Source organism: Zootoca vivipara, chromosome 13 (genome assembly GCF_965207765.1).
Source record: "Zootoca vivipara chromosome 13, rZooViv2.hap1.1, whole genome shotgun sequence".
NCBI classification, from domain to species: Eukaryota; Metazoa; Chordata; class Lepidosauria; order Squamata; family Lacertidae; genus Zootoca; species Zootoca vivipara.
Window position 1 is genome coordinate 18,045,949 of NC_142596.1, and position 70,785 is coordinate 18,116,733.

A 70,785-nucleotide genomic window follows, 5' to 3' on the forward strand; every position below is an offset into this window, starting at 1 on the left:
TCTGGCGCGATGGAACACTGTGATGGAAGCCAAAGCTCATGGAAACACCGTTTACCATCCTGCCGCAGCGGTACCTATTTATCTACTTGCACTGCCGTGCTTTCAAACTGCTAGGTTGGCAGGAGCTGGGACAGAGCAACAGGAGCGGGGATTCGAACCACTGACCTTCTGATCAGCAAGCCCAAGAGGCTCAGTGGTATAGACCACAGTACCACCCATGTAAAATGGGAGGGGTATAATAGTAATATTAGAATAGGATGCCCCTATTTTCATTGGAGAAATGTTGGAGGATATGCTGATCTAGAGGAAAACCATTCGGACCCTGCTTGTGTTGGAGTCCTGGTTGCTGCTTCAGGTCACGATCATAGGGACCAAAGAAGCTGCCTTATATGGAATGAGGGCCTTGGTCCATCAAGCTCACTCTTGTCTATTCTGGCAGTGGCTTTGCGGTGTCATAGGCAGGGAACATCCTCGGCCCTGCCTGGAGATGCTGGGAATGGAACCTGAGGCCTTGTGCATAGAAAGCAGCTTCTGTACCACTCAGCTACATCCTTTCTTGGGAGGGATGCTCTATACCTGCGGGACCACGTGCTCTTCTGCAACTTGCCTGGGTAAAGAAAGGATGTGACAGAACAGAATGGCAGATGACTCAGGAGGCAGAGGAAGCAAAAGTTTTCATAAGCCTGTTAGGCACTCCTTCGGGTGGTTAAGATTTGCAGCATCTGGTAGAAATGTAATTTAGAAAGTTGAGCCCTGTTCTGAGAATTTGATCCTTGGGAGGAAGACAGCCTAAGATTTTGGCAAGGAATATGCCATTTCCCCAATGAAGTGATCTCAGCTGCTTGGCGGTGTTTGTCCAAACGTCTTTCTGGGCAAATCTCAGTGAAAGCTATATTTTCTCTGCTACGGTGCGGAAGACACACTTAATGCTTTTGTGGCATTCTGAAGTCGTTCCTCTTGCCTGGTAGGTTTTGATGATCTGTGCAGTATATTTCTGACTCAAGACAGGTGTCGGGAGTCTAGCAGTAAAGAGCAATGCCTGATTCTGTGGGCACATCTTCACGACCAGCTTCTATCAGTTTTTCATTAGTTTAACTGCCATGACTTCTTCCCTACCCCTCAGTAATGCTGGGAAATGTAGTTCACTGAAGGTGCTAAGAATCTTCCGTTAGACCTCCCTGACTGGCCCCAGAGTCCTCTGTGGAGAAGGAATGTTAAACAACATTCACTCTGTGGTGTAGCTGTGCCCTGTGGATAGGAATATTTAGGTGCTGGAGGAGACTCTTGAGAGTCCCATGGACTGCAAGAAGATCAAACCTATCCATCCTGAAGGAAATCAGCCCTGAGTGCTCACTGGAAGGACAGATCGTGAAGCTAAGGCTCCAATACTTTGGCCACCTCATGAGAAGAGAAGACTCCCTAGAAAAGACCCTGATGTTGGGAAAGATGGAGGGCACTAGGAGAAGGGGACGACAGAGGACGAGATGGTTGGACAGTGTTCTCGAAGCTACGAACATGAGTTTGACCAAACTGCGGGAGGCAGTGCAAGACAGGAGTGCCTGGCGTGCTCTGGTCCATGGGGTCACGAAGAGTCGGACACGACTAAATGACTAAACAACAAATCAGAAAACTAAAGCAATTTGAGGAAAACTGCTTTGATTTCTGTGGTTTATTTTGGATCCACTTTTTCTTGCAGGGGGGAGAACATTTCAGATAACTGTTTTGGATAAGTAACACCTATGATGAGGAAGACATGCATCTGAAAGCAGCAATGTACTAATTGAAGCTACCATGAAATGATCGCCCGAAAATCAGAGGCTTGTTTCTAGGGGGTCCAAAACAAATGATTAAGGTTGGCTTCATAACTACCTCTGCACCACCATCACCTGCAGGAAAGTAGATTTTTTGATCGAGATTTCAGGAAGTTGACATTCCTAGTTCTACCAGAAAATGCTGGGGATTGAACCTGAGAACTTCTGCTTGTTCTACCACTGAGCTATGCACCTTGCCCAGTTCTTTGGTCACAGCAACTCTCTTGCTTTGACCAGAGGGAGACTGTTAGGGCTTATCTACACTTACCTTTTCCTTCACATTTCTAGACACAGGCCCACGCTTTCCTGTGTGAACTATTCAGTCTAGGTCCAGAAAGTTAAGACTAGGTTCTCTTTGTGCACCTCGCTAAAGCTTGTGAGCCCATGTGAGCTCCCTCTTCATTTATTTCCCTCGTTTCCTCTCTAAACCTGGCAGTGGTTGTTTGTTTTCCACCCACATACTATGCATTTAGCAGATGCTCTTCAGTAGTTAAACTGATATCGCTAAGGTGGATCCCAATTAATTACGAGGAAGAAAACGGGAACGCAAGGCCCGTTTGTCTTAATTCTGTCATCAGGTTGCAACTGCTGTGCTGGGAAAATCTCTCAAGCCCTGAGGTGTCCCAGGTTAATACGTCAGCTTCTGAATCCATTACCAGAGAAATCAAGTACTGGTTAAAGGGAGGGGTATGTGCATGTGGCGATTTCGTTTTTCCATTTATTTTTAGGATTATGAAACTGATTCTTTTAGTGCCTGGTGGTTTCTGTTGTGTTTTATAAGAGATAAACAACTATATAAATTTCCGTAGACATCTGAAGGCAGCCCTGTTTTGGGAAGCTTTTAATATTTGATGGTTTGTTTGTTTTTTGCTTGGTTGTATGTGTATTTTTGTTGGAAGCAAAATCCTATTATTATTATTATTATTATTATTATTATTATTATTATTATTGACTTGTATGTCTGGCGTGCCTGGCGTGCTATGGTCCATGGGGTCACGAAGAGTCGGACACGACTAAACGACTAAACAACAACAAAACAACAACATGTCTGTTTTATTGTAAAGCACTTTGGGGGACCATTGCCTGACAAGAAGTAGAGAAATCTTTTACATAAATGAAATAATCACCAGTGTTTCCCCTCCTCTTTTCCATTGTTAAAAGTGCAACCTCTTTGCATGTTTACTCATGAGTAAGTCCAGACTTAAATTTGACAATACTTGCTCTGCTATAGCAGTTTAGCCTCAGTTAATTATTGCATTTTGTTTATTTCCTATGGCACGAAATTCTTGACCATAAGGCTTGCATCCATTGTAAGTGTGGGGCAGACAGCTTTAAGGCAGAGCATAGGAACCAACTCCTAGGCCCTGAAGCCCCCTCTCAGCCCCCCATAAAATATTTGAGGGGCCTGCCCCCCCAAGTTGATGGACATTGCCATTCAAATGGTGTGTATGCACCATGTCATGTGATTGATTATGCAGGGCAGGGTTTACCTACCCCACCCCAATATTTTATTCCTAATTGGTGCTGACCTTTAAAGCCCTAAATGGCCTCGGTCCAGTATACCTGAAGGAGTGTCTCCACCCCCCATCGTTCTGCCCGGACACTGAGGTCCAGCGCCGAGGGCCTTCTGGTGGTTCCCTCGTTGCGAGAAGCCAAGTTGCAGGGAACCAGGCAGAGGGCCTTCTCGATGGTGGCGCCCGCCCTGTGGAACGCCCTCCCATCAGATGTCAAGTTCTTCCTTTTTTTAAGGGAAATTCCCTTATGCTGAATAGGCTTCCTCGCATGTGTAGTTGCAGTTTGACACTGAGCTTGTCTGATTATAGTATAGAAGCAGGAGACACAGTCTGCTCTGTGCTGGATCCAAAGCTGTGACTTGGGGGCTTGCCTGCAATCCAAATGGAGAAGCAAAATGTTGCGGGGTTCATGCTGTGAGCTCCTCCCCCCCCCCCCCCCCCGGTCATCAAGTTGTATAATATATGTGTAAATAAAGCCATTCACGCTAAAGACACCACAGTCTCCTCTGACCCTCATTCCAAGGAAACTGAAAGCCTGGAGAAAGGGCTTGGAATCCCTGGAGTCTCTTACCACGCAGAGATTGGGAACCGTGTGTAACAACAACAACAACAACAACAACAACAACAACAACGTCTAGCATTAAGGTGCACACTAAACCTTCTCTGTGCTGAGTTGGGGTGGGGGCTGGATTGTCCTGGGGTGTCACATTCATAGCTGCCAAGTTCTCCCTTTTTTAAAGGGAAATTCCCTTATGCTGAATAGGCTTACTCGCGAGAAAAGGGAAAACTTGGCAGCTATGCACATTATGGGATTAGGCCTGACTTGGGCTTGGTACAGCGATTTCTCCTTAGCCCAGGCTGCTGTTCATGGCACAACTGTGGATGCCCTGCCAAGCAACATCCAGGGTGAAATCTACACACATATAAAATATGTTGTGAAAATGCTTTTTAAAAAAAAGTTTTGAAAAATATATAGAATTTGTCATAGCTCACCATCACCATCTAGTGTCATGTTTGCATAATGCACTTTACAACACACTTAAAACGTTTAATTTGCAGCTGTGTAGCTGGGTCCCACGGGACACAGGTGGCGCTGTGGGTTAAACCACAGAGCCTAGGGCTTGCTGATCAGAAGGTTAGCGGTTCAGATCCCTGTGACGGGGTGTGCTCCCGTTGCTCGGTCCCAGCTCCTGCCAACCTAGCAGTTCGAAAGCACGTCAAAGTGCAATTACTGTAGATAAATAGGTACCGCTCCAAGTGGGAAGGTAAACGGCGTTTCCGTGTGCTGCTCTGGTTCGCCAGAAGCGGCTTTGTCATGCTGGCCACATGACCTGGGAGCTGTACATTGGCTCCCTCGGCCAATAACACGAGATGAGCACCACAACCCCAGAAGCGGTCACGACTGGACCTAATGGTCAGGGGCCCCTTTACCTTTTTAGCTGAGTCCCAGGTTTGGCTTGTGCAGGGCCGTCTTAAGCGCCCCTGGCGCCGTGGAGCGGCGGATCCCTCCGGCGCCCCCGTCCCGTTTCCCAGCGCAGTGGGCGGGTGGGTGGGCGCAGCGGGCGGGCAGGCACAGCGCGGTTGCAGTGGGCGCAGCTGCACGGCGAACCGGCAGACCGGCTGGCCAGCGGGCGGGCGCAGCTCGCGGCGCCCTCCTGGCAGGCCGGCGCCGTGGTGCCCTGCGCCACCCAGCCTGGCTGTAGGGCCGGCCCTGGGCTTGTGTGCCCTTAGCAACTCACCCTGTGTTGTTTTTGCTTTGCCTTGGCACCCGGGCCCTCAGTAGATCAGACAGTATTTAAAAAGCACAAGGCAGTCCTAATCGTTAACACACCCAAGGGTCCAACTCCGCCGATCCGTCCATTAAAAGTTCTCCATACCGTTTCACCGATGCATGCACTTTGAAGGTCAGAAGGGACCACTAGGCACGTCAGGGCTTGCGCCTTGTGTAATGTAGGCAATTGAATTGCTTCCAATTGTTACAATATCAAGGCCACTAAATTGTGTTTGGCTAACCATGTGTCTGTTGGCTCAAGTCCTGTGAGTCAATAGCATCGGTGGGAGTTAGGGCAGTGTAAGCTGTGTTGTTAGAACAGGTGCACGAAACAATGAGCCGCAGACTGGGATGAATTTGTCACAGAGGGAGATACATTCCTGGCCCTGTGGCAACCGATATTATACCACCAAAGATCCCTTTCTTGCCTCTCTGATTGTCTGTCTCTGGTGCATCCATATTCCATTGCAAGCCGTGCTTTTCGTCAAAATCGTTTCCAGATGAGCGCGACCTGCGGGTCCTCCATTGTCACAGGATTGTTGTAGGAAGGGAAGGCACCTCCTCATTCTTAATCGTTTCCAAGCCCACAAATGGCTTCATCAAATACAGTAGTTATTATTTTTAAGATAATGCGCCTTGGCTCAATTCCCTCCTCCTGGAATAAAAATGACAAGGATTAGCATTAAGCACGAAGATGGCTGCTCAAATGCCTTGCATCCTGTTCTTATCGCTATAAAATGGCAATGGGGAAGCTTGGGCTTAGGGGACAGAATGCAAGAAGTGAAGTTACAGGGAACCAAACAGAGGCCCTTCTCGGTAGTGGCGCCAGCCCTGTGGAACGCCCTCCCATCAGAGGTCAAGGAAATAAACAACTATCTGACTTTTGGAAGACATCTGAAGGCAGCCCTGTTTAGGGAAGTTTTTAATGTTTGATGTTTTATTGTGCTTTTAATTCTGTTGGGAGCTGCCCAGAGACACTGAGGAAACCCAGCCAGATGGGTGGGGTATAAATTATAATTAATAATAATAATAATTTATTATTTATACCCCGCCCATCTGGCTGGGTTTCCCCAGCCACTCTGGGTGGCTTCCAACAGAAATATTAAAATACACTAATTTCTTAAAGATTAAAAGCTTCCCTAAACAGGGCTGCCTTCAGATTAGCAATTGTTTTTATTGATTTTCATATTATATATTTATACATTCTTACAATATTAGTAACCTAAAACTCACAGGATTACCACTTCCCTCTACCCCTCTTCTGGTTTTCTTGGTTCCACACTATAATATTTACATATTGATTTATATCAGCATACTGTTCATATCTATACATGGTTCTTTCTATAATCTCATATAGAATGCTCCAGCAATTATACGTTGTAAGGTTTATCTCAGACCTGCCAGTGTTCTTACATGTAAATAGTGTTTCTCAAGGTAAGTTATAAATTTCTTCCAGTCTTTTCGGAACATCTGGTCATCCTGCTCATGAATTTGTCCCGTCAGCCAGGCTAATTCTGCGTACTCTACCATCTTTGTTTGCCATGCCTTGATCGTCGGCAGATCTTGATGTTTCCATCCTTGAGCTATCAAAACTCTGGCCACCGTTGTCACATACAGAAATAGTTTTTTGTCTTCTTTTGGTATCTCATCCCCAACTATTCCTAAAAGAAATGCCTCCAGCCTTTTAGGGAAGGTATATCTAAACATTTTTTTTTAGTTACAGGTAGGTAGCCGTGTTGGTCTGAGTCGAAGCAAAATAAAAGCTCATACCAAAATATAAACTTAGTTGGTCTTTAAGGTGCTACTGAAGGAATTTTTTTATTTTTTTTTAGTTCATTGTATATACTGTACCAAAATGCCTTTGGTTTTTTTACACAGCCACCACATGTGTGGATGATGATGATGATGATGATGATGTTCTCCAGCCAAACAAAAATGTGACTCTGGCCATTTGACTGGACTCTGCTGACCCCTAACTGTGTATGGGCAACTTCAAGGCCCCCTCCACAAGGCCTCTCTGTCCTGATGGTTCATAACTTCTGTTCCGTAGGACACAGCCAGATCTTTTGAGAGCCAATATTCCCAATCCTGCTACCTCTGAACATGTGCTTTCCATGCAGAAAGACAGTTGGGTTTGCCCTGTGCCGAAAGGGGTGGGCATGGGGGAGCAATGAGAGCATTTCATAGAGGGTGAGTTTGGAGGAAAGCTCTTTTCAGATTTGCCCTGAAATCCAGAGCTGGCATGCAGCAGGGCTTTTAGCTGCACTTTCTCCTCCGTCCTTTTGCATTAACAATGTAGGAGAGAGAGGGAGGAGAGACAGAAATGGGAGCCAAGAGGGGTGCTGGAGGCAGAGGTGCTCGCCATCTCCCCTTCAGTTCCTCCTTTCTTCCTCTTCCCCCTTTAAAAGGGAGAATGTCAGGGGTCTCTCGAGTTCCATTTACTGGCTGCTGGCCTGTCCATTTTCTCTCCCAGGCTCGAGTGGCTTATTATGCATTCCCAGCACCAGCCATCCAAGCACTCAATGCTCCTTTATAAGTGGAGTAAATATAACAGAGATGGGGGCCGGCGGCATTGTGGTGCGGGGAGGAAAAATCCAAGGATTGGATTTTATTTAATTATTTTTATTGACTGGTAAGTGGGACTGGAGTGCCTGCTCCCTCTTCGGAGGATGGCGCGAGGGAGATATCGCTGTGCGTATAGATCTTCATCACCATAGGTGATGGCTCATGGCTTTCAGAAGATAAATCTGACCACTTAAGCCAGGTGAGCTCCATCATGTCCAGAGGACATCAGCGTTTGGAAATCAGCTGCCTGGGCAGGAGGGATGGGCTACTGTTTCCACATCCAGCTTGGGTGTGGGGCTTCCTGGAGGCATCTGATTGGCCACTGTGGGAAGCACCAGGACCACATCTACACCCAGTGGCATAGCATGGGTTGCCAACACCCAGGGCTGTGTGGAGGGCAGGGGGTGAGAGAGAGGAAAACGGATGGGGTACCTGTGCACATTCAACTGCCTAATGGCGTCCGTTGGAGGGTACGTCCCTATTTTCATCTTAGAAATACTGGAGTTATCCAAACCCTGAGCCATCTAAAGGCAGCCCTGCATAGGGACGTTTTTCAATGTTTAATGTTTTATTATTATTTTTATATGTCGGAAGGCACACAGAGTGGCTGGGGTAACCTAGTAAGATGGGTGGGGTATAAATAGTAACATTATTATTATGGATTAAAGGTAAAGGGACCCCTGACCATTAGAATCATAGAATCATAGAGTTGGAAGAGACCACAAGGCCCATCCAGTCCAACCCCCTGCCAAGCAGGAAACACCATCAAAGCATTCTTGACATATGGCTGTCAAGCCTCTGCTTAAAGACCTCCAAAGAAGGAGACTCCACCACACTTCTTGGCAGCAAATTTCACTGTCAAACAGCTCTTACTGTCAGGAGGTTCTTCCTAATGTTTAGGTGGAATCTTCTTTCTTGAAGTTTGAATCCATTGCTCCGTGTCCGCTTCTCTGGAGCAGCAGAAAACAACCTTTCACCCTCCTCTATATGACATCCTTTTATATATTTGAACATGGCTATCATATCACCCCTTAACCTTCTCTTCTCCAGGCTAAACATACCCAGCTCCCTAAGCCGTTCCTCATAAGGCATTGTTTCCAGGCCTTTGACCATTTTGGTTGCCCTCCTCTGGACACGTTCCAGCTTGTCAGTATCCTTCTTGAACTGTGGTGCCCAGAACTGGACACAGTACTCCAGGTGAGATCTGACCAGTGCAGAATACAGTGGCACTATTACTTCCCTTGATCTAGACGCTATACTGTACTCCTATTGATGCAGCCCAGAATTGCATTGGCTTTTTTAGCTGCTGCATCACACTGTTGACTCATGTCAAGTTTGTGGTCTACCAAGACTCCTAGATCCTTTTCACATGTACTGCTCTCGTGCCAGGTGTCTCCCATCCTGTATTTGTGCCTTTCATTTTTTTTGCCCAAGTGTAGTACTTTACATTTCTCCTTGTTAAAATTCATCTTGTTTGCTTTGGCCCAGTTGTCTAATCTATTAAGGTCATTTTGAAGTGTGATTCTGTCCTCTGGGGTATTAGCCACCCCTCCCAATTTGGTGTCATCTGCAAACTTGCTCAGGATGCCCTCAAGCCAATCATCCAAGTCATTGATAAAGATGTTGAATAAGACTGGGCCCAAGACAGAACCCTGTGGCACTGCACTAGTCAATACTTTCCAGGATGAAGAGGAGCCATTGATGAGCACCCTTTGGGTTCGGTCAGCCAGCCAGTTACAAATCCACTGAATGGTAGCATTGTCTAGCCCGCATTTTACCAGCTTCTTTACAAGAATATCATGGGGCACCTTGTCAAAGGCCTTGCTGAAATCAAGATAGGCTATATCCACAGCATTCCCTTCATCTACCAGGCTTGTAATTCTGTTGTCCAGTCGTGACCAATTCTGGGGTTGCGGCACTCATCTCGCATTATTGGCCGAGGGAGCCAGCGTACAGCTTCCAGGTCATGTGGCCAGCATGACAAAGCCACTTCTGGCGAACCAGAGCAGCGCACGGAAACGCCGTTTACCTTCCCGCTTGGAGCGGTACCTATTTATCTACTTGCACTTTGACGTGCTTTCGAACTGCTAGGTTGGCAGGAGCCGGGACCGAACAACGGGAGCTCACCCCGTTGCAGGGATTCGAACCGCCGACCTTCTGATCGGCAAGCCCTAGGCTCTGTGGTTTAATCCACAGCGCCACCTGCGTCCCTATTACTATGGATTACGACATCCCTATTTTCATGGGAGAAATATTGGAGGATATGACACACTCTGTTCTCCAGAGTGGACACCAAGGGGAAAATTGGGTGTTTCTAATTAGTTGCAGGCCCCTTCTGTGCAATAAATAAAAAAATTAATGTGCACTTTGATGCCAGGTCTGGATGAGCCCTCAGAAGCCCACTGCCTCTGACTGAGGAGTTATAGCATAGCTGCCTTGGCTTTCTCCTCCATGAATTGGTCTAATCCTCTTGTAGTTGGAGTTGGCCCTTCACGACACAGGAGCCTTTGTAGCGGAAGATCTCTGGGTCCCTCTTAAGGGTGCCCAAAAGACGCAGACCAAAGCCGTGCTTTGAGACAAATACTGGGGAGAAGCCTCGGCTGCCTCTGTTGCCTCGCATGTCCAATAAAGGGCAGAGGAGGAAGGGAATTGGCCATCAACGCTTGTGCCTTGCCGGGGCTCCGGGGGGAAAGTGCTTTTCTTCACACAAGGCCGGCAATGAAATTAGAGGTAATTGTGAGGCCTGAAGATTCAATAAAACCCAGGGAGGATGTCAGGTGAGAGAAGGGGGCCGTGCAGCCATTTCTGTAAATTGAACAGATGTTCCCTGCCTGTGCCAATAATCAGTTACTGATGACGCTGTTAAACAAACAACACCGAGGCAGCCTCGGGTGCTCTGATGCTGATAGGGGACATCTGTTAGCACCACCTTTGAACTTTTTTCGCTCGCTCGAACTGGAAGGAATTTTTCTTATTTTTTATTTTGTTTGGGTTTAATGAGGCCTGGCACCATTAAGTAAAGCTACCCAGCCGCTACCTCTGCTGGGGCTTGGGGGGGAGCAGAGAAGGAGAAAAGGGCTGCCATTCTGGGCCTGGCGTCACACCTCTGTTGACACTCATCTGGGGCAAGAAAAGTTAAGGGCAGCCTCAGAGCGGTTTTGGGGGGGGGGTCGGTGGGGAGGAAACAGGGGATGCTGGAAACAGTGGGCCTTGCATGCTTGAAATGCCTGAGACTCTTCCAGCCTCAGCTTCCTGAAGAGAAGGATGTTGTCAGCAAGAGCAGCAGGTCTTTCCAGTTAAGGAGCAAAGAGCCGAGGGAAGTTTGGAAATGGGGACACAGTAGTCAGGGCAGAGAAGAGAGCGAGTCATTTCCCTCTACTTCCAGTGTTCAGGGGGCAAGTGGAGGGAAATGACTCACTCTCTTCTTTGCCCTGACTACTGTGTCCCATTTCCAAACTCCCCTACTTGGAGATGCTGGGAACTGGAACTGGGACCTTCTGCTCCACCACTGACGTCCTTCCTTTGCTGCCAAAGTAGGGAGCTGTTTGCTGAAGACCTACATTGGCTCCCAGTACATTCCTGAGCACAATTCAAAGTGTTGGTGCTTACCTTTAAAGCCCTAAACAGCCTCGGACCTGTATACCTGAAGGAGCGTCTCCACCCCCATCGTTCAGCCCGGACACTGTGATCAAACTCCAAGGGCCTTCTGGCAGTTCCCTCACTGTGAGATTTGAAGTTACAGGGAACCAGGTAGAGGGCCTTCTCAGTAGTGGCACCCACCCTGTGGAATGACCTCCCGGAGAAACTATACAACCTTTAGAAGACATCTGAAGGCAGCCCTGTACAGGGAAGTTTTTAATGTTTGATGTTTTATTATGTTTCTGTACACTGTATGCTGAAAGCTGCTCAGAGTGGCTGGGACAACCCAGTGAAATGAACAGGGAAGAAGAAGAAGAAGAAGAAGAAGAAGAAGAAGAAGAAGAAGAAGAAGAAGAAGAAGAAGAAGAAGAAGAAGAAGAAGAAGAAGAAGAAGAAGAAGAGGAAGGAGGAGGAGGAGGAGGAGGAGGAGGAGGAGAAGGAGAAGGAGAAGGAGAAGGAGAAGGAGAAGGAGACGGAGAAGGAAGATATGAGGAGATGGTGCAGCCCCACAGCTCCATTAGAAACACAGGGAGCTGACAAGACCAGACAACCAGTCCATTTGTCGACACTGGCTGGAAGCAGCTCTGCAGGCTTTCAAACGGGTCTCCTCATGCCATAAACTCGTCAAGTGGCCTTAGTCATAACTTTCTCCTGCTCTTGGGCACTGCTAGACAGTCATCATTTTGCAGGTGGGGTTCAGTTGCCTATCAGCAGGTTCAGGTGGTGCAATTAAAGTGGATAGGGCTGTTTCCTGCTTGGCAGGGGGTTGGACTGGATGGCCCTTGTGGTCTCTTCCAACTCTAGGATTCTATGATTCTTGCTTACCAAAGTGCGTCAGAAAAACAACAACCCACCAGCTTTCTTGCAGTAAGGAAAGTGATAGGGGAGAGTCGCTGGAAAGTGTGGGGTGACATTTGCTCAAGGAGGCATGTAGCAGAGGTTTTAGGGTAGCAAGACCAGATGGCCAGTGCCACAGGGGATGCTGCAACAGTGGTGTCGAATGGAGCACAAGAGCCAGGTGTGTGTGCATGCACCAAATTTCAATGTCGCACACGTCACTGCTAAAATTTGAGAGCCCAAAGGCTGCCACTCCCTGTAGCAGCCATCTTGCAATATATTTTAAAGCCATCCAAGCTAGTGGCCATCACTGCCTCTTGTGGGAGTGAGTTCCACAGTCCTGAATCGTCTGACATTCAGCTTCATTGGATGTCCAATGAATTAGTATTAAAAGAGTTGGAGAAAAACTTTTCTCTATTGGCTTTCTTCATGTCCTGCAGCAATTTTATAAGCTTCTAGCAAGTAACCTCTTACTCACCTTTCCTGTAAACTAAAAATTCTGAAGTGCCACAATCTTTCCCTGTACAGGAGTCGCTCCATCGCCTTGCTCACTTTAGTCGCCCTTTTCTGATGACTTTTTGCAACTCTGCAGTTTCCTTTTCGAGGCGAGGCAAGTGGAACTTTGGTTTGATGCAACAGAGCTGCTCATTTTTCTGTCCTTCAATCTGCAGCCAATCACAGCAGAGTGATTCATATTCAACCACAGATGCATATCAAGAGACCACGGGCAATACTTCAACAGAAATGTTCCTCTCCTAAAAAACAACAACAAGATTTCATTCTGTAAATGGAAGCTGTCAACTTACAAACGTAAAAGCTTGTTTTCCAAGAAATCCTAAAATGGTGTCAATCAGTGTTTCAGGTTGGATGGTGTGTGTCTGGCCTGTGTGGTGTGTGTGTGTGTGTGTGTGTGTGTGTGTGTGTGTGAGAGAGAGAGAGAGAGAGAGAGAGAGAGAGAGAGAGAGAGAGAGAGAGAGAGAGAGAGAGAGAGAATATATACAGTATTGGTAAAGAGAGAGGAGGAGATACTGTTCGTCATCTAGGGCTATTAATTATTAAATCAAATTTTATTTGTTTTAGCCATCGATTGTAACAAAGTTTCATTTGGAAAGATGCACAGCAGGGTAGAGAGAAAGAGAGAGAGAGAGAACACAAATGACACAGAGCTCCAAAATAAATAGCCAAACAAACCATATGGCAATCAAACATTAAATGCAAGAAAATTGAGCACATTTGGTTAGAAAGAGAAAGAAAGAAAGAAAGAAAGAAAGAAAGAAAGAAAGAAAGAAAGAAAGAAAGAAAGAAAGAAAGAAAGAAAGAAAGAGTTCCATTGTAACAGCCTCCCGGACTGAAAGATGGATAGTGTGATGGTCTGGTTTTGCATATGTCGTGACTGGCAGGGAGAACGTATCATGAATGCATGAGCCTGCCACATCTGTTTGAGGAAAGAACCCTCTCCCCCCCCTTTTCTCTTTTTCATAGCTCTTGGGTATCATTCGTTGGGGAGCTGGCTGCTGTTTCTAGTCCTGAGAAACCCTTTTTGAACAAGAGAGAGATTGAGTTGATGATGAAACCAGACCCTCTTACCATCAGGCCACAGAACCTGGGGAATAATATACCTGTCGCTGGGTGAATTCCTCAGTAACAGGGTCCCTAGGCTAGTTTTCGCCCTTTCTCTCTGCTCTCATGTAAGCAGCTTGCTTTGGTAGGGGATGGAGAAAGCGGCTTCGAACAAGCATGGTGCACCCTGTGGTTTACAGCATGAGGGTAGCGCATATCAGGGTAAATGAGCGAGGTCAACTGCAGCTATACTAGAGAAGTACTTCACTGTCCTTGGTTGAATAACAGAATGAAATGAAGCCACAGACGGGCGATGAACAGTGTTTCCTCCGCCTGCAACATCTTCCACATGGATATTTCCAGGCCTTACGACATTAATGCTATTTTATAAATACTTTGCTTATGATCCCCCCACATCGTCTCCCTTCCGCAAAATCTCACATCTCTCCATCATTTCCTTTGGCATTGAGGGCTGGTGCTCTTTGTTTCAAGGTGTTCCGGCAGTCGTTTATCGAGAGTGCTTGTCTCTTATTTCAAAATCCAGGGGGGAACAGATGTCTGTGGATCTACTGGAACTGAAGATACTATCTGGAGCAACAAAGAGGGGGAAATTTGATTCAGCTGACATTTAAAGGTGAATCTACCAAATTAGCAAATGAGGAGGGGATTAAGTGAAACACAGGCGTCCTTCAAAATGTGCAGTTATCAGAATTTTGCTATACAGATCTCTAATGAATGCTTTCAAGAAATTATACATTAAGGTAAATTGTGAACAACCATGAATATATTAGTGAAAATAACATACTATACCATTAGAAATGATAATGATGAAGCAATATATAAATGCCTTAAATAAATAATTGGGGGAAATGCTTGCAAAAATGTGTAGAATAGTCAAAACTGCCTACAGAAATGTGTTTGGTACCAGACATTTGCAATAAAATACTGGATTTTTTTAAAAATAATAAATTGCTACAGAAATGTGGATAACTGAATTTAATACTGGGAAAATGAGGAACTGAGAGAACCGAAATCAACAGATCCATCCATTCAGCACTATTTTTCTAGAAAAAGAGGTGCTGGAGCTCACCATCAATGCCTCTCTTGTTCTCTTATAAAGGCAATGGCACCCATCTGAGAGTTGCCGGAAATGAGTTTTGGTGAGTTCTGGCTGAAAAAAATGCCCTGCATCCATTCTTAATCAGCGGCCCTCCTGCCCCCCCTGGCTACGCCCATGGCCACGTGAGTTCCTCTTTTCTACCCATGAATATCTGAAAAGAAATACATAATACAAATCCACTATGAGATTCTAACTCAAACAAGCTCACCCTGCAGCCACTCAAGGATGCAGAGAACTGTGAAACTGTCATAAGAAGGTATTGTTCATTTCCAAGCATCAATTCTATTCTGCTTTAGTCTCTAGTCAAAACATCCAACTTTTTTTTTTTTTTTTACAAATGCACAAAACAGCAATATGAGATATCGATGGGGAACCTCAGTCCTGGGGGGGCAAAATGCCACTCTGTCTGGCCCTTGGGACTCTCCCTAGAACACACCTTTTCCACAGCCACACCACTGGCTTCACACCTTTTTCCAGGCTGGAATGTGTCCTTGAATTCTGATACTTTTGCTTGTCTTGAAGATGGACAGCGTCTCTCTGTGTGTGTGTGTTTGGAAATTAGCCTATTGTACAAAAGCGGAATTAGCATTTATTTCTGCACCCACCTTTCAATGTGGCCCCAACACTGTACAATGCGATCAGATTAAAAGCCACCCTCAGAGGCTGCTGCAATAAATGTTTTCACTGCCCAATGAAAAGGAAGATCTCGGGCGTTCTACATCCTTGGTGCCACAACAGAAAATTACATCTTCCTCCTGCCCTCTCGCTGAACTGAAAACAGCTTTCTTCTTTCCAAGGTCAGTACTCTGCACTGACACACACAACTGAGGATAGGAATCCTAACAACAAGATATGGTTGTGTGTGTGTGCAGATGTAGGAAATCTCATTTCATGTCAACAACGCTAGGCATGAGGTCAAGAGTAAATAGGCCTCCCACCAATAATTGGAAAGGCTCGGGAGGAATGGGATGGGATGGAGAAAAGTTTGCTGGTTATTTACTGTGACAGCAAGGCAGATCTCGAACTGGTTGTTCCTAGGGGCTAACACCATACTGGGTCCTACGGTTGTCTTATTTCATAACATTCCGAAAATGGAACTCTTTGATTTCAGCTACTTTCGGTCAGTGCAGGGGAACCCATGGAGTTTTAAGTTGGATCCGAACACTCAGTAAACAGCAGGGATATTGATTTGTCTAACCTCCCACTAAAACATATTTCCCAAGCACTGAAAGAAGAATTCAAGTTGCAACACTTATTCCCAAACTTATGAAAATCTCGATCTGTTGACAGAACAGACAGCAAAGTGGCTTTTTGCTGTTCTGTTTTCACAAAGCATGAAATTTCAATAGTCTACAGTGTGGGTCCTACATGAATCACAAACATTATAAATTTCGGGGACCAAATCCCATCTCTTTTAAAATGGCCCAAATATTGCAGTGAACCATTTCTTGGAGAGCTTTAGACCAGCAGTGACGAACCTTTTCTAGCCAGTTGTCCAGATCCTTAACACACCCACCCAAGTGTTGTAGGTCATTTTGAATTTTTGACCAATGAAGACATTGTGGCTTCCGTTCCAAGTCAGCCTCAAAACCACACCCTTGCATGTGTGCCTCTTCTGCTTTGTTTAACATGCAGTCTGTTGAAGAGTTCTGGTGGACTGAGAAGTGTGCCCTGGGAAGTGATGTTATTGGCTCTCCATTAAATAAAGAGTGCAGGGCCGGCTCATCATAGACCCCCGGTGGCGCAGGGCACCATGGCGCCGGCCTGCCAGGAGGGCGCCGCGAGCTGCGCCCGCCCGCTGGCCGGCCGGTCCGCCGGTCCGCTGTGCAGCTGCGCGCGGCGCCCACCTGCCCACTGCGCTGGGAAACGGGGCGGGAGGGCGCCGGAGAGATCGCGCTGTGTCTGCCCGCCTGCCGCGCAGCAGCGCCGCGCCCACCCGCCCACCGCGCTGGGAAACGGGGCGGAAGGGCGCCGGAGAGATCCGGCGCACCATGGCGACAGGGGCGCTTAAGACGGCGCTGAAAGAGTGGTGCTCAATTTGTGCCCAAACCTGTCCCACCGCAACAGTGCAGCAGAACATAATGCCATTGTAGGGCCTTGTTGGAAGAGTCTAGGGCGCAGCCTGGATTTGACTGGGAAGGGCTGTGTTTCTGTGAGAGAGACCACAGTCTGAAATCTTGGAGAGCTGCTGCCAGTCAGAGTGGACAATATTGAACTAGATGGCCCAATGGAACAAGGCAGCTTCCTATGTTCCTATCACATACATTAACACTGTTTTGGGTTCTTCACAGCAGAACTGCCTGAGTGGTAGGGATATACAGGTGTAACATTCAGCTTTATTTCTGAAATTGCACCGGTGTATTTTTCCCTAGTAACAGGGATGCGGGTGGCGCTGTGGTCTAAACCACAGAGCCCAGGGCTTGCCAATCGGAAGGTCAGCAGTTTGAATCCCTGCAATGGGGTGAGCTCCCGTTGTCCGGTCCCAGCTCCTGCCTACCTAGCAGTTCGAAAGCAGTTCGAAAGCATGTCAAAGTGCAAGTAGATACAGTGGAACCTCGGTTTATGAACACCTCGGTTTATGAATTTTCAGTTTATGAACACCGCGGACCCATCTGGAACAGATTAATTCATTTTCCATTACTTTCAATGGGAAAGTTTGCTTCAGTTTATGAACGCTTCAGTTTATGAACAGACTTCCGGAACCAATTACACCCATGCTTCAGTTTATGAACGCTTCAGTTTAAGTACTCCGCAGACCCATTTGGAACGGATTAATCCACTTTCCATTACTTTCAATGGGAAAGTTCGCTTCAGTTTATGAACACTTCAGTTTAAGTACCCTGCGGACCGTCTGGAACAGATTAATCCACTTTCCATTACTTTTAATGGGAAAGTTCGCTTCAGTTTATGAACGCTTCAGTTTATGAACAGACTTCCGGAACCAATTGCGTTCATAAACCGAGGTACCACTGTAAATAGGTACCGCTACAGCGGGAAGGTAAATGGAATTTCCGTGCGCTACTCTGGTTCGCCAGAAGCGGCTTAGTCATGCTGGCCACATGACCTGGAAGCTGTCTACGGACAAACGCCGTCTCCCTCGGCCTATAGAGCAAGATGAGCGCGCAACCCCAGAGTCGTCCGCGACTGGACCTAACGGTCAGGGGTACCTTTACCTTTTATTTTTCCCTAGTAGAGGCATATCTCTGGATACACCAGTGTAGGAGCTTCTTCGAGATCCTAAAGTTCCTCAGCTGCCATATCTGGAGCATAGGATTGTACCCTAAACACCATATCCCAATTCTTTCATTCAGCATGCCTATTTGAATAACAGACTTCTTTCCTGCAATTTGTCTAACTAGACAAATCATGAAAGGAATGTTTTCCTAGGTGGATGGTGCTTTTTTCTGGGGAATATTTGCCCGTTTAAAAGCACAAAGTCAGAGATACTTCTTTTCTCACCCTCTGCAAGTGTTTATTGACCACTTACATAGAAAGCTATCCAAAATGATATCATGCGCGTGTAGTAGCTCTTATATTCCATCACCTGCGTGTGCACGGGTAGAACAGTTTGTAAGAACTGTTTGTAAAAGCTTTTGTAGCCTATGGAATGCAGTGCTTGGGGAACCTTTTCTTTTATGCTGAGGGCCCCATTCCCTTGGGGATACATTTTTTTTGCAGGGAGGGCAAATGCAGTAGGTAGGGCCAGAGCCAAAAGTGGGCAGAGTTTACAACATTGCATAGAACTCCCTCCCTCCCTCCCTCCCTCTCTCTCTCTCTCTGTGTGCCACCCCATTCTCCCTGAGTGATTTTGATTTGTGTCCTTGAAATAGGACTCATTATAGCCTTTATTTTCCTAACATGCTGGATTAAGAAGAAAATCAGACAGATAAAAGACTAGCAGATGAACTTGAAGCTCCGTTAATCAAGAGCATGTGGCCATCTTTGATTGAGGAGTGCTGGGTCATGTTGGTTGCAAAAAGCCACCAAGAAAGCCCTTAGCAGCTTTTGAGAGGGTAACTGATCCATTGTGATGCTTCATATGCATGATATTAGGGAGAACTTCAAAAGAAAGACTTCAGAAATAGGCTTTTGAGAGGAAACCTTTAAAAATTGTATTGGAAAGATACCAGCTATGGGAAAGGCTTCCAACAAAAGTACTGGTGGGTAAGTTAAGGATATAGATGATGAAATAGTTGGGATGGGTCAGGTCAACTGAAGCATGGCCATTTGTGAGCAGATGACAGCAGGAAACAGGAAAGATGTTAGGGCTGCTAGTGGAAAGATATGTAGAAGGGTGATAGAAAAACAAATTAAATAGTAAAAAAACAAGTTTAGTCATACATTTAGTCAAAACAAGATAGTATGAAGACTTGACACATTGTGGAAAACACAAGTTGGGCACGAGTCTCTTGTATGCCATATGGTAGCAAAAGGGTGGGAGATTCCTAGAGCAAGAATGGTTGGAGCAAACCTCTAAAATGGCAAGTACAGTATTGGGGCTTTTGGGAGCATTCAGTCACAATTGACCATTTAAGAGGAGTCTTTATTGCATCTGATCACACACCACCTTCTGGTTTGGTAAGACTCCTCCTACCTATTAGTTGACTTCATCAACCAAATAGTCTAGATTTCTGCTGTGCTGGGATGCTATACTGTTTGCTTAATGTGTTGGATTATTTTTTTTAGCATAGGTTGTGTATATTGAAGTAATGTATTCCATATGAGAACTGTATTAATCAAAGTGTGAATAAATAATTGAAAAGGCATTCCATGTCCTTGTCTCTTGTTACCGATACTGCTGGTAACTGACAACTGGATAAACATCCCATTTAAGTTCAGGCAGGCATTTCAACCACAAAAAAATCTAAAAATATATTTTAAAAAACCAGTACCGTAATTGGTAATCAGTAACTTGTTTGGCTAACACTCACTGTGCCATCATATTCTATCCCTGCTCCTCTCTGTATCACCATCTGGCAGACCACAGGCTCTCTATCACGGATATAATGTATTGCTTACATTGCCAATTACTGTACGCCTTTGGCATGGGTGCTGTTTGTTAAGGCCTAAAATTTGGCCATGGCCAAGGCTATTTCATTCTTTTAAGAACTGCAAGATGTTCAGCTGATAGAACTGAAGCTATGTTTCCCATCAAAAAGCTGCAGCGACGATAAAAGGGGCAACTGCTCAACAACTCAAATAGTTAGTAAAACCTGAGATCTATGCAGAAGCAAGGGTCAACATGGTTTTCAAACTGTGTTCCACTTCCAGGAACCCTGAAGTTCCCAGAAAACTAAACAAGGACTTCTCAAGATAATGTTGGTCCTGACAGGGAAGTGAAAAGGCAGCTTACCATCCTCAGCTTACAATTTCCCTGTGATGCACAGTGTTGGGTATGTCCCAGGGTACAAACAGGTGGAACAATAATGGGGCCCAAGAGGTCAGGTCAATGCCCCATGTGAAGGCAGTGTAGACACCTTAGAAGAGGGATGGGAAACCTGTTACAGTTTGAGGGGTACATTTCCTGCAGTGCAGCCTTCTGGGTGGGGGGGGGCACATACCAGTGGCAGGTGTGGCCAGAGGCAAAAGCAGCCAAAGCAATGTGTGGACATTTTACAGTAAGCCAGTTTCTACACTCCCCTTTCTCCTTCCATCTAGGCAAGTAAGAGGCATTAGCTGAGTTCAAGGACATAGTCCAACCAGGAGAAAAACACCCGAGGAGCATGCAAAGCAGGACGGGTGAAAGGTGTGGCTAAGGAGAGGGCCAGATAGACAGACCCCGAGGACCGCATTTGGTCCTGGGCCTGAAGTTGCCCACTCTTGCCTTAGAAACCCCCCCAAAAAATTTTGCAGTGCAAAGAGCTTGCAGCATTTGTTTAGGAGTTTCCTCAGTGGAAAATGGAATAGTCTGTGTATTCTCTCAAGCTTCAAAGCCAGGGGCCTCTCAGATATGCAAGTATGTATTTTTTTCATCCTGAGGGAGAAAATCAGTTTTGTACTGTTCCCACAGGGATGTCTGGAGTCTGGACACCAGGAATTATTTCTGACACGCATGCTGAAGCTTTTATGGGGAAACGGGTGTCACAGTACCGGGAGGCTCCCACTGGGTTAGTAGCAGTTCCACTGTGCGTCTGGGGTGGCCTAGTGCCTTTTTGGGGTGTGGTAGAGTCATTGTTACCCTCATGACCCGTTTGTAGAGATGTGTGTGCTTTGTGGTTGGTTGTGGGGAGAGACGTTGCCATGGTACCTAAGGTTGCCATGGCACCCTACTAGGCTGTGGCAAGGCACCCAACTGGTGAGAGCAGTTGGCATGGCAACCTCGGGGGGGGGATTGGCATCATGCTTCCTCCTCCCCATGCTGCACCGGGAGGTGGGGCAGAAATAGCCCCACAGAGGCTCCTTTATGGGGCGGGTACCGTACACAGCCCCAGCACTGATGGTGGCCACGTCAGTGGAGAACATGGTGGTGCTCATGCCCCCTGCCAGGGTATGGCGGAACAGGCGTTACTAAGTCGCCATGGGGAGAAGAGAGGGGTGCTCCACGTTTGCCGCGAGGAGCCCTCCCTCCTAGGAAGCTGGTTGTCATGGCGCCGTCTTAGGCGAGGATGCGGTTGCCATGGCAGCCAAGCGGGAGGGGCGGAGGCAGCGGGGTACCGAGGCGCCACCCTCCCGACCTCCGTCCGCCAGAGGCCGCTGCGGAACACAGCGAACAGCATCCACCGAAAACAAAACCAGGGCGGTCGACACTCTGTCCTCTGACGCTTGTCGCTCGGTGGTTCCTTGGTAAGTCTCCGCTTTACCGCGGCTACGCTCCTTCCGCTCGCGGTGCGGTAGGCTATGGGGACTCGTTGGTAGTGCTTGACGTCACTCACCCCCTCTCCTCCTCCTCTTTCTTCGGCGGAAACATGGCGGCGGCCTCCGCGGAGTGAGTTGTGGAGGCGGGCTGCTGTTCTTCCCCCGTCAGGGGAGGCCGGGGTGGGAAGCGGCGAGGCGGGACCTCTCCCTGCTCTACCCTTCCGTCGCACCCGCGGAAGCCCGAGTTTGGGGGCGGGAAGGGTTGGCTGGGAAGGGAGAGTTCGCGCTGCTCCCCTCGTCTTTCGCCGTGGCCTCGGGTCCGCACCTGCCCAAAATAGCAAGGAAGTTAAAACGTTCACGGCAAAACGGTCAACTTTAGACCAAGGACTAGTACTCCAACATCTTGTGGAAAAATATACCTCAAGAAAAGGAGGATCCCTCTGTGCAGCTTTCATAAATAAATCTGATGGTTGAAAGTTCCCAGAAGTCACACAGCTACCCGTGAAGGAGGAGGAGGAGGATGCCCACTGTCTCTCTGCAGGCTTGGCTGTCTTCAGCCCGTGTTTCCTTCGAACCAGCATCTGCTGCTTGCCCATGTCTGCTTCACAATATAGAGATGTGCAGAACCGCCCATCCTTAGAGGAGGCTGCGTGTTGCATCTCTGCAGGAGTTGCTGTGCTAGGCTTTGCCTTCCTTTCCTCCTTCCAATCCTTTGGCGGGCCCAGAACAGTGACTTTTTGTAGAAACCAAGGTGGGTTGAGCGTCATTGAGGGTGGCTAATTACCTAGGAAGGTGCCTTAGTCAAACCATTATTTTGCCAAGGCTGCAGACAGATCTTTCCAAAACTATCTTCAGATGTGAGTGTTTGAGTCCTGGACTCTTTGAATTAAAAGTATGTGCACTGCCACGGTGCTATGGGTATTTTCATGAATACTATACACACACACACACACAAACAAACACAAAGTTTAGCTCTACCAAGGCACATTTTTCTGTCAGATCTTTGGGGAACACTAGATAAGAGTATTTTGACTTGGACCCAGGTAACCCGGATTTAAATCCCCATTGAGCCCTGAATCTGGCTGGGTGACCTTGGGTCACTCACTAGCCTCAGCCTAATCCTTTCTCTAGTGGTCAATGCGAAGATAAAGGTGTAAAAGAGGGAGCCCTGAACTCTGAAAAGCATTGGAAATCTATGCTTCTGCAGTTGCTTTGCTGTAATCCCTAACCTCAGCATCTCTTGTATGGCAGCATGAAGATATTTTTTGTTAAGGCTTGCTTCTAGTATAATATGTTACAATGATCGTAATTTGGTTCTGTGCTGCTGTTGTTTCTAGAGTACTTTTTGTTGTATAATACCGGTAGCAGGCATTCATTTTCATGATACATGTCACTCCGGAGAATCTTCATGTTTCATTTCAGCTCATATTTCCTGAGACACTGTATTAATAGATATAGCTGCCTAGCTGTTCTGTTGGGCCAGATCATCTGTTACTTTACTGCAAGAGTGCATAGAAATATTGAAGTGGGAAGGAGTTTTCTTACCTGCCAATTCCTTCTTGTAAAATTTTTAATGCTTGTAACAAATGTGTTATTACAATTCTGGCTTTCCCACAAAGAATAAGGCAACGCTCAGTTCTCATACATGTTTTGTTAAAACCCAGGTATCCTCTTCAGGCTTTGTATATTGAATACATGTAAACAGCTGCTGGCCAGTGGGTAGGCAGACATTTTTTTGGCACTCAATACAAAGAACTGGGCAAAACACTGATGGGGAACTTTGAGATGTACCGTAGCTACAAATCCCATTATCCCAGACCATTGGCTGTGCTTGCTGGAACTGATGGGAGTTGGAGTCCAGCAACATCTCAAGAGCCATATGTTTTCCATCCATGGGAACAGAGTGTTGTGCCACCTTTAAGCTAACAGATGTATTGTTGCCTAAGCTTTCATGGGCCAGAGTCCCACCTCACCCCATTTGACATACTAGATTTAGCTATAGTATTTGTTGTTGTTATATGAACCGTGATACATTTATTCTTAAAGAGATGCTGCGTGTGAATCTAACACTGACTTCTATTTCCTTTGATCTCTCTACAATTTCATTCTCACAGCAACCACACCTTTTTTTTCTTGGACAGCATGATATGCCTTTTGACTCTGTCAGATTCTAGCCACCCTGGGACTTTTTCCACTTGAAGATATTATGGATCATGAGGCCCCAACTATCAGGCCTCGACGGATCCAGAACCAGAACGTCATCTACCGTCTAGAACGTCGAAGGATCACCTCTGGCAAGACTGGCACCCACTGGCACCAGGTCCGCATCTTCCACCAAAATGTCTTCCCCAATTTTACTGTTGTCAATGTCGAAAAACCACCCTGCTTCTTACGGAAGTTCTCCCCTGATGGAAGGTACTTCATTGCTTTCTCCTCAGATCAGACTTCACTGGAGATCTATGAGTATCAAGGGTGTCAGGCAGCAGAGGACCTCCTCCAGGGCTACGATGGGGAGATCTTGGCTAATGGCAATGACCAGCGGTCCATCAACATCCGTGGGCGACTCTTTGAACGTTTCTTTGTCCTCCTTCACATTACCAACGTGGCCTCTAATGGCGAGCACTTGAACCGTGAATGTAGCTTGTTCACAGATGATTGTCGCTATGTCATTGTTGGCTCTGCTGCCTATTTGCCTGAGGAGCCCCACCCTCCCTTTTTTGAGGTTTACCGCAACAGTGAATCAGTGACACCGAATCCCAGGTCGCCTTTGGAAGATTACTCTTTGCACATCATAGACCTTCACACAGGCAGGCTTTGCGATACCAGGACGTTCAAATGCGATAAAGTCATCTTGTCCCACAACCAAGGGCTCTATCTGTATAAAAATATCCTGGCCATTCTGTCTGTACAGCAGCAAACTATCCATGTATTTCAGGTAACACCTGAGGGCACCTTTATTGATGTACGAACCATAGGCCGCTTTTGCTATGAAGATGACCTCCTCACACTCTCTGCTGTCTATCCAGAGGTTCAGCGGGATTCTCAGACAGGCATGGCGAACCCATACAAAGAGCCGTTCATAAATTCTCTGAAGCACAGGCTGCTGGTCTACTTGTGGCGAAGGGCAGAGCAGGATGGGAGTGCTATAGCTAAAAGGAGGTTCTTCCAGTATTTTGACCAGCTGAGGCAGCTGCGCATGTGGAAGATGCAGCTCTTGGATGAGAACCATCTCTTCATCAAATACACAAGTGAAGACGTGGTCACGTTACGGGTGACAGACCCTTCACAGGTATGGATCTCGCCTTTGTGGGAGCTATTCTGGCAGGATATTGAAACTCTGCTATTGTTCTTAGAAATCCTGTAGACCAGGCTTTCCATCAGAATGCTGTTTTGAGTTTTTGTGTGTGAATAACAAAGAGAGAGCTCCTGGATCAGGTTGAGGGTCATTCTATTCCACCATCCTCTTTCCAATAATAGCTGGGCGATGCTTCTGGGAAGCATGCAGGGATGAAGGCGATAGCACTCCCATGTTGCTTATCCCTCCAGCCGCTGTATTTTATACGTATAGTCAAGTTCCTAGTCAGGTTCCTAACCCTTAGAACCAGTCCAGGATATTTGAAATAAAAATGACGTTTCTCCTTCCTTTAGTTACAAGAATTTATATTAAAGTTGTCATTTAACCTGCACTCAATATAATTTGTATTCCTGAAGCCCTGTTCCTATTGCATCTCTTCCCTTTGCTTCAATGGGAGTTTTGTGTGTTTGTGTATATATATTTACCGTTGTGTCCCTCAATGCTCATTGAACAAAGGTTCTAGAAACATATAAACTTGAATCCTATATGGACCAAGTGATACTGTTTGGCCTCTGGAACTAAAGGAAATTGTGTCCTCAAATGTAAATTTCACTAGTCTGTGAAAAGGGGGGAAACCTGCAATCATATATATTATTATTTAGTTAAAATATTTGTACCCTGCTCTTTAGCCAAAAAGGCTGCCTATAAAAATGTGGCTTCTCATTGCAACCACTCAGCTGGGGAGCCTATGTTGTAGCATTCTGATGGTGACTCTTTCACAACTGTCTTATGAAATCTGCAGCAGCTTCCTTTCCAAAATGGAGAAAGAGCCCTATACTATTAAACAGAGTGGGAAACAGCTGAAGAAAGGAGGCATGCATGTTTGTGCTGCTGGGTTAGGCTGTTTTTAGTTCCTTTCCTTTCCTTCATCTTTGTGGTGTTGATTGGTGTAGAAGGGTTAAATTTTTGATGTCTCCTCCCCCTGCTCCATTATTATTATTATTATTATTATTATTATTTTAAATCACCCCAGCCAATTGTGAGTCATGCCTCTCCTTTCATTAAGCAAGATTGATGGCCTGTTACTTAGATTCACCTGGAGTTCTTTTTTCCCTTCCTAGGCAAGCCAAGAATGGGTTGAAACAGTGCTTCATAGAAACATACAAAGCTACTACTGTACTTCAGCCAAATTTGACCATTGGCCCATCTAACTCAGTATTATCTACACCAGGCATAGGCAACCTTGGCTCTCCAGATGTTTTGGAACTACAACTCCCATGATCCCTAGCTAACAGGGCCAGTGGTCAGGGATCATGGGAGTTGTGGTTCCAAAACATCTGGAGAGCCAAGGTTGCCTATGCCTGATCTACACTGACTGGCAGAGGCTGGTTTCTAGCAGGAGTCTCTACCAGTTCTACCTGGTGAAGCTAGGGAATGAACCTTGGACCTTCTGTATGCAAAGCACATATGTACTCTGCCACTGAATTACAGTCCTTCCTGGCTACTCCAGTCTTTGCTGCCTGTTGGAATAGTTGCACGAGGGTCCTTTTTTCATTTCCAAGAGCAAATCAAAATGCTGGAGCTTGTGTTTCAAGCCCTACACGACCTGGGATCCAGGTGTCCAGGGATGGGGTCTTTTCCCCCACACCAACCTGCTTGGCACTGATACTGTCTTCAAAACCCTTTCTTTATACCCTCACCCATGCAGAATGAGTGATGAGGGGTACAACATGAAACAGAACTGCAGTAAGTTGCAAAGTGGAAAGATGCCAGTGGAACTAAGAAACTCTTATTAGCTGCAAGTCAAATGGCAGCATTAATGTTCTAATATAGGGCATGATCTGAAGGCACATGGGGCCACCACCTTGTGGAAGCTATGCCGGTCTGGGTTTGTGCAGTGGTGGGTGCATAACCACCTGGGAGCCACATGTATGCCGCCTTGGGTCCCATGATGGAAGGAAGGTGGGGTATAAATGTAAGAAAATAAACACAGAACAGAATTGTGCTATGTGGTTGTTTGCCACTGACACTTAAGACTTTTTATTTAAAAAAAATATATTGGGGTCCCCACCATCCCTGACCATTGGTTAAGCTGGCTAGGCATGATTTGATTGGGAAGCTAGCAACATCTGGGGACCCAAGGTTGAGGAACACTGTCCTGTCAACCTAACATCTGGTAGGCTGGGCCGTGACTGGGCTTTCTCAGGGCCTTGTGGCACCCCACTTGTGCAATTCATTTTCCAGGGAGGCTGGCTTAGCTCCAACGCTGTTCTCTCTTTAATCTCTGGTGGGTTTAAACTCCTGCTAAAATGGTTTTAAAGTGCTGCCTTTAACAGTTGCTCCATTGATTACCATGGTTCTATTATTTTATGATCTGTTGTAAGGGCTTAGAAGTTTAGGTTCATTATTCATCAGTTGGGTTGTGTGACCCACTCAGTTGTGCAATGGGTCACAGCAGATGGACCACAATCCCCCCTTTTTTTTACTGAACTGTTTTTAAGAAACAGGGAGAGGAGAAAGGCAGAGACTGAGAGAGGAAGAAGAAAAGTGGGCATATGGCAGACATTGAAAGTAGGCCTGTATTGCAGGTTAGACTTAAAAATGGGTCATGGGATTGAAACGGTTGAAGAATACTACATTGGTTGATCTTTGTGCTTGGTTGATCAATTTGGGTTGTTATCTTGCAGTCAATCACCTTGCTCTTTAGTCGCTGAATTAGGCTGATGAGTCCATTGATTGACCTTTTCAGATAAATGACTCAGTAGCCCTTTGGTTCAGATGTTTGGTTAGGGTGTCAAGAATGAATGTAAAACAGGGATAGGGAATCTGTGGCTCCCCATGTGTTGCAGGACTCCCATTTACATCAGGCCCAACCAATATGGTCTGTCGTTGCAGATAATAGGAGTTGTAACTTTCGTAGGGAGCTGGGTAGAGTAGACACAAGTTTTCCCATCCCTGGTGTAAGAGTTTCCATGAATGACAACCATACAGTCTGATTTTGTCCACCTTTACTTGGAAGTATGGTAAGTGCTATGTAGCTTGCTTCCTGGTATAGTGTACATAGGCCTTCAAGATGAATGCAAGTTAGTAGTGTGGCACTGGGTCACAAAAGACCCACAGTTATTTGTATACAAATGTTTCTCTTAGAGAGAGGGCCAGTACGGTACAGTGGTCAGGGTTCGGCTGAGACATGGGTTCAAATGCCTCTTTAGCCACAACGCTTCGCGTGGACTTGCCACTTTCTTTTTTCAACCTACAACTCTACTAAGATCAATTAATATCTACTGCTGTGTATAGTACTGGTTGACAGGACTGGCTTTGTGTAGGGATTTTGCAAGATGAGACAAAGTCTAGTATGCAAGCTGTGGGGGGTGGGTGGGTGGAAAGGACTTTAAAAAGTCTGGATATATGTAACCTGGATACCAGATTAAAATTGCTAATGGAAGAGCATGCCGATTAAAGTTAAGATATATGTTGGAAAGGCTATTGGAGAGTGTGAGCTCTGTTATACACAGGACAAGAAGCAACTTATGGGTAGACTCAATGTTGGGATGTAAAGTTCTTTAGAATCAATGGAGTAAGCTGTCTGAAAAAGTTGTGGTGTTCCAGGAAAGAAGGGAGAGGTATTTAATGGGGCTTCTTCTGCACTCTCCAGAATCCTGCCTTGAGGTCACTAAGCTGCATCTGTAAGACACCAGGTAGGACCTAGCACTTCCCTGTAAGATTAGAGTTTTCCCAAGGGGAAATCAATAGGGTTCTTGGGCACATCCAGATACATTTTGTTGAGTAATCAATGTGAAGTGTTGTTCTTAGTTGTTGTGTGGGATCCATTAGAGGTCTTTCACATTTATTGTGATAAAGAATGCTAAGTGAAATTTGGTTGTCCAAATGTTGCAAGGAACCTTTGAGTACAACTCCCATCAGCCATATTAAGCATGGCCAGAGACTTATCAGTGTTTCAGTTCAGCAAAATCTGGAGGGTCAAAGGTTCCCCAAACCTGATCTGTAGGATTGTATCTGAAATGTCACTGGTTCCACTAAAGGTTGAATATGCAGGTCCAGGAAAGCTAGATGCTGCTTTCAGGATTTCACTCCCCACCCCTCACCCCCAAAATCCTCATCTTTGACAGTGATTCGAGTAGCAGAGAAACAGCAAGAGAGAATGTGGAGGGTAGGGCTTAGATTGCCAGTAGCAGACAATTGACCCTGGCGTGGTGGCTATAACAACAAGCTACATTCCTTCTCCCCTCCATGACTTTTCATGGACATGAAACTTTTCCTTTATAAAAAGAAAAAAGGATGCAAGGATTCTGGAGATGCCAAACTCTGTGCAGACTTGAGTAATCGGTCTGCAGACATGCAGAAATAAACATAGACCTGATCTTTTGTCCGTAGCATGTTACCTAGGGAAAGATTTCTTCACAAGTACGGTACCTAGGTGACTGATTGCAAAACCAAAATGCAGCTTTTGGACATTCTTGGATAAGAACGCAAGTAATTCAAAAGAAATAGTTAATGGCGCTCAGTCTTTCATTTCCCCAGCAGCGGGGGACCCTGAAGGGTACACCATTTACAGGCAACAGTGGAGCACAATGCACTTTAAAAGGCTCCTCTCGGCATGTTGGAAATATTAAGACAGGAAAAGAAAATAAGTGTCCCCCCCCAGCCCCTCCCCAAATAAAGCCTACCAACTCTCACCTTTCTGCATATACAGGGGGAAATAATTCATTGCCAGCCACCACCTGGCTTAAAAATCACTTCGCAGCAGGAACTAAAATTAAATCTGCCACTCTGAAAAAACATTTCATGTTTGGCAGAGAAAGGAAACAGAAACATTGATGTGTCCAGTTTGAAATAAACAAAACAAGAATTGGAGGAATTTCACATTGCTTTGTTAATAATTTGACGGTAGTTAATAGCATAGTTAATCTGTCGCCCATTGCGATAGCTGGAAGTTACAGTGAACTTGGCAGGTGAAATGCAGAATCCTCCCATCCAGCCACAAAACAGCGTCTATCTTGGTTGGTTTAATGGCTTGGTGGTACAAGTTGCTCACTTAACATGGCCTTTGTGTCTTCCACCTGGGCTCAGCTGGCTGACGTCAATTCTGCTTCCTCCTGCTCAGCCTTCGTTTTTTGTTGTGTACAACATGGTGACCACCGAGGTGATTGCTGTATTTGAGAACACGTCGGATGAGCTGCTGGAACTCTTCGAGAACTTCTGCGACCTGTTCCGGAATGCCACACTGCACAGCGAGGCGGTCCAGTTCCCCTGCTCGGCCTCGAGCAACAATTTCGCCAGGCAGATCCAACGCCGGTGAGCCCTTTGGACCGCGCATGGTTGCCCAGTCAGTTTGCTCAGCCAGTGAAGTAGAGAGGCTAAAAACTGGCTTCAATTTGAGCTCTCTAGCTCAACTAAATGTATTGCTATAGTGCCATTGGTATACATGGGTATAATAGGAATGATGATGATGACAGCAAGCATTTATGTAGTGCTGGGATAACCAACATGGTGCTCCTCAGATGTTGCTGGACTTCAGCTCTCATTACCCCAACTAATGTGGCCAGTGGTCAGGGATAATTGGAGTTGTAGTCTGTCAGCACATTAGATACCCTCAATGTAGTGCTTTAACATTTTCCAAGTGCTTTACATACATTATCAGTCACCCTTAAACAGCCTTATAGGGTAAGCCAGTAGTTTTGTCCTCATATTGCGGAATGTGAGGCTGGGGATGCTGGGCTACCTAAGGCCAGCTTGTAAGTTCATGGCAGAGGCAAGGGTTTGTTCGTTGTCACTTTTTACTAGACTGAGGTCCCTCAACCAGAACCATAGTGTGTACAACGGGAGTGGAGCCATAGGCAAATGGTGGCTTAGGGTGGAGCTGATTACCTCCTGTACTCCAAGAGGCAAATATTGGGATAACATGCATATGTAACTGAAAACTACTTACTAATTACTTATTAATTGCAGCACAAAAATGCTGTTTCATGTTGCAGTAGCCACCTGACTGGATAACTGTAACATACACTACTTGGGGCTACTCTTGAAGACTGTCTGGAAACTGCAGCTCGTCCAGAATGTGGCTGACTGAGTGGCACAGCCCATTGGGACCACATAGCACTAGTTCCAAAGAGCCTGAACAGGTTGCCTGTGTGTTTCTGAGCTCAGTTCACAGTGTTAACATTGACACAGGACCCCCTGAATGACTTGGGCCACAAATACCTTTTTCTGTACCAACCTTTTCCAGGTTTAAAGGTCAGCGTGACAGGCCCTCTTGTGGTTGCACTGCCACGTGAAGTGGAAGGTGTGGTGGTGTGGGAAATGGCCTTCTCTGTGGTGCATCCCTGCCTCTGGAATGCCCTCCCCACAAAGATGCATCCGATGCCAACTCTACCTGGCTTTGGTACCAGTTTAAGATGAATCTTTTTATTCACGCTTTTGGATGAGTTGTGGCCTGTTGCTGATTATATGTTTCACCTGCTGCCTTGTACATTGTATATGAATTACTTTCAAAAGGTTCGTTTTATGCTTAGAATTGCTTTATGATAATTGCTTAACATGACTGGTGTTGACCTGTTTTGTTATTTTATAGCAACTCTGTAGATTTGAGGGGGGATTAGAATAAAATCACACAGCAGAACTACACAAAGACGAGATCAAAGGGAACCAATTAAGACTCCTGTTTTACAAGTGAGGAACACTGAGGCTGAGACAGAAGCAATTAGCAAAATGCCAGCCATGCCGTACACCAGGCATCCCCAAACTTCGGCCCTCCAGATGTTTTGGACTACAATTCCCATCTTCCCCAACCACTGGTCCTGTTAGCTAGGGATCATGGGAGTTGTAGGCCAAAACATCTGGAGGGCCGCAGTTTGGGGATGCCTGCCGTACACAAAACACACACTATTGTTCAACTATTGGGAGTGAGAAACTCCTGCTGTCCTGCAGATCGCCAGAGGACTAGCAGATCTACTTTCTGCTAGCCTCTGCTCTAACCACTGTATTATTATGGCCCTTTGTCTGGCTTGAGGAAGAACAGGGTATACCAAAGGGATCCTGGAAGAGAGATGTTCTAGCTGGGAGTCTAAATAAGAGGGGTGGGTGGCATGAGAGCCAGCAAGGTCCATGCATAAGGCACAACAAGGCAAATATTGATTATTTGTGAATTGCACACTTGAGTCCAGTGATGAGAGCATAACACTCTCTTCAATCTCCAAGGTAAGAAAACTACTTTAGACTGTGTGCTGGAAAGCATTTTCCAGGCAGCTCAACAAGAACAAGGTCTTCCTTGCCCTCCACCTGCCTGTCCCTCACCTTTATCTAAACAACAGCAGCTGAGGATGGATTTCCCCATCATCCTTCGACCTTGGAGGAGCCATCTGTAGCTTTAAACCTTTCCGCTTTCATGTAGCTCTTAGAGAAAACCTGTATTTATTTGATGGGTTCCTAATCCATCTCTTTCCTCCCACATTTCTAGTTTCTGCCGTATTATGTAGCTTAGGGGCTCTTGAACCTGGGAAGGAGCCAATCTGTATCAGTTAAATTCAAGGCTACCTCCAGAAAGCAAACTATGAGTGCTGTTTAAGGGGAATAAGGCAGGCAGTTCATTATAAAGACTTTTAATTATTGCAAGGCCAAAAGCTTTGACTGTTAGATTAATCAACTAAAGCTTTAGTTGATTAATTGTTGGGAGTCAGTGTTAATTAGTAAAGCTGTGGGTTGAGGACAGGTCTTTGACCTCATGCTCATCAGAGGAGCCTACTAGCAAGGGTTAACTCTTCTTCTAGAGGCAGGATCAAACTTTTAGGCAGGTGCAATAATGATGGCCAGTCAGAAGGGGAGTGAACCTTCCTCAAGTGTCCAACCTTGACTGCCTTCAGCAAGACTACAGACTCCTCTGACTCTTGAATGCTACCATCATAGGTGCAGGGGCCCATTTTTGCTAGCTCTTAGGATTTCTTTAAAAACTGCTTTGGTTTGCATGTGTTACTTTAATGGAATCTGCAAAAGAATATTTTAAAAGAAATCCTTGAAATTGCAGTAGAAGTGCTGGGAATTGTGGCTCAGCAAGGGGTCTTCTCAGCAACTTAAGGCCCATGGGCCGGAAGCGGCCCACGGAGGTCGTTTGACTGGGCCATGAGCAACTTAAGGCCCTGAACCAAGCCGCCCACTCATGTGCTGCGCTAAACCAGCACGGCGCAGGGACTCGCTTCTGCGGTGCTGAAAATCGCGTCTGCACGGACGCAGATGCTGAAAATCGTGGGCGCGTACGCGATCCGGCCCACAGAGGGATCTCTGTGGGACCGATCCGGCCCAGGCAAGATAAACCTTGCCGACCCCTGCTCTAAGCACTCTGAAGAAACTGCAGTCCCCCGGATTCTTTGGGGGAAGCCAGGGCTGTCAAATGGGCATCGTATTTCTTTAAATGTATGGTTTGGATGCGACAGTGCTCAGTACAGCAACTGGCAGCGACTTTCTAACGCCTTGGGCAGAGGTTATTCCCATTGCTGCTTCCTCAGATACTTTTAGCTTGACGTGGCAGGGATGTGCTCCATCAAAACATGGATCCCCTCCCTTCCCTTTGTATCTTTCTATCTCTGCTTCTTCCAAGGCTAAGACTTAGCGTTGTGGGTGGTGGTGATTTTTGTTTTGTGCCTTTCATCTCTATACCGCCAACCTGCCTGTTGCCTTCAGATTCAAGGACACCATTGTGAATGCAAAGTACGGTGGGCACACGGAAGCCGTGCGGCGGCTGCTGGGGCAGCTTCCCATCAGCGCTCAGTCCTACAGTGGCAGCCCCTACCTCGACCTCTCCCTCTTCAGTTACGACGACAAGTGGGTGTCTGTCATGGAGCGCCCCAAGACGTGTGGGGACCACCCTATCAGGTATGTGGCGTGCCCCCGTGATGCTCCATGTTTAGGTCTAGTACACAAGACCTTCGTATATCTGAAGGGGAAGGCTGGCTGCTGGCTTACATGAGGCTTTCACTGTTCTTACATTCGGATGTTGCTTGTTGTGATGCTGCTATGTGTCTTATAGAGAGACCTCTAAGAACCATTGTTACTCACCCATGCCAGCATTGATTCACTCCTCTTTCCCAGACTCCCTTGGGTGGGTGGGTGGGTGGGTGGGAGGGATAATGTTTTTTGGGGCCACGTTACCATGGTGGAAAGTTGCCTGGGGCCACATTCCCAAAGTGAGCAGGGTCAAACCCACACACAAACACTCCCTTAACACACAGAGAATTATGCCCCAACATACCCTCAAAGCTATTTCCCATGGAAACAGAGGCATTCTTAGAAAAGCTACTCGTTTCACCTTCTATTTTTCTTCATAGGTTTTATTTTTAATAATGCTTGAAAAGAAAGAGAGTTTTACAGCACGCTCTGTGCAAAAGGAAAATCAGCAACCACCACTCAGTCATCTCAGCAGAAGCATTTAAATAAGGTCAATGCGCAGCTGAACTGCAAGCTATGCCTTGCAGCTCCTTAAATCTTCAGATTTAAAAAATGCAATTGCATCCCCAAAACTTTATGCATGCAGTTGCAAAATGCATTGGCTACTTTTTGCATATTTGCCAGGAACACAAGTCTACTGAGACATTTTCCACTCAAATGCCTTGCAGAGGACATCAAAGCCCTTTCTGCTCCCTTGGACAGCTGGGCCCCCCAGAGGGCAATATAAAATTTTGGCCAGATGTGACCTGCATACAGGAGTCTCCACCACCACCACACTCTGCGATCTGAAGAGGTGGATGGTGGTTTGAAAGCCATCCAATGAATTTTTATCAAATTAATTTCCTTCCTGCCCACAATATGGTAGGGCCTCCTTTGCTCTCTCTGCAGTTTGGGGGGGAGTGTTTGAACCATCTAACCCTGTTCAGTGTGCCTCCCAGTCATAAGAGCACCATCTTACTTTTCAGCTTGTTTTTCTGCTGCTGTCCTTGATGCTATAGGAAGGCTCCACTGGGCTGTAGGTGGCAACATACTTTTTCTCCCGACAAAATGCAGATATTCTCAATAATGAGCTTCTGTAAACAAAACAGTTAGCCATTTTCACCTGGTGTGCCAGCTGGTGTTGTATAGGGCTAGAGGCAATATGTAGCATTTTGGAGCTCTTGAGTGGTTCTTGTGTCTTCAGGAGTTGCTGACCACACAGAAGAACCTTCAGTTGGAGGGGCGGGGAGGGGACAGAAAAATGCACCCTCAATCTTTGAGAGACTTGCCTAACCAAGCTGGTTTGGTGCCTGAGACAGAATTTACAAATGGGGTGCTCTCAGTAGTAATGATCAGTTGCTACATAATTGGTTGGTATTGCTGCCCTTTCACGGTACCCCAAAATCAGCAGACTTGGCTGATGCCTCTAAATCAGGAGGATTTGCTTGTGGATTTCCCTTAAATTAACACCTGTGAACACATGACAGATCCAGCTAGCCCAGAATAGTCTACACAGACTGACAATGGCTCTCCAGATGTCTCTCGCAGAGGTATTTCCTACCTTTGTAACCTGGAGATGCTGGCGATCAAACTTGAGAAGCCTACTCCTGAGCTGTGGAGTTGCTTTATGCTCACCTAGCCCAGTATAGCCTGTTTTTACTGGCTTCAGCTCTCCCTAGATCCTGGAGGTGCTACTAAAGAAACATTTCGACTATAGAGATTCTAGAGATTAAACCTGGGAGCTTCTGGTCCTCAGGGAGTTAAACAGGCAGGAAGAGTGACTTGCCAAAACTGAAGGGGATATACAAATGAAACACGTTTGCGAAGAGGATGGATTCCACCCTTGCAGCTTTAACTTGAGAATCAAAGATGTGCATTCTACGTCTGGAGCTTCGAAGGGGCGACAAAAATTCCAGACGCAGGACATAGGAAGGGCCCAGCTGCATCACACCAAAGGTCCACCTCACCAGGCATCCTGTTTCCCCTCGGAGGCCAACCAAATGCTTCTTGGGAGCCAGAAAAGTAAGGCCCGAAGGCAACAGCAGTCTTCAGGGGAGCTACTGTCGTGCTCTTGAGTGGATGAGAAACTGATTATAAAAAGAGCCCTGCTGAATTGGGCCAAAGCCCAGTCCAGTTCAGCACCTAGTTCACCCAGTGGCTAACCAGAAGCCCATGGGAAGCCCCCAAGCAGGACCTGAGCATAACAACACTTTTCCTACTTATGATTCCCAGCAGTTCATTGACATTCTGCCTCCCACAGCAGAGGGAGAACAAAGCCATCGTGGCTAGTGGACATTGATAGCCTTGTCCTCCATTGGTTTGTCCAATCTTCTTTTAAGGCCATCCAAGTTGATGGCCATCATTTGTTCTTGTGGGAACAGATTCCTTGGTTTTAACTGCTGTATGTGAAAACAAACAAACAAACCACTTTCTTTCACCTAACCTGCATATGCCAGCATTCACTTTTGTTGGATATCCCCAAGATCTAGTTATGAGAGAGGGAGAAAAAACTTATCCCTATCTACTTTCAGCTCGCCTGAATTTACTCTTTTTTTTTTCTTTTGCACGCTCTTGATGCTGATGGGCTGTGATGACAACATCGCTGCTGTGCCAGCATCAACCTTTTGCCTTCAGCTGTGGCCACTCGGCCCCCTCACAGTGGCCAGTTAATCAAATTAACAGGCGGCAGCTTTGGACCCTCTCCCATCATTGCTCCTGAATTCCAGTGACACACACTCTCCTCCTGCCTGCCTCCCCCCACTTTTCCCCCCACAAAGAGAATTAGAATCATAGAATCGTAGAGTTGGAAGAGACCACAAGGGCCATCCAGTCCAACCCCCTGCCGAGCAGGAAACACCATCAAAGCATTCTTGGCATATGCCTGTCAAGCCTCTGCTTAAAGACCTCCAAAGAAGGAGACTCCACCACACTCCTTGGTAGCAAATTCCACTGCCGAACAGCTCTTACTGTCAGGAAGTTCTTGCTGCTGTTCTTGCTCTTCTGCACTGTAGGATTGCTCCATGCCATGCTTCCACTGTGCCTTTGGTTTCTCCCCCCTGCCCTCCCACAACCGCACACAGTGTTTCTCCTGCTATGCCAGGCTGCAGCTGGCAGAACAACCACTTTTTGCTTCTTCTAACACCTGTGCCAGGTGGTGGGATGACTGGAGAGATTCTGGCCCCTCCCAGAGTGTCCCACTTGAAGTGTTGTTTTTCAGGAGTTCCCTAGCTCAAGGATGAGGCTTTGTGGGGGGGGGGCATGGAGGGAACAGGGGCACAAGCAATGGTGTGGCTTCCATGTCTTCAGCCACTGTCACCGTTAGAAAAGCTTGGGAGACGCAAAGGAAAGTTTAATAGGCAACCTACTTGGGAGCATTTCTTTTAAGAAGCAAAACAACTTTCCATTTTCATAACAATTGGCATGGGGGTGGGGTGGGGGAGATGCTCAATATTACTGTTCTTATTGACACGCATCTTGCATTTCAGCATCTCATTTAACCACCGCATGTGAGTCTGTGGAAATGGCCTCTGATTGCAGAGCACTCTTCAAAAATAGATTTAAAAATACGGAGCCCATCTTGGAGATTACAGGGCGTTCTTCTTGAGTATGGTAAATTGCCCTGAATTGGAATGAGAGGAGCAGGCAGCAGACCCATGCTTTACATGGGAGCGGGTGGAAACAACACTAGCTCCACTTCCTTTTCTCTTCTCCCTCCCCCCCCCTCACCGCCACCCCCAGTTCAGAAGGCTGCTCCTGTGGAGGAGGAAACCCTTTAGAAAGCCAGCTATCAAGATAGTTGCTCTTCCACCCAGTCTGTTTCCTTTAATTGTCAGGCTAGCTGGGGCTTTCAAGAGGAGACACAGAGAGAACGAACAATGGCAATGCAGAGAGAATGTGAGGAATTTAGCTGGTTGCCTTATCCAAAGCTGGAGGGGTGTCTACCTATTGAAAGAGCATCCTTGGTCCCATTCAGTAGCTGAAGTGGTTGGCCCAGGAACCAACATCCTGCGGGGGAAGCACATGGCGTCTGCTTCTATAGGAAGGAGACATGTTGAGCTGAATGAAAGCAGGGAGAGAAGCAACTCATTGCAGTTGCAGCTGCAACTCCCCCAGGGCAGGGTTGGTCTCTGCCTTTTGCTTATATTGTGCATCTGCAATTTTCAAACTTTCTACCTTTGGGGAGCACTTTCTGCACTGATTCATCTGCTGAGGAATAAACCGTAGCGTCTGCCGCAGAAACCCAGCTCTTTCTCTCTTTGGTTTATTTTACGAATTTCTTCCCGTAAAGTGCCTCGAGCGATTTCACAGTAAAAACAGCAACAATTAAAACAATTCCCCCTGTAAAAACAATTCCATATGTGGCCTGCCGGACGGACACACACACACACACACACACACACACACAAATCCAATGCAGATACAGATTGGGATAAAGACATCCGCTTCAAAGATTTGTTGAGAATGGAAGGTCTCCACTAGGCAACTGAGATGGTGCCTGCCTACTATGTAGCAGGAGGCAGTTCCAGAGGTTAGGTTCCGCCATACTGAAGACCTAGTTCCTACAAGGTATGTGTCACAGTGGCCGGAGTGGACTACTTCAGAGTAACGACGCTACGCAGCTCTGCATTTTATTCTTTTATTGGTGCTGCGTATTTACAGTGCTGAAGTCATTGCTATTTACACGGAGTGATGTGGTCAGTCGGTTTCAGAACCTCCTAATGGCTTTTGGCGCGTCTTTCTCCAACACAAAAGCTTTGGCAGACCCATCCTCTTTCCCCTCCTCTTTCTGCGTAATTCCGGAGTTGGGGGGATGGGTCTCCCCCCCTTATTCGCCCCTTCCTGTCCCACCTGGGACCCTGGCTCCTCTACCTTGCCTGAGCCTCGGACACGACTTCCTGCTTCCCCACTGGAATCGGAACTCTCTCTGCTTTCCCCTGTGCTCGGGGATTGGCTTGAACTCAGGAGGGGAGGGACTTCGCGATATCCCCTGTCCCTCACATCCACCCCCCTCCCAAGCTCTCCTTCACCCCTCCCTAGGTCCCCCCCAGGTGTCGGTGACGACTGGAAGCCTAACAACTCAGTGCTTTCCGAGCCCGTTGGTGTGAACACCTCCCCCCAGTCCTGCACGCCCCCCCCTTCCGCCTGGGAGGACGGGAATCCCAAAAAGTCCGTGGCGTCAGAGCTGGTGGGGGTAAAAATGTTCTGCCAATCTGCTCCTTCCTCTGACTGGGTGGATCTCGGTGACACCCATACCTCATCCTCTGGTTCCTCAAACTCCGCTTCCCAGCGCCATGGTGAACTGCTCTCCCGTGCTTCCTCCCCCTCCCCCTCCCTTTCCATGTGCCAGGGCTTGGGTCTATGGGGAAAGAGGGCGTGAAATTCTTCTACCAGGAATTCCTCCTGTATCTGAGTGGCTGGGACCCATTCATTCTGGGACGGTGGAGCATCCTCCCATGCCATGAGGTACTCCAGTCCCCCCACCCCCCACCTTGAATCCAGGATGGCCGTGGCCTCATTGAGTTGCTCCCTGCCTTCCCTCTCCCCCCCTCCCTCAGGGGTTTGTTCGCTGTCTCGGAGCCTGCTGCTTTCCCTGTACGGCGACAGCAGCGATCTATGAAACACTGGGTGCACCCTCATGTCCTCTGGCAGTGCCAGCCTGTATGCCACCGGGTTGACCTGTTGCGTGACCGTGAAGGGGCCCAACCTTCTGGGCGCCAGCTTTTTGCATCGCCCTCTGATGGGAAGGCCCTCCGAGGACAACCAAACTTTGTCCCCCACCCTAATGACCTCCCCCGGTCGCCTGTGGCGATCTGCCCCCCTCTTGTACGCTTCCTTGGCTCTCTCCAAGTGTTCTCTGAGCTGCTGGTGCACCGTCTCCAGTTCCTCTGCCCAATCCTCAGCCTGTGGGCCCTCCTCCTCCTCCTCCCCCTCCCTCTCTGGGAAAGATCACGCCCGTAATTGGCCTTAAAGGGCGACACCCCTGTGGAGACGTGCACCGCATTGTTGTAGGCAAATTCTGCCAGTGGCAGGTGATCCACCCAGTCCGTTTGCCGCTGGCTGACGTAGCATCTCAGGTACTGCTGCAGAATGGCGTTGACCCTCTCCGCCTGTCCATTGGTCTGCGGGTGTCTAGCCGTCGACAAGCTGACCTCCACCTGCAGGAGGTTCATGAGCCGCCGCCAGAACCTGGAAACAAATTGGCGGCCACGATCCGAAATAACCCTTAAAGGTAATCCATGCAGTCTGAATACGTGATCCACAAACAGTTTGGCTGTCTCTTCTGCAGAGACCGCCCTGGCACACGGTATAAAGTGGCACATTTTGGACATGAGGTCCACCACCACCAACACTGCGGTCTTGCCCCTGGAAGAAGGCAGATCTGTGATGAAGTCCATGGACACCACTTCCCACGGCCTGTGTGGCGTGGCTAAGGGCTCCAGCAATCCCGGTGGCGCTGCTCTGACCACCTTTGCCCGCTGGCAGGTGTCACAGCCCCTTACATAGTCTCGAACATCTTCCCGCACCCCTGGCCACCAGAAGTGTCTCATGACTAGGTGAGTGGTTTTGTCCCTCCCAAAATGACCCGCCGTTGGGTTGTCGTGCATCTGCTTGAGGACCGTACGTCTAAGCTGGGTGGTGGGCAGGTACAGTGCACCCTTGTAGAAAAGCAGCCCCCTGCGTTCTGCAAAGTCTTTTGCCTGCTCCCCCCCCCTCTCAGTTCTCTGAAGATGCGGTTGGCAAATTCATCCGCTGCCGTCAGTGCTGTGAGTTCTGCCTCGCTCACCACTGCTGCTCCGCAGGACCATGCTGACGGGGGGAAAATGTGCCTGGGTGCCGGTGGCGCCTCCTCCTCCATGTACTCTGGCTTGCGGGAGAGGGCATCCGCCCTGACATTCTGCTCTCCCGGGATGTAGTGTATGGAGAAGTTGAAGTTCGAGAAGAACTCTGCCCACCGTATCTGCCGCTGGTTGAGCACCCTGGCAGTTCTCCAGAACTCCAGGTTCTTGTGGTCTGTGCACACCTGGATGGGGTGCTTGGCGCCCACCAGGAAGTGTCTCCAGTGCTGGAACGCAGCGTGGATCGCAAGAAGTTCCCGATCAAACACCGTGTAGTTTCGCTCTGGCTGGGTCAACTTCCTGGAGAAGAAGGCACAGGGTCTCCACTCTCTGTTGGCGTCCAGTTGCAACAAAATGGCGCCCACAGCTTTATCAGAAGCATCTGTCTCCACGCGTAGGGGCGCGTCCTGAACCACGTGGAACAGGTTCTGGTCTGAGGCGAACACCCTCTTGAGGCTTTCGAACGCTGCTTGCGCCTCTGGTGTCCACCTGAACTTCTGCTTGCCTCAGGCAGTCAGTGATGGGAGCCGTAACGCGAGAGAAGTTCTTGATGAACTTCCTGTAGAAGTTGGCAAAGCCTAGTAGGCGTTGGGCATCTTTGCGCGTCCTGGGGCTGTGCCAGTCCAGGATGGCCTGCACCTTGTCCTTGTCCATCGCCAGCCCCTTGTCTGACAGCTTGTAGCCCAGGAAGTCCACCTCCTTGGTGTGAAACTTGCACTTCTCCAGCTTCACATACAGGTGGTTCTCCTTCAGGCGCTGCAACACCTCCCTGACATCTTTCACATGCTGCACTGGGTCATCGGAATAGATAAGGATGTCATCCAGGAAGACCAAGCATTTCCTGAAGAGGAGGGACCCCAGGACGTGGTGCATGAAGGCCTGGAAGCATGCTGAGCCCCCTTGCAACCCGAAGGGCACCACCAGATATTCAAAAGAGCCCAGAGGCGTGAACATCGTGGTTTTCCATTCATCGCCTTCCCGGATCCTGATCAAGTTGTACGCCCCCCTCAGGTCTAGCTTGGTGAAAATCTTGCCCCTGCGTGCCGCTGTCAGGAGATCATCCACTCTGGGCATGGGGAAAGCCACTGGCTCTGTCACTGAATTCAGCCGTCTAAAATCCACCACAAGACGGCGCTGTTGCGTGTCTTTCTTGTCCACCCAGAAGACCGGGCTGCCCCCTGCTGCCTTGCTTTCTCTGATGAACCCCCGCTTAAGGTTCTTGTCGATGAAAGCGCGCAGATCCTCCAGTTCCTGGTCTGACATGGCGTACAGCTTGGCTGGGGGTATAGTTGCCCCTGGCACCAGGTTGATCTGGCAGTCAAAAGGCCTGTGTGGGGGTAGGTGGTCGGACTCCGCTTCGCTGAAGACCTCCTGCAGGTCCCAGTACGGCTTGGGTATCGCCTCACCCCCTTTGATGTGCATGGTGGCCACCGTGGCTATCGGAGGCCCCTCCCCTGGTTGGTGCTGCATGCAATGTTCCAGGCAAAAGTCCGATCCAAAAGTGATGCATCTCTGGTGCCAACTGATGGAGGGGTCATGGCGCGCCAGCCAGCTCATGCCCAAGACGATGGGGGGGTCTGAGATGGTTGTGACGTTGAATGCCAGTGTCTCTGAGTGCCTTCCCACCGTCATTCTCATGGGGGGGGGTTTGATGAGTGATGGCCCCTCCCAGCAGCTCTCTGCCGTCAATGGTTGCCACGTGCAGGGGAAAATCCAGCTGCAGAAGCTGGATCTGGTGCTCTTCTGCAAAGTTTCTCGAGAAGAAGTTGGCTGAGGCACCACTGTCAATTAGGGCGAGGACCGTCAGGGGATAGCCATTTGGGAGCGTGAGCGTCACTTCTAGAACCACTCCTGCTCTGGGAGGGGTGGGCTGGCTCTGCTCCTCTCTGTGCGGGTGGGTGGGCTGGGGCTGTTGTCTGCGGACTGTGCCTGGCTGCTGCCCCTTGTCTCCTGCAGCCAGGCTTTCCCGTTTCCCTGCTGTGGTGCTGCGTCAGTGGGGGAGGGCACAACCTTTCCCGCCTTTCCTTGCCACTCCCTGCGATGTGGGCAGTCTCTGACGAGATGCTGGGGGGAGTTGCAGAGAAAGCAATTCCCACCCCTTCCCTCCTTGCGTCTTGGCGCCGCTGGGGTTTGAAAAGCCCGCGCGCTATCAATCTGCATGGGTTCCTGGTCCTGACTGGCCCCAGGCGTGGCTTGAAAGGGTTGTTGGGGGAGTGGCTTCTCCTGCGACCGTGGGAACCAAGCCCGCTTTGCGCGCGTTGCTTGCTTGTCGCTCCACCGGGATTCCTGTCTCACCCCCACCGCCAGAGCCGCTTTGCTCAGCTGATCCATATTACTGGGCTTTGGACCTCTCGAGAGCTCATCCTTCACCTCCTCATGCAACCCCAAGTAGAACGCCGCTTGCATTGGGGGTGACTCTAGTTCCCACCCCAATCTGTGCACCAGCATGGTGAATTTCGCCCAATACGCGCGAACTGTCATATTTCCTTGGCGTAAATTATGAAGTTCCTCCTTAGTCTGGTCCATATGACTATCGGACGAATACATCGTTTTCAAACCTTCTAAAAATAGTTTGACATTCTTCATGCAAGGATTCTTTGTTGCGATTAACGGTCTTAGCCACTCCCTGGCTGCCCCGGTAAGGTGCTCCACAATAAACGCTACCCTGTGCTCATCATCAGGGAACTCATCGTGGTGCAGCTCAAGAGCATACACAATCTCAGTCTCAAAGCCCTGATATTCCTTCGGGTCTCCATTGAACTTGCTTACTAGCGTCCCGGCTCTCCTTCCTGGCAGCACTTGGACTTGGGGTGCCCCTCCCGCCTTGTTTTTCTCTGCATCCAGCTTGTTTTGGAGGTCTACCGCCACCGCCCTTAATTCCTGCTCTCTTTCCTGTAGCGCTCTCACCTGTTCCGCAAGTTGTAGCCGGTCGTCCTGGACCTTCTTAGTCTCTTCTTTAGCTGCCTTCAATTCCCCCTGCGCCTGCAGCGACAGCTGCTGCAGTTCTTGCTGGGCTTGCTCCGCGATCTGCCGCCATCTCTCCGCCTCTGACACGCTCATCCCGGCAACTCCAAAGTAGCCCAAAAAGGATTAGGAGGTTGCTGTCACAGTGGCCGGAGTGGACTACTTCAGAGTAACGACGCTACGCAGCTCTGCATTTTATTCTTTTATTGGTGCTGCGTATTTACAGTGCTGAAGTCATTGCTATTTACACGGAGTGATGTGGTCAGTCGGTTTCAGAACCTCCTAATGGCTTTTGGCGCGTCTTTCTCCAACACAAAAGCTTTGGCAGACCCATCCTCTTTCCCCTCCTCTTTCTGCGTAATTCCGGAGTTGGGGGGATGGGTCTCCCCCCCTTATTCGCCCCTTCCTGTCCCACCTGGGACCCTGGCTCCTCTACCTTGCCTGAGCCTCGGACACGACTTCCTGCTTCCCCACTGGAATCGGAACTCTCTCTGCTTTCCCCTGTGCTCGGGGATTGGCTTGAACTCAGGAGGGGAGGGACTTCGCGATATCCCCTGTCCCTCACAGTATGGAATGGACCGCCTTATGAGACTATCTCCAGGAGCCTCTCTTCTGTATGTAACAGCAATTGGTTGGGCATATAAGGGCAGAGATGACCTTTTAAGAGCATTATTTTATAGAGCATTCTTGGGCATGTTCTAGGGACAGGCTTCTCCTCCAGGAATCTTGTTTCATCAAACCTCCTTCGAAGGCATCTAATCTCATAGAATCAGAGGAAGCTGCCTTATACAACCAGACAATTTAGCTCAGCATTGCCTACGGCACTGACTAGCAGTGGTTCTCCAGGGTTTCAGGCTGGGAATTGAACCTAGGACTCTCTCTGTGCTTTGTCACCCTTCCCATTGTAGTTATCGCCACATCTTCTGGCATAATAATAAGTGGGACCTTCCGCAGCCTGTTTCAGTGTAGAGTGCCATGCCTTTTTCTAGATTACTCTGCTGAATTCCTCTTCCCACTCTCTCTGGTTTTCTGTCCCATCCTGCCTCTCACCCTCACAACCCTAAATCAGACAGCATTCTGTGTCTACTGAGCTTGCTCAGTTCTTATTGAGTCTTTTCAAGGTTCTGCTTGTACGTTTCCCGTGGGCATCAGGTTGGCAAGATGGGCCTGTTAATGCTGCTCTCATTTCAAACATGTTTGAATGCCTGGCAACCAAGCAGCAAAGACTGTTACGCTCAGCAGACCAAGGAGCAAAAGGATACAGAACTGCTAGATGTCGGGAGGGGAGCATCAATCTGCGCTTGCCCTGCTGCAGCCCATTTTTATGGTCTCATTCATCATAGGTTTCCACCATTTCATGGGCCGTTCACTAGCTAACCCATAATGTGCTTTAGCCTCCTTACAGTTCATTTTGTGAAAAGCTGGCCTTGACTTCTTCCAAACTACATTTATGAGAACCTTCTCGCAATTCTGTCGTACTGCCCGCTTTTTCTTTTTATCACTAGTCAAAACATCATGGCATCTTTCTTTGCTCGCTCAGTCACAGTAGATTCCCTCTTACTGAGTTTCATGTAGTTAAGACTGGCCTCCAAGCATCATTGTCTTGTCTGTCTGTCTGTCTCCCTTGCAGGTTCTATGCCCGAGATTCCGGGCTTCTAAAGTTTGAAATCCAAGCGGGACTCCTGGGCCGGCCCATCAATCACACCGTCCGACGCCTGGTTGCATTCACCTTCCACCCTTTCGAGCCCTTTGCTATTTCGGTGCAGCGGACTAATGCAGAATACGTTGTAAACTTCCATATGAGACACAGCTGCACATAGCACATTTTCCCCTTACAGTCGCCATGGGCACTGAGTGTACGCATTTTGTCAGAGGCACACCAAAGCTGGACACTCATGCTCTAGGAAACCAAACAGCTTTAGAGGAGTGATGTGCATCTCATCTAATAGTGTGCGGCTTTGATGCGTTGCCTGAGTGCAGATGAAGTCATCGTAATTTTCCTAATGTTTCTCAGACTTTCAGCCCTTCTGCCATTCTCAATAAGCAAACAGATTATATTGTAAATTACTTCTGCTCCAATAATGCCTTGCATTGTTTTGTTTTTTAAAAAAGATTGGCATTGCTACGTGAGCAAAATACAACAGAGGAACCATTTCCTTTTAACACCAAAGATTTTAGTCTTTCCTTCTCTCCCTCTTCCCGCACTGCAGTCTTGTAACAGTGGGATCAGAGTTCATTGCTTCAGAGTAGAGGTGTAAAATTTATGGAAATGTTAAAGGTCTGGAAAAATGTAATGTGTGTTGTTTTTCAGGGGGAGGGTGGCATGATTTTTGAGGACATTTGAAATATATGCAATATTTATTTTCTTATCCAACCCAAATGTATTTTTACAGCTTTAACAACATAAAATGCATAATTTATAACTTGGCACACAAAATTATATCACGTGGCGTATTTTTGAAATTGATAGGACAGCCCTATGCATATTTACTCAGAAGTATATGTCCCACTCTTTAGTGATGCCAAGTAAGCAAAGCATAGGACTGCAGACTCGAAAGTATAAAAATGCCTTAGTTTTGTGCAAGCGAAGTTGCAGATACTGTTTTACCCAATTCTAGAGAGAGATGCAAACTGCTGTACTTTATGCACATGTATCTTTTTTGCCACCTGAGAAGTAGGGGGGGGGGAATAAAAATTGAAAATAGGAACCACAAAATTTGTAGTAAAGTAAACAAAATAAAGGTCGTCTCATGAAGACAGCAGCACCCTCTAGGTGCAGAAATGCTTCTGGATTTGAGTGTTGTCATTTATCACTACAGTATATGTTAGGTTTGGACTGCAACTCCCATCAACCCTGACCATTGCCAATGCCAGCTAGGGGTGCTGAATAAGTTCTCAAGGTAGAAAAAAATCCCTAGAATCATAGAATCGTAGAGTTGGAAGAGACCACAAGGGCCATCCAGTCCAACCCCCTGCCGAGCAGGAAACACCATCAAAGCATTATTGACATATGCCTGTCAAGCCCTGTCTCTCCTCTTCTCACCCCACTCCAATATTTCCATTCTCCCCCTTCTTCTTCCCAGTCTTCACGTCTCCAGGGTCTTTCTACTCTAGTCAAGAATTTATTTGTTTTTTAGGGGAAAAAATGAGAGAGGAGTTTGCTTTTTATCTTCCTGCTACCCATGTTCTGTTCTCCCTTTGTCATAATGCTGCTTAAATCTGTCCACCCAAAGGGAGTAAACAAGGAATATTCTCTTTGCAAGCCAGTTTGTGGTACCCCCCCCCAATCAAATAGTATATACGTAATCTTTTTGGAAATAAAAAATTAAAGGGGAGGGACATGCCTTGCGGCGCTGAGGTGGGATTTAATTTTGCAAATAACTGGAAGCGCAAAAGGTAGGCCTTCCATGTTGTTTCAGCTGCATAGTGGCTGTCTGTGACTATCACAGGCACAAGGCTTTGTTAACTTGCTCTGGTCACTGGAGACCACAGTACAGACATGGCCCGGCCTGATCCATTGGTCAAGACAAAGAGCCATCTTCCCTCCAGCCACATTGAATGATTGGCACATTTTTGGACACCCAAAATTCGCAGCTCCGTAATTTAGGTCTCGGTCCAGCTGTCTGAGGATCAGACTTAGTTGTATCTTGCCAGTTCTCATCAGGAAACAAAGCCTTTAATGGGGTATCTTTGGGGGGGGGCATTCCCAATGGAGGGGAAAGACAGTCTGATGAAACACTATGCATCTCACTCTCTCATTGAGTACCCACTGCTGTGAGTAGGTGCAACACCTGTGCATAGGCCCTTCATAGCATTTGGACCTTGGGAGGCCTGAGTGAATTCTTATGAGATCTAAATGAGCATCACTGAGCAATATCTGACCTAGGAACCTGCCTTATTGGTCCACCTAGCCGAGTATTGTCTACAGTGACAGGCAGTGGTTCTGCTTGGTGTCAGGCAGGGTTCTCTCCCAGGCCGAATTGGATATGCTTTCAATTGAACCTAGGATCTTCTGCATGAAAAGCTGATGCTCTGCCACTGAGCTACGACCCTTATTTGCAATAGGTAACTTTCTGCTGTCTTGGTCCTGGAAGGTCCTTTTGAGCAGGGTCACCTGCCTTGTTCACTGTTCATTCAATCTCGCTCCGTTCACCTCACCCCAAAAGCTGTTTAGCTTTAGAAGATTCTCTTTGCTTCTGTGGAACAAAGTGACTTGCAATCGACATCCTTGGGCCTTAGCTTCCCGAAGACAAATAATGAATGCGTCTAGCACCTCTGTTTTCAGAAGCCCACAAGCAGGACCTGAGCACAACAGCACTCTACAGTATTCAGAGGCATGCTGTTTCCAACAGTGGAGGTAGAACACAGCCATTTCAGCTAGCAACCATTGATAGATTTATCTTACTGAAAAGTGCTGCGAATAAGACCTGGCATAGCTCAGTTGGTAGAGCATGAGACTCTTGATCTCAAGGTCGTGGGTTCGAACCCCACATTGAGCAAAAGATTCCTGCATTGCAGGGGGTTGGACTAGATGACCCTTGTGGTGCCTTCCAACTCTATGATCCTGTGTTCACAGCTATGAAGTATTGGGATTGTGTGCTAAAGGGAAGTGGGCATCACAGTGCAGCAGGGCAGAGCCTATCACTGTATTATCTGCAACAATGTGTGTGTTCTTCCTCCCCTTTGATTTTTTTAGGAAACCCAAAAGGATAATATTTACACCTGATATTTTTGTTTCTGCTAGGGATAGGGTGTGAAATTGTTACCTGGGTGACGTTAAAAACAAAATAAATTGGAATTCTATTTTTTAAAATGGCTTTGTCTCCTCTTTGTTTTTACGTACCTTTTGCAGAGGTTCCAGAACAGACATAGGCAAACTTGGCCCTCCAGATGTTTTGGGACTACAACTCCCATCATCCCTAGCTAACAGGACCAGTGGTGAGGGATGATGGGAATTATAGTCTCAAATCATCTGGAGGGTCGAGTTTGCCTATGCCTGTTCCAGAACCTTTTGCAGAGGTTCCTGGAACTGACCAAAGATCCTTTGTCAGTCTTCATAGCATCAACTCATCATGCCTTAAGACCATTTGAACTCTGATTTCATTGGTCCTAGTCTGAAATTCTTAACCAATACCATGCTGACTCCCAAGTGTTTCCGCAAAGCACATGACTGACATGGGACAGGATTACTGTATATGTATTCACAAAGTATGTCATTTAATTTCTCTACACTTGTCTGCTGTCATCTTGCAGAGATGAATGTATAAGTGGTACCTTGGTTCCTGAACGGCTTGGCTCCCAAACAGATCGGCTCCTGAACGCTGCAAACCCGGAAGTAACTTTACTTACGGAGAAGTAAAGTTCCGGTTTGCAAACGTTTTTTGGAAGCCGAACGTCCATTTCGCCTGTTGGCATTGTTTCCGGGGCCAATCAGAAGCCGTGCCTTGGTTTGCAAACGTGGAAGTCGAATGGACTTCCAGAACGGATTGGGATCGTGAACCAAGGTACCACCGTATAAACTGAAAAGCATCCTGAAATGGCATGCAAGTGCCTCTCCTGTGGGAGCCCATTCTCCCCTGCCCATTCACACACAGCAGGATGCTGCAGTCAGCCAAGGGATGAGCCTTCACGTGGGAACTAGCTCTTGATGACTAGCAGCTGAAGGCAGACAGTTAGCCCACTGGGAGGAGGCAATGCCAGTGGGGAGGAGCATCATTTGTCAGAGTGGACCCACCAGACAGCACTTTGCAAGGGCTCCAGGGCTGGTCTGACACAAGGTCAAGAGATGGTGCCCCCCCCCGCCTCCACAATTGCATGTACTAGCAGTTGACTATTTCTCCAGCGCTGGTGATAAGGCAACAGCTTCCGCCATAGCCATGGGCACCTCTTAGAAGATTCGCGGGGATGATTGCGCAGCTTCCTCCCATTATATAATAGTAGGGCCAGACCTGGATGGTTGCTACTTGGGTGTCCTTATCAAGCATAGTCTTCCATTTATTTGTTTGTTCATTATTATTTTTTTAAAAAAAGATCCATTGCGTTGCCTTATCAGGTCACAAAGCACTTGATCCATACAAGGGGATGGGAGAGCCGCTGGCCTTTTGCATGCATAGAGTGGACAAACAACCACTCTTTTCAACTCGAAGCTGCACTGAGAACATTCCATGTCTGGAGCTGATCCGGCAGGGCTGCCTCTCCTGGTTGCCATGGTGACTGTGATCAGCAAGAGCTCCATCCCGGCGTGGCAGTGGGAGGGAGCAGGGCAAACTCTCCCTATCCCCTCTCAAGTGCTCTCCAAGGGCAACAGGTACATATAATCCTGGCGTTGCTGCGTTTTCAAGTCCCCGGCGAGCATCTAAGAGCTACTAAACGGCCAACTCTAAGCTTTCCACCTGTTGTACAGGGAAGACTCGGCACATGGCTTGCTTCTCTGATGAACGCTTTAAATTAAATCTCAGGGAAGGAATTGCTAGAGGTGTTCCAAGCTTGCTGCTTTGGCTCAGTTCCAGTCAGGGAAAACCCTTCCTTTCCTGCCAGACGTTGCCTTCCTTCTCTCGGAAATCTGCTGGAAGAGCAGCCGGAAGGATGACCACCAGCCCCAACTAGCCCATTTTCAGACGTTCAGTTCTACGGAGAGCTGAAGCTTCAAAGCTTTCTCAGCCTTGCGGGCCCATTGCTTGGAGGCCGCAGCATCAAGTAGAAGATTGCATGTGTAAACGAATTGTGGAAGATCAGGGACCCACAGGCAGGGCCTTCAGTTTCTCTTTGGAGCTTCCACACCAGGCATGTCAAACCTGCGGCCCTCCAGATATTTTGGCCTACAACTCCCATGATCCCTAGCTAGCAGGACCAGTGGTTGGGGAAGATGAGAATTGTAGTCCAAAACATCTGGAGGGCCCCAGGTTTGACATGCCTGTTCCACACCATGCTCCTTTTTCAGTGGAATCGTTCCTCATGTGCAACCACATAGGAAACTTCCTTACACCGAGTCAGATCATTGATTCATTTGGCTTAGTATTGTCTGCATTGCCTGACACTGATTCTGCGGGATTTTAAGCAGGAGTCTTTCTCTAGCCCTACCAGGAGATGCTAAGGATTGAACCGGGGACCTTCTGCATGCAAAGCAGATGCTCCACCACTGAGCTATGGCCCTTCCTTGGGTTTGGCTCCTGGCAAGGATGACCCTACCGTTATGGAGAAGGAACCAGCTGCCTTGGGCAGCAGATGCTGAGGGACGGGGAGAGGACAGAGCCAGGCAGCTTACCCTGTGCCCCCTCTGCCCATTCAGGTGCAGATGTTTCTTTTGAAACAAACAAATAAAAACTCATAACTTAAAGGTGCCTAGCACAGAAATCATACAATTATTTGCCTGTAATCTGGCGGGCTTTATCCCGCTTTGCTGCCTGTTGCTGATGGGAGTTGTCCAAAACATCTGAAGTCACCTGTATCGGGAAAGTTTTAATGTTTGATTTTTAAAAATGTTTCTATATGTGTTGGAAGCCACCCAGAGTGACTGGGACAACCCAGCAAGATGGGTAGGGTATTATTATTATTATTATTATTATTATTATTATTATTATTATTATGGCATCAGGTTAGTGAAAGCTGGTCTATTTCAATTCCAGCTTCTTGCTATAGTAGAGGATGAAGAAAAACAACAACACCTGTTCAATGAAGATGGCCTTGCCTTCTGCCAAGGCATGGCAGACTGTCATATTTCGTACACTTCCACCAGCCTTTCAAAAAGGTACCTACACCCATGGGTTTGCTAATGCGCAAACTTCATTAATCCCTTAGCTCATTGCAATGGGAGGCTGTGTACACATTGCAAGTTTAAAATGTTCCCTTCCCCTCTCAGCTCAGATTGAAGCTGCTTTATGGAAAACGCATCCAGATGCAGGATTTCATAAGAGATGACAGAATACATGTGCCGAAGCATGGGTGCTGGCAGGCCTGTCAGCGTACAATACTTCTTCTCAGAGATCTGCCTCGGTTGCTCCTGGGTTAAGTTCAAGGGGCTACTGTTGGTCTATAAAGGGTTGCGATATGTCTGGGAAATCCTGGACATGTCCTGTTTTTTTGGGGGGGGGGCTACATTCCCATCCGGGTTTTTTAAAAAAATTGTAAGCAAATGTCCAGGTTTTTTGTTTTGTTTTGCTTTTAAAGTTTGTGTGCATGGGCTGATTGGGTTCAGGCTTGAGCTCTGGCTTTGGTGGTAGCAGCCAGCCAGAGGGGATCACCCCAAAAAAGTTCAACTCTGTCCGGATTTTTACCTTTGGAAATATGGCAACCCTATGTTATAAGAAGAAGAAAAAACCCTGCTCCTATATCCCTTATGGGGTATCCAAGCACCCATATAGAGTCCTTATGTAGGTTCTCTGTCGGTAGGAGAAAATAACAGAGGCCAACCAGAGAATATTGAGAAGCAAAGCAGCTATTAAGCCTGATCTTTATTAAACTGTTGAAGCAGGGTGCTCACTCACCACAAGCAGGCGGAAGGAGGAACCCAGAACAAAGGTGTGCAAGCCCCTATATACTTTTGAAATTGCCCACCCTGTAGCTCAAGGCCACCCCCCCCAAAAAAAATCATACATACATTACAGAAGGAGGTGGTCTACAGCAGAAATCCTGTTTGCCAGGATACCTAATAATGGTCACTGATTGCTTTACCTGGGCACCCTGGCCATTCCTTTTGAGATGCTAAATACTGTATTTTTCCGTGTATAAGACTAGGTCCCCCCCCCCTAAAAAAATAATGTCAAAAGTTAGGGTGTGTCTTAAACATGGATACATCCCCCCCTGCATTTTATTAAATCTGAGTCCCCCAAAATAGGGGGCGTCTAATACATGGGGCGTCTTATAGAGGGGGAAATATGGTACTTAGTTCCTGAATCCATGTCACAGGCTCACCCCATTCATGCACAAATACACCCATAAGTCAGTATTTGTGAGCAAAGAGACAATGGGGTGGCTTTTTCCATTTCCTTCCTCACTGCAGAGAATTATTTGAGGTCACTGGAAGAGTCAAAATGGCTTCAGGATTGCTCTCCTGTACTATTTCAGACATGCAGTTTATATGCTTATGTATTTGCCTTGTAGATTTATGAACATTTATATATATGTGAGACCTTAGAATTCCTATAACACCTATAACACCTAGAAGCCCCTAACAGCTTGGGACCAGTTTACTTGTGGGGTCACCTTTTTTCCTTTTTTTCTAAAAAAGTTTTTATTTATACTTTTCAAGTTTATACATTTCACTAGTTTTACAATCAATTTAACATTTCAACATTTGACTTCCCCCTTTCTGCAGTTCCTTAAATTTATTTTTTAAAATATCTTCTGCATATCCAAATTCATTTATTTGGCTCATTTATTTATCTAAATATATACTCTTATGAAACTGTAAGGTAAAGGTAAAGGGACCCCTGACCATTAGGTCCAGTCGTGACCGACTGGGGTTGCGCGCTCATCTCGCATTATTGGCCGAGGGAGCCGGCGTATAGCTTCCAGGTCATGTGGCCAGCATGACAAAGCCGCTTCTGGCAAACCAGAGCAGCACACGGAAACGCCGTTTACCTTCCCGCTGTAGCGGTTCCTATTTATCTACTTGCATTTTGACGTGCTTTCGAACTGCTAGGTTGGCAGGAGCTGGGACCAAGCAATGGGAGCTCACCCCGTCACAGGGATTTGAACCGCCGACCTTCTGATCAGCAAGCCCTAGGCTCAGTGGTTTAATCCACAGTGCCACCTGGGTCCCTATATATATGAAACTTTAGGTTATTACAATAATCCTGCAATTTTTAAAATCTGTTTGTAATTTATCTGTGAATATTCAATAAACCATTTCCATTTTTTTAATAAAAAGTTTGTTATCTTGATTTCTTATTCTTCTGGTAATTTTCACCATTTCTGCATATTCCATAAGTTTTTGTATCCATTCTTCCTTTACTGGGACTTTTGCTTTGTTCCACTTTTGGGCAAGTAGCATTCTTGCTGCTGTAATAGCATACATAAATAAATTTCTAGACAATTTAGGTAGTTCTGTCCCTATAATTCCCAAAAGAAAAGCTTCTGGGTTTTTTAAATAAAAGTTATTTTGAACATCCTTTTCAATTCATTGTATATCATTTCCCATTGATATACTTGTGAGATCATCTTACCCCATAAATGTTCACTCAACCACTCCAGCCTGCAGAACTGTCATTGGCAGAGTTCCCAAGTAATACTTGTTCCACGGTTGTCAGAATCCAATCTTACTTTGGCAGCACAAACACTTTGGAACTCCCTGCCTGCTGACACCATGCAAACACCTTCACTTTACTCTTTGTGGTGCCTCCTTAAAACTTTTTTCTTTTTCTTTAGGCAAGCCTATCCAGACACGTAGAATTTCAACATGTGTTTAAATTTGGTTTTTAGCTAATCGTTGACTTTAGTCATTTTTGAAGGTTTTAAACATTTGTTTTTAAATGTTTTTGGTTTAGAATTTGGAATTTTATTAATTTCGGCCACAGACCAGTTCCAGCTCACATACAATATCAGGGAAGTCATAAACATGATAGGGATACATTTGAATTTGCAATTGACTATAACAGGGGCAATACAGATATAGCAGAAGTTAAAAATGTATGTTAAATTTCCATCACTAAAATATAACCTAAAATTGTCATTTAAGGCCTTGGTCATTATGGTAGCACAGCTTGCGCCCTAAGTTTTATGGCAGTCGCACAGAAATTGGCCACCCTTAGCGTGATCTCTGGAGCCTTGTCCTCTACCAGGGATTTTAGACATTGACGTTCGGACCCATTTGAAGACTTTTTGTATAGCAAGGATGATAAATGCCGAGCGTATATCCCCGTAGAAACGACAGCGTAACAAGGCATGAGAGAGTGTTTCCACCTCCATCAAGCCGCAGGGGCAGACTCGTTCCGCGTTTAGTTTACCCTCAAATCTGCCCTGCAATAAGGCAGATGGCAGCACTTGAATCTAGCGAGGGTAAACTATTTAATTCTAAATTTGGGGTTGTTTTTTTTTACTGATAATTCCGTTGTTTTATTCTCGTTGTAAACTGCTTTCGAGGTTGCTGCCTTTTACAATCGAGTGCTATTTAAATTTTACGAAATAAATAAATGTGGGTTGTGGCTAACTGGGTATGTAAACTAGCTTCTCAAACCAGCAGTAGACAACAGAGTAAATGGGAAGGGAAACAGTGTGAGGATCAGAGATCAGTCGCTGAGACAAAAGGACACGGAAGAAGAATGCATCTGGATCTTGCCAGTGTAATTTTTGCTCTGCTGACCAGTGATGAATGTCTTTCTGTGTCTCTGGTCATCAGCACTAAACGGGGCTCTCCAAATTATCTCTTTTGCTCTATATGCCTTGGAGGCGATGAACACGGGAGGCAGCTGCATTTTCTGCACAGCGGGGGGGAAAGCACATGGAAAAAGCTTCAGCCTTGCTCGGCAGCTCACCTTACAAATTAATCTTCCTTCCCATCTGTCCGGTTCAGACCTGCTTGGGCAGATTTGAGTGCTGACGAGACAATGAATTGATGCGCATCTGCCATAAACCGCACCAAAAGCAAATGAAAGCCTTTGGTTGTTCCGTAAAGAGCGGCAAGAGGGCCGTTTCTGACAATTGCCCTGCGAAAGTCGGCCGCCTTAGGGCAGGAGGAAAATATTGCGATCATCTTTCTTCGCTTCCACTCAAGGATCCACCATGGGACCTTGTGGGAAGACAGGAGAACCAAGCCACTAAATCTTGCAACAGCAAATTCCCGTGCTCTCATTTCAGGGGTTTGCAAATAAGGTGACTTACCTTTTGAGTTACAAAGGTGCTAGGCTTGGAGGCCTCTGAGCATGTGCAGAGCTCTGCACCCAAGACACCTGGGCACAGTTGCCTTTTTTTCTTTCCTTTGTCTTAATCACCTGCCTCACAGGGTTGTTGCAAAGAAAAATTGTATGAGGAAAGGGATTGTATACAACACCTTCCACAGATGAAATGAAATTATAGCAGGAAGCTGCCTTGAGTCCCTGTCATGGAATAAAGCATGAAATAAAGATGATGATGATGATGATGATGATGATAATAATAATAATAATAATAATAATAATAATAATAATAGAAACACTGAGAATGATCAGGAACATACCAGTGAGTAAATTCTATGGAACCAAGTGGGATTTAAGTTTTTAGTCAAAATGCTTTGGATGGCAATATGTGACCGAGTTTTGACCCAGTTACCTGGGAGTGAGCTCCATCGAATACAGTGGGACTTTCTTCTGAGCAGACAGTGTCAGGCTCCATTTACAATAAAGGAATCAACACTCTCCGTGTTTCCTAAGAAATGTCTGGCTTTGCAGTGAAAGACTTTAAAGTGGATTGGTGACCTTTTCCTTCGAAATTATAGGGCTTCTCAGCATCACCGCTTCCTTCCTTCGGTGCAGGGATTTTATTTTCCATATGAACAGGACTCTATTTTTGCACTTGCACACAAGTCAGAAACCGGGACGGCTTCTGTAATTCCGGACTGTCCCTGGAAAATTGGGACACTTGGAGGGTCTGTCTGTAGTAGGGACTGCCCTCCCCATTTAGTGCTTCCAAGGAACGAAGGAAGCTGCCTGCTTCTTCCATCTGCCTCCTTTACCAAACTCCTCCATCAGGGCAAGGCCTCTTGGAGGCTTTTAGCCGGCTCTATAACAAAAGCACCCTAGCAGCTCCAGAGATGGAAAGAGTACGCCAATTAAAGCAAGGGTGCCTTGCAGAGAGTTGAGAGGGCGGCCAAAGTACAGAAACAACTGAAGGGCCCTTGATCTTCTTTGCCCTGCGAAAAATGTGTTGAAGGAATGTGGAAAGACGAGCCGGGTGAATAATGCCAACTGGGCTTGTGAAAAGCAATCGGAAGCGACTCCCGAAGGTTGAATGTTTGTTGTGATTCGCACCGCACCGCCATTTTGACCGAGGAACGTCAGGACGATGGGTCTCTGCCCCAAAGAGCTTACATTCCCCGCACAGGACACAAGAGGACCAAAATATGCATCCTGTGCAGGGTTGAAAGCAACGAGATATGGGAGATGTGCAGTTGGTCCTCTGGAGGTTTTGAATGTGTGTTTTTCTTTTTCTAAGCAGCCACAGGGGCCTTCAATTTCAGAGTAGTGCTAGGGGAGGGGTCCTCAGCCCTGTACCACCCTCCTGAAAATAACGCGGAGATGGGAAACCACAGGCCCAAGACATGAAAGTGGCCCTTCAGGCCTTTCTATCTGGCCCTCAGGATCCCAAGCCAGCCCCTTCCTCTCTCCCCAGGCCACACCTCTCACAGAGCCTGCATTGCACTCTCCTTAAATATTTTTTGACTGGCTAGTCTGTGTTCTTGAATCAAAAGGAGAAGGCACTCTGCTGCAAGTCAGAGCGGACTGAGGGCCATGAGATGGGGGCACCTCCTGCCTGTCGCGGGAAGATCATGTTCAGCAGACCAACCTGTCCCTGCAGAAACGCAGTCGCTCTGGAGCAGAGCATCTGCTTGGCATGCAGAAGTTTCCCTGCTTCAATCCATTGCGGCATCTCCACATAGGGCTGGCAGCCTAAAACCCTGGAAAGCTACTGCCAGTCAGCAGAGACAGTGCTGAGCTAGATGGAGCCATGGTCTGACTCAGGGGTAAGGCTGCTTCCTTTGTTGCATTATGCATATCCCATCAGGCAGGTGTGAAACAGTTCCAGGGAACTTGCTTCCCTCGCCTCCCGGCCACAAAGACATCTCGGCTCCAAATGCCAGGAGATTTGGCAAAATCAGCCAATGGGAGCACCTTCATTTCATGCAGCCACCTCACCTTTGAGAATGTCCAAATATTGGGTGCAAAAGGTAAAGGACTCCTGGATGGTTAAGTCTAGTCAAAGGTGACTATGGGGTTGCGATGCTCACTTTGCTTTCAGGCCGAGGAAGCCGGCGTTTGTCCACAGACACCTTTCCTGATCATGTGGCCAGCCTGACTAAACCGCTTCTGGCACAAACAGGACACAGTGACGGAAACCAGAGCTTCCTGCCACACCTATCTATCTACTTGCACTGGCATGCTTTCGAACTGCAGGAGCTGGGACAGAGCAACGGGAGTTCACCCCATTGCAGGGATTTGAACCGCCAGCCTTCTGATTGGCAAGCCCAAGAGGCTCAGTGGTTTAGACCACAGCGCCACCCGCATCCCTTTTGCAGTCTATTGGGGAACAAAACATGCTTTTATTTTTTGAAAACAGATTTATATTAAACCCCTTTTTTGAAAATACTCATTAAGGATAAAACAAAAAAGGTGACTATTAACTGGTTTAAAAAAGCTCAGTGACTATACAGACTGATGAACCATTCATTTTTCCTTAGAGAGAAAATAACTCAAAACATCCACAATCCAGAATACATTGGGGGGTGGGGGCTAGGCATCAATTACTTTTGTGTAATCAATAAACGCGTCCCTTATTTTCTCAAACGAGTCCTTCATCTTTTGCCTCCTGGTCAGCCCTTAGTGACCTTAGCTTTTGTGTTAATTTCTCTAAAACGTTTTCAAAGTTTTGGGTGTCTCTTGTCAGTATTAACATTCTGAAGCGTTTTCCAGTCCCAAAACATTTGAACCAGATGGAACTCCGATGTGATCCAGGAGGACAAAGCGATCCAAATATTTTCACGTAGAAGCTGCCGTATTTTCCTCCTTGGCCAAAGAGCAGCCCTTTCCAAAGAACTCTCCTGAAACTTCAGTTCATTTTTTCCCAATCTGTCCTCATTCCTTCCCAGTGTCGCCCTCTCCCCCACCTGCAGTAGTTAGTGCTGCCAGGTATTTAAAGGCACTAACCTTTAATTAACGCTGTAATTGAAAATTTGAATAGGCACCAGAACCTAACACCTGACACATTTAACTGACAGAAAGGGATGCGGAGATGCTTTTGGCGGGGAGGGGAGGGGTTCGAAATCTCAAATAAGGGAAGAATGACAACTAGCTTTGATTTTATTTTTAAAAGGAAATTATTGCTGATTGACTTGGCACAATTATTTCCCCCTTTCATATTTCTTCCTTCATTTTATATAATAGGTATTATTTATTTTATACCCCACCCTTCCTCGCAAAACAACCCGTTGAGGCAAATCAAGTTGATTATTGATTATGTGGGATCTTCCCCCTGCTCCACCCCCAACAAGTTGACCAGCCAGTGGGAGTAGTTCAAAGGCGGCTGAGTGGAAAAAGATCAAACAGCAAAAGAACACTTTTGCACTCTACATTTAGGGATGTTGGTGGCAGGCTTAACTCAAGTCCTTCTTCATGGCTTAATGGCAGAGGCGAAGTTCAGACAGCCTGCTAAGCCATAGTTTGCGCTAACCATAGTTTATAACAGGCACCCCCAAACTTGGCCCTCCAGATGTTTTGGGACTACAATTTCCATCATTCTTGACCACTGGTCCTGTTAGCTAGGGGTGATGGGAGTTGTAGTCCCAAAACATCTGGAGGGCAGAGTTTGGGGATGCCTGGTTTAGAATAACCATGGTCTGCACTTCCGAAAGTACAATAGGCAAACCATGGTTTAGAATGAGCTTCCTCGTTGCTTTTGTTTTCGATTCACTTAGTATTTCCAGCTCTACAGTGGCTTTTTGCGGCGAGACATAATGTCTGTCAGGACACTTTTGACAGTTGAAAATGTTGCACCAAACCTTGGTGATCACAAAAAAACTGCAGCTTGCAAAGCCACTTCAAATTAGTACTGAACCAAAAGTTCAACTTAATGTGAGCGAACCCCCAAACAGGGTTAGTTTTCAAAAAAGGAAGGCGGAATTTGACAGCAGCAGCGGGGCTAGGAGGAAAAAAAAAGGGATGTTCTTTAGCTATAGCCAGCTCCAGAGTACAGTATAGGAAAGTTCTCAGGAGCTCACCTTCGTTAGCCATATCGCTGCCATGGAGTCACAAGATACCCCACTCAGTCTGAAAGACAAAGGCAGAGAGGCCGATGTTTACAAACCCCTACTGGAGATTATGCTGAGCTGGAGGATCTGCAAGGAAGCAAACATGTCAAGATGTTACATTTCCCTGGCCTAATGGGCAGCTGGAAAGGTAACAAGGCCGCCTTTGCCCAAGCGAGAGATGCACAAGGACCTGAAGAGCAAAGCAAACAAAATAGGGCAGGCAACAGATTGCTCCCAGGCAATAATGGGTCACGCTCCTCACGGCGACAGGCTGGCTTGCCAGGCCGAGCTTTGCGGCTTCCACAAATGTTAACGGTGCGATTTTAAAAGGGGAAAGCTCAAGGGCTGCATCTCGGGGACGTTCACCTGTTAACCTCTGAATAAAGTGTAGCGTTTCGATGCTAGCAGTGAGACTCGGGTTTTCTGTCCACTTGTGGCAGGACACGTTTTGATGTTGTGCAACAGAGGAATCCAATGTGACAGCTGTGCTAGTGGAAACTCATTACAGGAAGTTGTGCAGGCTACTGTAGAACAAAGGCAACAAGCTTGCACATCCTATTCTGCAACAATCTTCCACTGCCAAAACTCGTCATGAACGATTCCCTTGTTCCCGTATAATGGCAATGGCGCCCAGCTGAGGTATGCTGGAACTGAGTTCCAGCAAGTTCCGGCTGAAAAAAAAAGCTTTGGATAGAATAACAACAAAAAGATTTTTAGCCTATGTTGTGTGTTAATTGGCTTCCCAATGCCAGGGATTCTGTGTACCATTCTGTGAATTATTTCTGTTACGTGCAAGATTATCACTATACTCTTCTGCATCTCCGACCTCACTTCTTACAATTGCTGCCTTCTTCCCACAGATGTGTATATGTACCTGAAAATCACACATCTGATCAAATGTAGTCCACAAAAGCTTATGCCACCATAAACTTCTTTGTCTTTTAAGGAGCCCAAAGACACTTGGGTTGTTTTCAGAAATAGAACTGCGTTCAAATTTTGACATGCACCCCTGTAGGCAACTTAGGTTTCATATCGTGGGTGCAGGAGGTCTTGTTGAACCAGCCAAAGGCCTGGTTTTAGAGAAATGTTATTGCCTGGTGCCTGGAGAGATGTAATGGGAGGCACCACACGGGCCTTCCTGGGAAGAGCATTCCACAAGTGGGGAGCTACCACAGAAAAGGCCCCATTCTCGTGTTGCTGTGCTCCAGACCTCTCGCAGAGGAGACACATGAAGAAGGGCCATAGATAATGATCGCAGGGTCCAGGTTTGTTCAAATGGGGCGGGGCAGTCCTTGTGATATTGCGGTCCTGACTAGGTGGGCCAACGGAGCTCTTTTTGCATTCTTCCTAACCGGTTCAAATCCAACCCCATCTCTGTAACTGCCTTAAAGCAAAACAAGTTGATTCCAGTCCTTCCCCTCTCTGCAAACACACACACACACACAAGAGAAGCAAGAAAAGAGGGAGGGAAAAGAGTTGTGTTTTTTTTTCCAGCAACGCATAACAAGGGCAGTCAGGAGTTAAAATGGCTGCCTGGTTGCCATGGCACCCTTTCTTTTAAAGAAGAGCAGAGTTGATTACAACATTAGGAACCAAAGAAGGAAAAATAATGGCATCAAGGGGAGGGAGTCAGACACAACAACATTCACTTTGGAGCTGGCAGCTGGACCGAAGGGGAGCAATCTACGCCCCATTAGCGCTCATGACAAAACAAAGTATGTTTGCTGGCTGTTCATTAACTATAAGCATGGGCTCTGCTCAGCTTTCTTGCAAGGCTGGCTTTGAGTAATCAGCCAACCTCCCGGCTGCAATGGTGGGTCGCAGCTGCGAGGTTATCGGGAACAGATAACAGGGCTGTTTAAACTGGGGAAGGGGCACTGGGAGCAACCCACCTTCCGAGCTGTGTGGCAGGGCGTAGGGCAACAAATTGTGGCATGCTCTCACACCCGCCCACTCCACTTCCCTGAGAAGTTCAACAGCCCTATCTCCTTCCGGTCTTCTTTGGACAAGAGAATCTACTCCACATTAGACATTTAAAGCCCAAGGCTTCACCCCCCCCTCAAAGAATCCTGGGAAGTGTCGGTTGCTAAAGGTTCTGGGAACCACAGCTCTGAGAATGGGCAAGCTACACTTCCCAGGATTCTTTGAGGGTGAAGCCGTGGGCTTTAAACGTAGGGATATGGCCCTCTGTTCCCTTCACAGAGCAGCATGTGACAGAGTGGTGTGGCCATAAATCCCTCTTCCTGCGGAATTCCAGAGAGAAAATAGAATAAAATAAAAATGCAGCCTGAGAAAGGAGACATTTAGAGGCAGCAACTTTAACCTACAGATTTTATAGGCAAGACTTGTTCAGATGATAAAAACAGCCGCTTGCTTGTTCTCTGACTGGGCTAAGCTCAAGGCCATCTCCATTTTGACATTTGGACGGAGGAATGAGGGGCAGGTAGCGCTGCCCCCTCAAGATGGCTACAGGAGGCGCATCAGAACCAGACTTGCATGAGCCCCAAACACAGTCTCTCTTCCTCTTTCTTTTCAACCTTCTGCTCCCGATTCACAGCCTTCGTGCCTTTCGAGGCCGGCAGCCGTTGTGTGGGATCGGGGTGTTGTCTGTGATGGAAATCACCTCCAAGCCACCCATGGTAAGTCCTTTGATGGCTGCCTGAAAGAGAGAGAGAGAGAGACACGAGTGTTTTTTCCACCCTTTAGCTTCCTGCATGGGAAGACGAGAAGCTGACTCAGGCCCCATCTGCACTATACCTTAAAAAAAAGGAAACACACTGTGGTTTAACTAATTTAGCAATCGTGGCTTCCCCTCAAAATGCTGTTTGCTAAAGGTGCTGAGAGTTGCCAAGAGACCCCCTGCTCCCCTCTCGGAGCTATAATTCTCAAGAGTTCCTTGGGAAGAGGGAATGATGGTTTCACCACCCTGCAGCTCCGTGAGGAGAATAAGGAGTCCTAACAACTCTTAACAAACTACACTTCCCAGGGTTCTTTGGGAGGGAAGCCATGATTGTTTAAAGCGGAGTGCCGATTGGGCCTTACATGGAATCAAACCAATTTATTGTCAAAATCAGGCTTTCCAGACCTTCCACCATCCCTGACCACTGACATACTTCCTGGGGATGATAGAAACAGTAGCCCACAACTTGCAAGAAGCTTTGTAGTTAAAAAGGAAAGTCATTTGTAATTGGAATGTTAGTGATAAGTTTTTGTAATAATTTAAGTCAATGACTGAATAATGGTAAAGAGGTAAAGGGACCCCTGACCATTAGGTCCAATCGTGACCCGTCTGAGGTTGCGGCGCTCATCTCGCATTATTAGCCAAGGGAGCCGGCGTACAGCTTCCAGGTCATGTGGCCAGCATGACAAAGCCGCTTCTGGCGAACCAGAGCAGCACATGGAAACACTGTTTACCTTCCCGCCAGAAGGCACTTTGACGTGCTTTCAAACTGCTAGGTTGGCAAAAGCAGGGACCAAGCAACGGGAGCTCACCCCATTGCGGGGATTCGAACCGCCGACCTTCTGATCGGCAAGCCCGAGGCTCTGTGGTTTAACCCACAGCGCCACCCGCGTCCCTATTCAATGATTGAATAGTGAAGTATAAATATTAGAGATAAATGTTAGAAAATCATAAGAAGGGTTTGATGGAAGTCGAGGCCTTAAAAAGCCAAAGGGATAAGATATGGAAATTAATGTGATGAAAGTTATCATTTTATTGTTAAAAATCTATTAAAACTTATATGGCAAAAAGAAAAAAAACAGTAGTCCACAACAGACAGAGGGCATGGGTTTGGGGAATCCTGGGTCTACACACTGATGGGCAGTGGTTCTCCCAACCTCACCTGGAGATGAGCCAATGTAGTGTAGCGGTTCGAGTGGCCGACCAGGACCTGGGAGACCAGGGTTCAAATCCCCGCTTGGCCATGAGGCTTGGGTCAGCCACTGCCTCTCAGCCTAGCCCACCCCACAGGGTTGTTGTGGAGAAAAAGACGGGCTATAAATGCAATAGATGAATAAGATGCTGTATACTGAACCCAAGACCTTCCCTGACCACCCTGGAGCCTTCCTATCCGGTCTGTGGCATCCTCTTCACCCTCTTCCCCGCTACTGCAATTCGGTTTGTGGGGGGAAACCCTTCTATTAGAGCCAAGGGAAGGTTCCCCCCTTTCCATGCTTAATTACAGCTTGGGGGTAGGTGGGGATGTTTTCAGGGGTGGCTACAGTGGGAGAGGGAAGGCTTCTCCTTGTGTGCTGTGAAAATGGCACCCTTTGTATGACAATTAAGCTTTAGCGTGGGGGACGGGACCCTTCCATAGGTTCTCAATAGAAGGATCTATTCTCCACCCCAAGCCTAACTGCTTCAGGGGAGTGGGAAGGGGAAAAAGATGTATTTATGTATTAGATTTATATACAGCCCTTCATCAAAAGATCTCAGGGCGGTTCACAAGATAAAAACATGAGATCAAAGCACAAATAAGTAGTTAAAACAGAAACAAGAGAACAATACCCCTCCCCCCCAAAAAAACACATTTAAAAGGCTGTAGAATATTAATCAGCCGAAGGCCTAGTTGAAGAGGGACGCTTTTTGCCTGGTGCCTAAAGATTTATAAGGAAGGTGCCTGATGAACACTCCCTGGGGAGAACGAACAGCAGCTAAGGAGAGATGGGGAGGCTCAGTGGCCAGCAAGTTCAGGCAGAAACAAGACTCCAGATTGAGGCTACTTCCTTTGCCACAGGTCAGTTTCTCAATGGAAAAACTTATTGACCCATCATTTCCCAGAGTCACCTATGCATATAAATGAGCAAAGGCACGTTTTAAGCAAAGTTCCACCCTAGAACTGTGTCTTGGGCCATATACGTTCTTGACAACCCCCACTGGTCCTCACCATCAACTGAAACAATCAGCCAATGTTCCCCCCCCCCGCCGCCCATTTTGTTTCTGCTTCTACCTTTTCATTGTTGCATCTCTCCTGCTTTCAAAATTTAAAAGGCTGTGTGTTCCTTGGGGGCAGGATCAGAGACTTGCCTTCTTCTATTTTGCCACCCTGTAATGTGCCATCTTTACCAACAGCACCCAGGGTGGATTTCAACTCCTTAAAATAGAATGGACTTAAGCTTGTAATGTCCATCAATTTCAGTGAGCACAGCAGGACCAATGAAAATCCTCAGTAAGGAAACGCAGGCACTTACCAACCGGCCAGGTCCTAGGCCTTTCACCACAACTCGGATGTGGGACACACCCTTCGCCGACGCTTTCTGGGTAGGGAAAACAAAGACGTTTTGCAAATTTAGCCAGAGAGCCACCCCCACGTTCGGTCTCCATGTTTGCTGCTGTTATTAAACAGCTCTCAAGCACCTGACATTTACTGAGCGCTGCATATATAAAGACTGCCCCTGCCGGCAAGGTCACGCTCTTATAGACATCTCATCAAAGGAAAATGGAACAGGGAGGGAAAAGGAAAGCAAGCTGCCTCCTCCTCTGGTCAGTGGATGGGGCCAGGTTGGTCTGGGTCTTGCTTGGATTGTTTTTAAGCACCTTCACATTGTGCTTGAGCCAAAAATCACCCCTCCCCACCGGAGCAGCTTACTAAATCTATACGAAGACAGTCCCTCAGGCTTACAAGAAGAGCAGGAGCTTTGAATGTCATTGAGATGCCGGAGGATTGACAGGTAGGCAGCCTCCTAGAGACAAACCTTCCTGTTTAGGACCAATAGCTGGAATACTATTATGATAAGTATATTATTATTATCAACATGCCCCTAGAATGCAGTGGCTTGCGAGTAGAGCTCTATCCATAGCAGGAAGGATGAAGAGGGGAAATTGTAAAGTTGGGGGGGGGGAGCAGACAATTTTAGGATTGTATCTGTCATTTTGATGGTCATTTTTCTTTCTATATATTTATTTACATACTTATGTATGTAAATTTGCATTTATACCCCACCTTTCCTACCAAAATGCTCAAGGTGCACTGCATCGTTCTCCTCCTCCTCCTCCATTTTAACCTCCCAACAGCCTTGCGAGATCGGCAAGGCTGAGAGCAAATCCCACAAGGAGCTTTGTGACTTTGGTGGGGATTCGAACCCTGGTCACCCGGGTCCGGGTCCAATGCTCTAACCACTATGGCACACTGGATTAATGATTTCTTTAGGAAGAATGGGAAGTCAGCAACTGAGAAGGTGCTTGGTGGTGAAGAGGGAGAGAGAGCAGAGTTGCTAGATCTTGACGGCAAGGAAGCTTATCGGAGCTGCATAAAATCGAGAATCGCAACAAATGCGGCTTAGAAAAGCAGCTGCCGTCCGAGAGAAGGTTACAACCCTTGGCGGGGCTTTTCAGCTTAGGAAAAGCGGTGAGTGAGGAGCAACGTGGTAATATGATGGGACGTCGAGAACCAAGTAGATAAGAAGTAGTTCTCCTCCTTCTTTTGTAATGTTAGATTCCGGAGCCATCCAACAAAGAAGGCGGAAGGCAAGCAAATCTTTCTTCACACAGCTAAGCTGTGGAACTCACTGCCACAAGAGGCAGTGATGGCCAACACCTCGGATGGCTTTAGAAGAGGACTAGACAAATTCATGGAGGCTATTGGCAGCTACTAAACCACAATGGCCATGTTGTACCTCCACTGTCGGAGACCATATTGCCTCCGAGTAAGAGTGGTTGGGTATTGCAGGTAGGGAAAGTGATGCCACCTTCCAAGATCTGCTTGTGAGCTTCCCAGAGGCATCTGCCCGGCCCCTTGGAGGCCAGAATGCTGTATTACATGAGCCCTTGGCCTGTTCTAAGAAACCACAGATAAGGGAATCATCTTTTTTTTATTTTATTATAATGGTGATGGATTGGAAACTCCAGGAAAAGAGCTTTGCAGTTGCAGAGGTATCGGTGGGTCTGATACAAATAAGGCTCTAAGTCAGGCATCCCCAAACTTCGGCCCTCCAGATGTTTTGGACTACAATTCCCATCTTCCCCAACCACTGGTCTTGTTAGCTAGGGATCATGGGAGTTGTAGGCCAAAACATCTGCAGGGCCGCAGTTTGGGGATGCCTGCTCTAAGTGGTAGTGGTTTCCTCTCTATCAGCCATATTGCGTTAAAGGGAAAAGGGCATTGTGGGAGGAAGGGAACGGTAGGGAATTGGACTCGATGACCCTTAGGGTCCCTTCCAACTCTACAGTTCTATGATTCTATGAATTAAGATGCAAAAAGAGAGAGAAAGCAGGCTGCAGACGAGAATTATGGTCTTGTAATGGGAGAGAACTTGCTATATTTGCAAAACTGAAATGTTCCGTTCTAGGGCATTTCTTCCTACCGCATTGGCGGCGCTGTTAAATGTCTCCTACTCCCAAACTGGCTACTGGCAACGTTCTAGAGAGAAGATGGGATACCCTCAATATAATATATGGAAAGGTTGCCATCTAGAGGCTATTTTAGTGGTCTTTTCTTCTACTGTATAGCAATAAATATAAACCTTAGAAATAAATGATTAGGGTTATAGTCACATGTTTGTCCTACTCAGAGTAAGCCCACTGAATTGAATGAATGTGGCTGACTCAGGCCCATTAATTTCAATGAGCAGAACCAGTGCTCAGTATAAGCCACCCGTCTCAGAGCACACTGAACCTTTTCCCGTTATCATTCCCGTTTTCCGAGCCCACTTAAAACATATACCAACACCCGGAAAGCTGTTAGCAAGACCCTTGGGACAGCAAGAACTGACAATACACATCTATCATCTCTGCGCAGAAGATCTTCACAAGCACTCTGGACTGAACTAGATATAGGAGAAAACCCATTCCCATCTTGAAAGAATGTGCAAAACTAAATGAGTTAATGAGTCAGTCAAGTGAGGGAACAAGCCCCCAAATAAGAAGAGGGCTCTGTTTCAACGAGAGAGTGATCACTGCAACCCTTTTCTCACTGGCTTTAGTACTGTACTCAGATATTTCCTTTTACACTATGCAGCCACAAGCCTGGGTTTGCCACTGAACGAACGGCTTGTTTTCTATCACTTGTGCAAACATCTTTGTGATCAAGATCTTGCTGAGAATTGAGGGCTCCAATGTCTTATGGGTGGAGAGGGGAAGGTTTCAATAGCAAAATCACAGGTTGACAAGCTAATGGAGGTGCTGTTGTTGTTGTTTTTAAATTACCTGCTGGTTACTGGGTGGGAATATTGTTTTGTTTCTTGGAGGCGTGCTGCCAATGTTTTCTATCACTGTTATGTGGGGGGGGGGGCTGCCCCCCTCATACGTTCCTTCAAATATTAACATGTTATATGACCCCTCCTTCCCCTTTTCTACAGTACAATGTACAGTGGTACCTTGGTTTTCAAATGTAATCCGTTCCGGAAGACCGTTTTGAGTTCTGAAATGGTCAAAAACCCAAAACTCAGTAGCCGACAGTGGAAGCTGCGTTTCCTGTTCGACTTCCGAGGTGTGATCGAAAACCAAAGCATTTACTCCCAGGTTTACGGCGTTCGAAAACCGAAACGTTCGTCAACGGAGATGTTTGAAAACCGAGGTACCACTGTATTTACGAATATTTTTTTCAATGTAAGTCACTTGGAGACTCTTTGGGTGACAAGTGACCAGTAAGCCTAACATCTAATAAAAATACTAGTATATATTACAGCTGTTTAAATGTGCAAAGAGTTTTGTGGTCGTCATCTAGGTGCAGGATGCAAGTGAGGCGCTCTGTGCAAATAACATAGAGGCAACACACTGGGATTCGCTTTCTGCGTCAAGAAGATCTGTCCAAGCAGGAAAACTGGCCCTTGCCCTTCCCCATCGGGAAAACCTTTGCCTCCAGGGGTGCTGCGACTTGGATTTCACTCACAGCTGCTACTGCGATCCCCGTGGTCTGTGCCGCAATGGCGGTGGCCTTCCTGGCGTTCTTGAACCCTTCGCTACCGCAGGTTGACAGGGTCAAGGCGACGTTATCATGCGAGGTGATCTGGATGTGAGTGCTGCAAGGAGGGAAGAGAAGAGGGCATGGTTTCCACACTTCTGCCATGTCACTCCTCGCCTGCCTTTTCTCTAGACTAAAAAAACCCAAATGCTGTAACCTCCCAGCGGAAACTGCTCCACCCCCTTCGTCATATACCCGAAGGAGCGTCTCCACCCCCATCGTTCAGCCCAGACACTGAGATCCAGCTCTGAGGGCCTTCTGGTAGTTCCCTCACTGCGAGAAGTGAGAATACAGGGAACCAGACAGAGAAGGGCCTTCTCAGTGGTGGCGCCCACCCTGTAGAACGCCCTCCCATCAGGTGTCAAGGAAATAAACAACTATCTGCTTTTCAGAAGACATCTGAAGGCAGCCCTGTTTAGGGAAGTTTTTAATGTTTGAGGTTCTATTGTGCTTTTCATTATGTTGGGAGCCGCCCAGAGTGGCTGGGGAAACTCAGCCAGATGGGCGAAGTATAAATAATAAAATCATTGAGATACAAATACAATAACATCATGAAACACCCTGATAAAAATTGTGACCCCCCCTTCTCTTCCCCAAAGCGTTATGCTTTTACAGAGAGATAGCTGAAGATTGTAAAGGCATTACCAGTCAGCTTTCACAGCCCGACCGTCATATACTTAACCCTCGAATGTCTGCCAAAGGGAGTCATATTCAATAATTACTCCAGTCTCATACATTTTAAAATTTTAGCTGTAATTCAATATCCTTGTAGATCTTTAATATTACAGATGGCTTCAGCCAATGGTTCTAAACATATAGCAAATAATGGGGGGGGGGGGAGGAGACGGGGGCATCCCTTTTTAGTCCTGCTCATGAGTCTCACAGAATTGTAGGAATTAGTGTGAAACAATGCATAATTTTCTTTATATAGAACCTTAATGGCATGTATAAACCTAGGCCCCACTTGATTTTGTTTTTTGCAAAACGTTGTGTAAAACCATCCGCAGTTAAGTCAGGTTGGCTCTCACCTCAAACATTTCTGAGATGTCTCTATTCAGCCCCATCACTAAAGGGGGACAGATTCTCACCCCCCCCTTAATCTGCACGCTCGGGGCAAATCCACCACAGATGGAGAAATTTGCCACTTACTTGTTATATGTAGCTTTGATGTGAGCTATTGGGATCTCTTCGAACTTCTTCCCATCCCACCGCAGAGCGCTCCCTTTCCCTGGTGCCGGGGGGTAAAAGCTGAAAAGTGAAATGGGAAGGGAGAATGTGAAGTTTTGATGCAAAGCTTAACATGGTCTGGGCATTCAGAGAAGAACTTCTGGGCGGCCTGGGGAGGTTTAAGAAGTCTTAACAGCAAACAGTACACTTGGCTTACTCTTCCTTCACATTGCTCTTTCTCCTACCTTTAAGTTGCTCAGCTTTAGTAAAATTAAATTGGGACTAAGTAGGCATCTCCCCCACCCTAATTTCATCAGCTCATTCACAGGTGGCTCGGAGGCCCCATCACTCAGTGTTAGAAATTAGCCAGGCGCCAGGTGCGTTTCTGCGACTGGCATGGGTCCAACTGCGACCCTGTGGAGACCTCTGGATGCCAGATTAGTGACTGACATAGCCACCTGGCTGCAGCCTCCAGCTTTCTTAAACAGGCAAGCAGAAGAGCTTATATATTGCATTTATAGCCCATTTTTTCTCCAAGGAGTACATGGTTCACCCCCTCCACAGTTAATCCCTGCAACGACCCTGTGAGCTAGGCTAAGAGGCTGTGACCGGCCCAAAGCTACCCTGTGAGCATCATGACTGCGTGGGGATTTGAACCCTGATCTCCCAGGTCCTAGTCTGACGCTCTAACCACTGAATCACACTGGCCTCCCACAGTACTTCTGCTACGGGGCAGCTATATAAATCACGGTTAAAAAAATATATAGGGAAAGCAAAATGTCACTTAGAGAAGGATCTCAAATATTTTCCTTGAAGCTTGAATTTGTTTTATTCTGGGTTGGTTTATTTGATGTTTCAATGTGCTGTAAACTGCTTTGAGATATTTTCCTGTAAGCTGCACCCACAAATTAGCCGCACCTTTAAAATTCAGGGGGGGGGGAGGACAATACCCGAATATGAGCCGGTCCCTTAAAGTTCTGCAGGCACGCACACCCGTTCCGTTTTACCGTCTGTCTGTTTCAGCAGCGATATCGGAAAAGCCAATTTTTGTAAGGTCACCAATTTAAGCTGCACTTTAACTTTTCACGGTCGGAATTTTTTTGGGGGGGAGTGTGCGGCTTATATTCGGGTCAATACGGT

The 70,785-nt window shown here is 47.1% G+C and overlaps 2 protein-coding genes, 1 long non-coding RNA gene and 1 other non-coding gene across 8 annotated transcripts in view; 2 read left to right on the forward strand and 2 right to left on the reverse strand.

Annotated features, from left to right (window-relative positions):
* Positions 1 to 11,630: 11,630 nt before the first annotated feature.
* Positions 11,631 to 21,820, reverse strand: LOC148683646 (uncharacterized). The gene is made up of 3 exons (XR_015946888.1): positions 21,690 to 21,820; positions 14,139 to 14,285; positions 11,631 to 12,892 (listed from the first exon to the last, which is right to left on the reverse strand). It is a non-coding gene; the product is annotated as an uncharacterized LOC148683646 (long non-coding RNA).
* Positions 21,436 to 48,457, forward strand: DET1 (DET1 partner of COP1 E3 ubiquitin ligase). 3 transcript variants are annotated; one of them, XM_088657187.1, is made up of 5 exons: positions 21,436 to 21,600; positions 23,727 to 24,901; positions 30,033 to 30,223; positions 33,602 to 33,793; positions 45,275 to 48,457. In XM_088657187.1, exons 2-5 carry the CDS (start codon positions 23,819 to 23,821, stop codon positions 45,462 to 45,464), a joined length of 1,656 nt encoding a protein of 551 aa, XP_088513313.1. In that variant the 5' UTR covers positions 21,436 to 21,600; positions 23,727 to 23,818; the 3' UTR covers positions 45,465 to 48,457. The 3 variants fall into 3 exon arrangements, with proteins under 3 accessions (XP_088513313.1, XP_034987461.1, XP_034987460.1); XM_035131570.3 differs by lacking the exon at positions 21,436 to 21,600 and adding an exon at positions 21,704 to 22,363; XM_035131569.3 differs by lacking the exon at positions 21,436 to 21,600 and adding an exon at positions 21,704 to 21,742.
* Positions 48,075 to 48,143, forward strand: TRNAK-CUU (transfer RNA lysine (anticodon CUU)). The gene has a single exon. It is a non-coding gene; the product is annotated as a tRNA-Lys (tRNA).
* Positions 48,458 to 61,895: 13,438 nt separating the features above from the next.
* Positions 61,896 to 70,785, reverse strand: part of MRPS11 (mitochondrial ribosomal protein S11) — a 14,369-nt gene continuing 5,479 nt past the window's right edge. For all 3 annotated transcript variants that reach the window (XM_035131839.3, XM_088657188.1, XM_088657189.1), the window contains 4 exons: positions 69,628 to 69,726; positions 68,407 to 68,536; positions 64,769 to 64,834; positions 61,896 to 62,237 (listed from right to left, as the gene is read on the reverse strand). In XM_035131839.3, the coding sequence (XP_034987730.1) occupies positions 62,130 to 62,237; positions 64,769 to 64,834; positions 68,407 to 68,536; positions 69,628 to 69,726 (403 nt within the window). In that variant the 3' untranslated portion in view covers positions 61,896 to 62,129. The remainder of the gene's footprint in view (positions 62,238 to 64,768; positions 64,835 to 68,406; positions 68,537 to 69,627; positions 69,727 to 70,785) is intronic.

Excerpts from the sequence above, each read along its gene's own strand:
- DET1 (XM_088657187.1), top strand. The coding sequence starts at position 23,819 with ATGGATCATGAGGCCCCAACTATCAGGCCTCGACGGATCCAGAACCAG. Across the intron at positions 24,902-30,032 it reads GGGTGACAGACCCTTCACAG|CCTTCGTTTTTTGTTGTGTA; the intron begins GTATGGATCTCG and ends CCTCCTGCTCAG. Across the intron at positions 33,794-45,274 it reads TGTGGGGACCACCCTATCAG|GTTCTATGCCCGAGATTCCG; the intron begins GTATGTGGCGTG and ends TCTCCCTTGCAG.